This window comes from Amborella trichopoda, chromosome 1, assembly GCF_054954075.1.
Source record: "Amborella trichopoda isolate Santa Cruz 75 chromosome 1, AtrichopodaSantaCruz75HAP2 v2.0, whole genome shotgun sequence".
Classification (NCBI taxonomy): domain Eukaryota; kingdom Viridiplantae; phylum Streptophyta; class Magnoliopsida; order Amborellales; family Amborellaceae; genus Amborella; species Amborella trichopoda.
In genome coordinates, this window is record NC_142336.1 from 46,756,564 (window position 1) to 46,828,652 (window position 72,089).

Here is a 72,089-nt window from a genome sequence, read left to right on the forward strand (position 1 = left end):
AAAATTGTCACAAAAGACAAACAATTTTATATTTTACCTACAGTTTTAATTGAATTCCAAAATACCCAAAAAAAAAACAAGGTCTTGAGTTTAAATATTACAATATTTTATAATATATAATTATATTAATTATATTACTGTAATTTATATTATATAGTATATATTGATTACATATTATATAATATATAATATTAATATATATTTTTATTATTAATAATGTTCCTATGAGACCCTCCTACACTCATGTGTGTAGGACCCCAAAGGATCACCATTAAATTTGACATAGATCTCTAGAAATTTTATCACATAGGTGTGGGACTTGACTTTTCTACATATCCTTGCCAAATGTAATGCTGATCCTTTGGGGTCCTACACACATGGGTGTGGGAGGGTCTCATAGGATCATTACTCATTTATTATATATTGATCACTGAAAAAGTTTTGCTTCATGTGCCTAATCATTTTCTTCGAAATCCAATTACGATTATAATATTTATTTTTTTGCCTTTTTATGTGAAACATATAAAAAAATAATACATGTAAAATTTAAACATTTTTTACAATTTTTTTGAGATCTTTTGGGATTTTTTACCAAAATTACATTTTTCAAAACAAATCGGGGCACTAATCGGCCGATCTAGTTGGACTAATCGAATCGGGCCATAACCCACTAGTCAGCCCTATCCGTTGTTTAGAACGCTGGTTTAAAATGCATTAAATTTTAATAATGATATATTAAATATCAATAGTTTTAGAAAAACTAAACTTTTTTCTAAATAATATATATATAATCAAACAAAAATAATAAAATGTATGAGAAATCAAGTAAAAGCACCATCATCACCATCATCATATGAGTCTTGTCCTAATTATTTGGCATTGATTGCTCAAATCCTCTTCCGTCATTCCGCTCTATCAAAGATCACATTTTCAATCGGACAATAGGTCACCATATCTCTTCTCATTACAAAATAATTGTTTAAGTTATCCAACATAGCATAAAACAAAATTAAACGTAATATTTAAAAATAAACTTTCTAAAAAGGAGCCAATTTCTATGTGGCTAAGCCCAAATATATAGAAATGCGGGCCTCATAAGAAATCTATTTTTGCGATGGATTTTAATATTTAATTTTTAAGGACAAGTAATCTCTAACATGAAGATCATGAATATGAAAAAATAAATAAATTTTAAAAACTAAAAATAATAATTCTAGTAAGAAAACATTTGGAGCATTAGTTTCCATTATTTTTAGATGGAACACCTACTTGCATCTATCTTTAAGATGGATGCTTTACACTTTATGGACCGCATATGTAAAAATACGGTCCAGCCCATATGACATAATTTTCCTTCTTAAAAAACCCATGGCATATTTTCAGAAAGGGAAAGTATATAATGAGACCACTTATATAATGAGACCACTTACCTTTGGTACAAGGTGATTACAATAAATATTGACCATTGGATTGAAATTGGGTGGCTGCATTTATTTCATTGATCAAACTCAAAGTTCAAAATAAATTTTCTTGAACTTTGTGACACACCCAAGCTATCATGTTTCACATTGGATGGTTGTAAGTAATTGTGACCTCCCTATTCCAAATGTAAATGGTCTTATTGTATACAATCTATTTTAGAAAACCAAAGAATCAACCTAAAAGATTTTTTTATTATTAGCCTTGATTTCAAAATTTCAAGACCTGACATAAATAAATGACATTATATATTGAAGGCCCAAAGTTATAATTGACAAAACTTTATTTCAAAACTTCAAGACTTTTGGATCTTGAAAGTCCACCATAGAGGCATTTTAGAAAAATAACAAATTTGAAAAACTATATCAATATAATACAACATGCTGGCAGAAATTTCTGAATAACAACAATTAGGGAAATATCAGGGTAAATTTCTATATTTTCATCATCCTCGTCATCAAATCATTTTTTCCAACTAATTGGGGTTGACTACATGAATCTTGGTTTGCCATTCGACCATATTAGGAGACATGCCCTATAAGTCCCTATGTCTTTTTATCTCTACTTTTAACTTTGTTATTTTGGGCCTACACTTGTTGTTTATGAGCATTTCACTTGAATTAACTCGCTCGCATCTTTTAGTAAGTGTTGTACTCTATTTGCACCACATATGGCCAACTTACCCAAGTCTACAAAAATATATATGGGAAAAAAATGAAATAATTTACAGAACACTCAAAAAGAAAAAAAAAAAAAACTCCCTTGATATAGAAACCAAACCGGACTAGGTAGTTCCACTAGGGAATTGGTGAATAAGTGGCTTTTGCATTCGGTTCGGTGTATGAAAGGGCAACAATCGTGACTTGCAAACCGGCCGGTCCAACCAATAGACCGCTTGATCGACCAGTTTATGTAATGCACCGATAGGTCCAAAGTGGGGGAGGAAAAGAAGGTTTTTACCCTTGTCTTTTTTCATTTTTGTTTTTTTTTTTAAATGCCTTTCATCTTATTAAACAAGCTTAAGGGCAAACTCGTAAAAAACTTAAGTGTTCTATAAAAAATATTAAAGGGAGAGAGACCCATGAGATTATTTTTTTGAGAAAATATCATATTTTTAACTTCTATATGTCATCAAACCCAATAATTGAAAATATTACTTGTAAGAAAAAGGACTCCATCTTTTTTATCTTCCAACCCCCTAAACCCTTTTGACCATATATTATTGACATCAACAACTTATGAAATGACTCTATTTGTCTCTCTCTCTTTAAAACTCCATCTCTCTCATATCATTGTCTCTCTCTCTCAAAACTCCATCTCTCTCTAAAACCCAAACTCTATCTCTCTCTTTTCTCAAAACTCCATCTCTCTCCCTAAAACTCAAACTTCATCTCTCTGTAAAACCTAAACTCCATCTCTCTCTCTACAACTCCATATCTCTCTCATACATAAGAAGGTGTGCTCGTGTTCGAGCTCAAGCTAAACCCCTTGGCTGGTAAACTCGCCGAGAAGTGAAGAAAGAAAGATGGAGTTTTAGAGAGAGAGAGAGATGAAATTTGTATAGGGTACATTTTAGTGTTTGTTTGGGTCAAAAATTTATGGTCAAAGGGGTCTAGGGGCTGTAAAATAAAAAAGATGGAGATCTTTTGCTTACAAGTAATATTTTCAATTCTTGGGTCTCATGATATATGGAAGTAAAAAACAAGATATAATGAGATATTTTCCTTTTTTCTTTTTCTCTCTATCCCTCTCTCGCTCAAGCTTTAAAAACGTCAAAACCTCAAGCTTGAAGCATATTGTTCTTCCCACAAGTAATTTTTTTGTTGTATATATTAAATTTTTTTAATATTTAGTAATATGAAAGTTTATTTAGGGTTTTTAAAATACAAAAATATTGAAAAGTTAAGAAATAACCTGGGTCTCCATATGAATTCGGCACTTTTAATAAAATGGTGATGGATGATCCATACACAACCTGCGTCTTGTTGGGTGCTTGTTCTGAAAGAAAAATATTGAATGGATTTGAACTTTGGCCTCATTAAAAGACCAATAAATAATACAAGTTTGTCCCATGTTTGGAGAGGTATTGACTATGCAATATTTTTGTATTTATGGTAATTCCAAAAAATAGTGGGAAATAGATAATTCACTTTCTTTTGGTTTGACAAATGAATTGGAGATGACGACCCATTGAGATACTTTTTCCTTGAGGTTTTTTTAAAAGCTTTAAACCCCATAGCATTTGTCAATGAGGCTAGTGAAGGTGTTTATACTAATATTTTTGGTACGTTCCTTGCCTTCCTTGTCGGTACAAGGGAGGTACAGACAGATTCATTGAAGAGTATCAAACATTGTTGGAATTATTGAATAACACATATTTGATTCCAAATATGGATGATAGCTTTATTTGGGATCTTATTCATTCGGGAGATTTTTCAGTTAAGTCAACATACAATCTATTAGTTTATGATGGAGAGAGTTGGATGCTGGTTTATTCAATATTAAGAAACTACATGTGCCTCTTAGGGGCCGTTTGGGTACCTGAAAATCTATTACATGACAATCGATTACGAGGAAATATGACATTTCCACCGTTTTGGTACAAGTAAAGAAATGGAAAGAGATTACCCGAAATTTTCCAAAAAATCATGAAACACATTACGCACGGTGAAAGGTGAAAATTCTATTACGCGTTTGACAGGTAATCTTGAGAAATCTAATAACTGGTTTACATAAGGTGATTCCTTAAGCGTTTTAATACGTATTCTTTGGAAATCTTTCGCGTGCGTCTCTCTGCCCAAACATTTCCTTCTCTTAAACTCTCTCATGTATTGTATAATTATTAAGGTTGGTAGAAAAGTGAAAGTATGTGATATGAAAAGGGGAATCTAAATTGAATTGAATAGGTGTACGAACTAATGAGAGACAATTTTCTACTGCAATTATAATAAAAAAATTTTTACATCCTTCTATCTCCCATTTGGGTTGTAGCTCTGAACTGACTCTCATATAAAAACAAAAATTGGGTTGTAGCCCTCATCTGACTCTCATATAAAAACAAATTTTTTTAATAATTGGTAAGTGAAAGTAGGAGAAATCTAAATTGATTTGAATGAACTTGATGAGAGACAATTTTATATTTCTACTGCAATTACCAAACCTTCTAGTTTACTAATCAAACTTCTTCCCATTTTTTAACTTATACCATTGAGATTTTTAATTTGGTATCATAAATTTATTGCTTATTTGAAATTATATAGATAAACATTTGAAAGACTTCTATAAAAAATAAATAAAAATAAGGTTTATCACAATAAAAATATGTTATCCCAATCATGTTATTCCAATGACTTATTATGTTGAAACTAATGTCTAATCATGTTAGAAGACATGAGATTCTATGTAAGTTTCAAAGGCAAGCAAAATAAGTAAGAGATTGTGTGATGATGACTTTAGAATGGTACATGTTCTTATTAGAAAATCTTTATGGAATAGTGATGATGTTATCATTAGAAAATCTTTTTGGAATGATGTGATGATGAATTTAATTCCGTATTTCAGTGGAAGTTTGTGATAAAAAAAGAAAGAAATGATATTTTATAGGCAAGTGTTGGTAAAATATTGGTAATGCATTTCCCATATTTCTTCTAGACATAGCCAAACAGTAGCCACATATTTCCCAAGTTGCATCTAATACTATCCAAATAATAACAATCCATTTGCAGATAATATATTACGCCAGTAATATATTTCACAGACAATATTTCCAAGTATCCAAACAGCCCTTTAAAGTGCAACTATTCATATGGATCATGTGCCAAGATAAATTAGCAACGGTTGACAACTTGAGAAATAAGATGTTTATTATCACCAATGTATGTATCATATGTAAAAACATTGATGAAACTTCATGACATCTTTTCCTCTCATGCCTTTTTATTACATATCTTTGGGATTGGGCTCGACAGTGCCTCAATCTGTTATTACTTTTGCCCCAAAATGTGAGCTTTTCTCGACCAATGGATCACACTCGATATTTCAAATATGGGAACTATTATTTGGAGATCTATTTGGGTTAGCTTTTTTTGGAGTGTGTGGAATGAAAGAAATAGAATAGTCTTTAATAATATAAGTACATATATGTCTACATTAAAATCAAATATTTTGGCAGCTGCAGCAGTTTGGTTCCTTACACATAAGGATAATGGCTTTAATCCTAAAAGTCTTATCATTAGCAATACTTTGGTAGTGGCGATAATGAGTTTTACAATCAACATTCATAGTGAGGTTGTTTGGATACTACCACCAGTGAATTCTTTCAAATTTAAGTTTGATGGAAGTTTCACTTGGCAATCTAGAACCAGTTAGCTATAGTGGTCTCAGCAGCAATACTTAGGTCTTTGTGGTATTACAACAACAAATGCGGCAGAAGCACGAGGTTTATTAAAAGATTTGAACTTGTTATGCACTTTAGAAGGGGGCAAGATTATCCAAGGAGACTCGGCAAACGTCATTGCCTGGAGTAAGAGAAAGGCCCATATTCCTTATAGATTAAATACTATTTTTCATCAAATTTGAGATATTTTGTTAACCTCTTTAACAATGGTCAAACATTGTTATAGAGAGGCGAATGAAGATGCAGATATTATTGCCAAAGGAGGAGTCCATACACTTTCGCTGTTAGTTACTTCATTTATGTAATCTTATGTCTGTGCTTGAATATCTTGTATTTTACATTTGAATTAATGATAAGTCATACGTTATCGTTAAAAAAAATAAAAAGAAATAAGAACTAAGTTTTTTTAATTTTGTATTTTTCTTTGTTTTTAATATCAAATTTAGGTTATTTTGAAGGGCTTTCTACAATTTATAAAATCGTCAAGATATTACCAAAAAATATAAAAAATAGGAGAAACAATAATAATAAAAAAATTGTTTTTTGCTTTATAAGTTTTACATATATTATTTCAACTTTTCATGTTGTACTTTTTAAGGGCTTAATAAAAAATAAATCCTAAATAAAATCAATTTTTTTTTGGTTTCAAAAAGCACCATATCCTCTATCTACATTGGTTCTCTTTCAAGTGTGGTAGGTCGAGCCTATGCAATGGAGGAGCCGCTAAAAACAACAAATAAAACTATATTTGGGGCACTTTTTTATTTTTCTACTTTTCCTTTTCAATTTTTGGTCTGGAAAATACACACAAAATTGAAAATCCAATTAGCGAAAAACAAAAAATATAAAATGAAAAACATAAATAAAAAAAAGAGAAAATTTTATTTAGTTTTAATATGACTTTGAATTAATTTTCCTTATTTTATTTATTTTACCATTTTAATAAGGGATTGTATACAAAGATACCATTTATCTTTGGACACGATTTCTATGCGCCCAGCCTGCATAATGTAGAAATGTGGGCTTGGCAATAAATATATATTTTTAAATATAATTTGATCATAATTTTTAGAAAATATATAATCTTTTTAACATGAAGATCATGAATATGAAAAAATAAAATAAGATTGAAAACTAAAAATAATAATTGTATTAATAAAACATTTGGACTGTTAGTTACAATTGTTTTTAGATGAACCACCTATTTGCATCCATATTTAAAATGGATGCTTTATACTTCCTGAACCACATATTGTAGAAATGCGGTCCAGCCCATATGAAACAAATTTCCTTCATCTTTTGTATGTGGTGGTCACTATCGTTTCCCTACATTCTTACAACTACTCATTTTGAATTTGAAGAGACATGAATGATTGCGACTTCTATGTACAAAAGATAAATAATCTCTTCATAGACAAAATTGCTTTTATACTTCATCTATACCATAGAAGATCTATGCTTCTCCTACCATCCAACCGTCCAATTTTGATCAAGTGAGTCACTCACCATTTGATCCTAGATCCAATGCCTCATAGTATTTTATTTTTAATTATTTTAATACAAATTGTATGAATATGAAATTTGATACGTGTCATCTTCTCATCGGGGCACTTTTATAAAAAATATTTAAAATAATTTTTCGATAAAATATAATAACCAAAAGACCTCTTGAAACTTTCAAAGGTATTTTGGTCATTTTATTTTATTGAGAATATTTTTTTTAATATTTTTTACAAATGCGATTTTAATAGAGGATTGGATGTCCAAACTTTGGTGTCAAAATGTTTTACATAAAAAATTAAAAATAAAATAGTGTAGAGATGTGACATTGTGATTGGAGCAATCTTAGCCGTCCATTCAATACTGACGCTTGGATAAGGGGAAACATATAAGCATATAAAACTTGCCTTATTATAAGGGTGTGGTTTCCATAAGGTTGCAACCTTAAACAATCCAACTAAGATGCACCTTCAAATTTTATCATAATATATAAGTTTGATGTAAAATGTTATTAGAATTATCTCAAAATCTATTTTTATATCTTATTATAAAATTTTAAATTAAAAAAATGGTTAAAATCAAGTAGATCTAGAAATATATGAAAATCATGAAAATGGACAATGTAGATAATGTGTTGTAAGATGCATTATTTATGATACTCAAAACCTTTTTATTTTTCATAGTCATGTATCTCGATGTCGAAATGATCAATCACATGGGTTTTCAACATTAAAACAACCTTTTTCGATGGATGTCTGAGATGCATCCGTAATTCTATATTTTAAAGTTGCAATTATTTGAGCAATAATCCTATAGGACCCTCCCCACCCATATGTATAGGATCCAAAATGATCATTATTAAAGTTGACACGGATCTCTAAAAAAATTATCATATGAGTGTAGGACTTGATTTTTTTATAGATTCATGCCAAATTTAATGGTGGTCATTTGAGATCTTACACATGGGTAGAAGATACACACATGGATAGAAGAAGGTCTTATATAATCATTTCTCTAATTATTTTATATTTTAGACCGGTCGGGGCCAACCTGTGGCCCTTATCGATCTGGTGACCGGTCGAGACAACATTTTTATGGGCCGACCTAATCAGCCTAAAATGTGGTTGTGTGTAACGAAGTTAACTCGAGGATTCGAGCGCAACACGAGCTCAGTCCAACGAGTTAGAAACCGAAATTTCGGCTTCGGTTTAAAGCAACCGCATCATAGGTCCTGGCAATTCGCATAAAAAGACCGAAAGCGCACCCTTGGCTCTCTCCTCATTTTAAAATTGCCGTTCCACTCAGGAGAAGGGCTTTACTGACCGTTGCAGATCTTCTCTGTGCTCTCCTCTTTCTTTGGTCTTGGTTTTGGATATATATATATTTTTAAATTCATCCTGATACTGGTTCCGAGGGAGCTAGGGTTTCGAGAAGATGATGCAAATGTTGAAGTTTCGAAGTCCCTCTCCGAAAGAGAGGGATGAGCCTCATGCTGTAGTCCCTCCTTCTCCGTCAATGTCTCTTAGTGTTCCAACTGGACCTGCGAGGCCTCTGAGACTGGTTTATTGTGATGAGAAGGGGAAGTTTCAAATGGATCCTGAGGCGGTGGCCATGCTGCAGCTTGTTAAAGAGCCTATTGGTGTGGTTTCGGTTTGTGGTCGTGCAAGACAGGGAAAAAGCTTCATTTTGAACCAGGTATGCCTTCTTCCCCACCCTATCTCTCTCTATTTCTATCTCTCTCTCTCTCTCGCTCTCGCTTTCTTTCTCTCTCTGTATGTTCCACATACAAACTCTCTGTCTTTACTTCACTCTCTTTCTCTCACTCTTCTGAATAACTCTTCGGGATGATTATATTTCTTTGCTTGGTAAAGTTGCTTAATCTGGCTCTTACTGGAATTGTTTTCTTTCCTGCTCACGTTTTCTGCTCTGTTTTGTTCCTTTTTCATTGTGTATTATAGATTTGTTCTCTCTTTTTGTTTTTCTCGGTAAACATGTTTGATAGGGTTGAACAAATGATATTTTGATGTCACGTTATCTTTGCTTTTTTTCACATTTTTGGGATTATATTTCTTTAGATTGGTTCGGCTATGGTTTTTTTTTTTTGTCGCTGAAAAGTGATTCTTTTTGTTTTGTATAGAATTATTCTGAGTTCGTTTGAGGAGTGTATTTGCAATTGTCGGACACAACTATCTAGCTAGTAGGTAGTTTACATGAACCCATAAACTTCACTTATTTCATAGCTACATAAGCTACTGCATTGTTCTGCTCCCTCTTTGGGAGTTGCATGGGTGTGTCTTCCTGCCCTTTTATTTTTGTTCTTTGGGCGCTGAGTGTTGTGGGCCATCACAAAGAGATAAAGATGGGGCATAAGTAGATGGGGTGGTATAGAGAGGGATAGAAAGCGAAGAGGAATGGATATAGAAGAGCAGTTAGAGGTAGACGGGGGTATAGAAATGGGGAGTGGAGGAGGAAAATAAGAGATCGAAGAAAGGACTGAAGAGGGAACAAACATGTATAAGAAAGAGAACAATCTCCAAAAACCAAAAATCTCAAGATTGTTTACTAGTTTTTGCTAGTGCACGAGTGGCTGAATTCGCGTTCCATCAGGTATGACGAAAGGTGACTCAAAGTCGCCTGCACAAGTGGAAAACATGGTTAAATATGTGAGTTAACCTCCAAGATTGTCAAAAATTTTCTTGCCCTATGAAATGATGTTCTTTGAGTCTCCTTCTACCAAGAGCTGCCGCTCTAGAATAGGTTTAATTTTTTAAAGCCTTTGAGAAGTGCCCAAGCTTTGGCCCAGTTGGAGTCTCCCAATCCAATGAGGGCAGTAAGAGAAGAAATGATGCCTCCTTGTGCATCCCTTAAAATATTCACAATTCTGTAAGGACTAGGGTTTCCTTCAGAGCATCTATCTATATTAAGCTTGATCATCCCTCTAGGAGGGGGAATCCACGCGGAGGTCTCCTAGGTTTGTTGGAGGAGAGTGAGTGACCAATTATTCTCAAAGTCCACGTTAGAGAAGCATATGAGGTCGTTGTGGATTTGCAGTTTCCAGCCCAAAAGACTATTAGATCTCTAGCATGATTGGATGTGGCGGCACTTCTCTTAATATCTTGGAAAACACAATGGTTTCTCTTCCTCCAAATAGCCTGAGAAGTGGTTAAGATGGGTGCCCTCCAAAGGAAGAGGCCGGGCTTTTTTTTTTGTTTTTGTTTTTGTTTTGGGGGTGGGTGGGTGGTGGGCATTGAACAATAGAGCGATTGGATTTGGGGTGACCTATTTGGCAGTTGAAGGCTTGGAGATGGTGTTGAACAATTACATTACATCTACTTTGTTAGGTTTGATCCCTTGGGACTTGGCATCGCTTCCATGTTTTCAATCCAATTGTTCACTATCCATCATGAAGCCTTAGAGACTTCTCTCAAGAAATTAAGTCTAGCTTTCTGTTCTTAATAAACTAAAGTGAGCAGGTTCTCTATTTTCTTGAACTTAATATTCTTCATCCATCTTTTTCCACTTCCTTATTTTTCTTCTTTTCCTACCAAAATATTTTCTATACCAGAACCCTTCGTACTCCTTTCTAATGCCTTTCCCCTTCATCTTTCCATTGATTGTCCCATTTATCTAACTACCCTTTTTTATTTTACAAATAGTATTCTGAATTTCTTCTCCATAGGCTCCATTACCTTTGTTCTTAGATTTCTCGCACTTGCTTACTCATATGTTGAAGCCTTTAATATAGGAAGCTTTTTTCACTCTCACTCATTTCTCCTCCCACTTTCTATGCTCTTTTGATCATATATGTAAGGAGAGATCACTTGAGCAAATTTTCAAGTAAACATATTAGCCATGACTTTGTCCTAACTGGAATTGTACTTAATTGCGCCAATACCCATCGCTTGTATGTACTCAATGGTCTTCACACCTAGCCCCTACCAGAGAATTCTTTATATCCTATGAAATTTGGACACATGTCTCTGGCTTTTAGGCACTTGTTGACACATCAAGGACATGACGTGCTTATCTGGCACTTTATAGCTTAGACACTTCTCTGCTAACCTGTTCCATTGAGATGTAGTTATATATTTTTAATATCACTTAAAATCCCCCATCCCCGTTCCTTTGATGAATGGAAGTGTCATGTCTGAAAGTCTAATTTTGTTGATGTTTTTGTCCCCTGTATTCATGTCAAATGCTAACACGAGTATATGTGTCTTTATAACATGGTTCACTAGTGTTTTTGAAGGCGGAAGGTGCCATCTATGGCGTCTAGGCAGGTGCATCATGATTGAGGTGCCCCAGATGCCCATGCAAGGTGCCATGATAGGCCTCCTCTTGAACACTAGAAGACATTCTATTATACTCTTTCAAGCCTACATCTTGGCCTCTTATTTGTATTTCCCATTTGTTGATAAATGCTTGAAAAAATAGTATGGCGCTAGAGTGAGGCCCTATGCCTCCTAGGCATGGACCGGGCCTAGGGTGAGGCTCTTCTAGGTGCCCACCTATGTGGTCTAGGTGCTTAGTGCCTTGGCCATGTGGCCAAGGAGGTGTCCTTGCCAAAAGGTGGTAATGGGCCATAAATCTAGGCGATTAGCACCTTGGCCATGTGGCCAAGGAGGTGTCCTGCCAAAGGGTGGTAGTAGGCCCTGTCATTAGGTGCCCAGTTAGGTGGCCTAGGCACTGATGCCCAGTTAGGTGCTCAGTTAGGTGGTAGTAGGCCCTAAAAAATAAAGATCTTTGTTGAAGGTTGAATTTTTTGGGGTTCTTTCAAAATTTTGCAAAATTTAAAAGGATGGGAAGTATTGATTGTGAAACTCAAAAGTTGTTTTTCCAAACAAAGTTCGCTGATATTGACCAACTTTGATGGGGTTTTGAAGGGTTAATTTGTTTCGATTTTAGGCTAGTGTTTGCTGATACTTTTCAATATTGAGTTTTTTTTTTTTCTTTTTTCTTCAAGATAGTTTTGGTTTTCTTTTTCCCAAGTATGGGTTTGGGTCTGTTGATAATTTTTGAAGATTAGGTTTAGGTTTGTGATTTATTTTCAAGTTTCAAAGTTTGATTTTAGACCTTTTGGTTTTTTAAAATTTTCACGTATTTGTTATGTTTCAAAGAAACAACATATCCATAGAATGAGTGTAGCTAAGATGAGGAGGTTGAGATGGATGAGTGACAAGACAAGAATGGATTGAATTCCAAATGGATACAGTTGAAGGAACTTAGGGTTAGCTCTAATAGGCTATAAAATGAGGGCAAGTCGACGTAGGTAGTCTGTCATGTGTAGCGTCAACTTAGTACAACACAAGTTAGGAGGGGTGATTTGGTTCAAGTGGAATGTTCTAAAAGGGCAAGGGGAATGCCCCCAAAAGACACGAATGGAAGTAGTGAGAGATATGGTGACTTATGGTCCGGCTGAGGGTATGGCCCTGATAGAGCGGAATGGCAGAATATGATTCATGTAGCTGACCCTAAATAGTTGGGATAAAGCTTGGATGATGATGATGATTACGATGATGTGTTTGCGTTTCTTGATGACTTTTTTTAAGAATGGGTTTTGGCTTAGTGACTTTTCAAATATTTGGGTTTTGGTTTTGTCATTTTTTTCTAGTTTTGAATTTCAATCTTGGACCTTCTGGTTTTGTAAAAATCTTTCAGTATGGGGTTTCGGTTTCATGATGACCTTTTTCAAGATTAGTTTTTAGTTTAGTGGTTTTTTAAATAATTATTTTGTATTTTATCAAGTTTTAAATTTCAATTTTGAACCTTTTGGTTTTTGTAAATTATTTCTTGTATGGGTTTGGGTTTCATTATGCCTATTCTAATCTTTAGGTTTTTTAGCAACTTTTTTGATATTTGGGTTCTAATATGTTTATTCCATATTAGGTTTTTTATCAACTTTTTAAATTTTTTGGGTTTTAATATGTTTATTCAATATTAGGTGTTGATTTGTTGCATCTTGCATGTATTCAAGATTAGATTTCGATTTTATGAATTTTTCAGGTTTGAGTGTTTGAGTAGGTCACAATTCATCTTTCAGTTCAAATAAACCTAGTGATCCTGGTTGGAATTGGCCTCTATGCCAGATCCAGAATATAGGAGTATTGTGGAATTCAAGCTTTGTAAAAATATTTAAGGAATTCAAGCTTTGAAAAAATATTTATATGACTGGCATACATTGAGTAAAGAGACAATTGGCTAGTATTAGAGGTATTGTAGCCCCATGCAATGTTGTAATAGCTGATGCTAGGAGAGAAATGTTGGCCCCTTTTGGAGGTGGGTCAAAAGAAAAAAGAAGATGAGAAGAAGAATTATGAGGATTTGGGAGGTCAATGAATAAGAGAAGAAGAAGAATGAATATTATTGTTGAGGAAAGGGAGCCCGAGCTAGGCTCAATTAGAATTAGTAGGCATGGGGGGCTTGGGCAGAAAAATTCTCACACAAAAGGTGCTAATTGATTCTGATGTTACCCTTAATCCTGGGGCTGTGGTTAGACACATGAAATAGGCTACTTTATAGCACTGCCTCAAGAACGAAGATAGGGTTCAACTATGTCAATACATGGCCTGGTGGGTGTTCAAAGTGCGCATACCTTTCAATGTCTTTTGCTCTCGAAGAGCTTCCAAGCTGTGCTGAAAGTAGCGGGCTGTTTGGGCCTGGGGTTAAGGCCCCTACACCTTATGAGCTAAGGGAGTTGGAGCTCATAATGAGTACTTGAAGATCCACATGGATGGATGGTCTAAGTTTGTGGTTGCCATCAATGACTGATTCATGGGCTTATAGGAGGGGAGAAATATCAGGAACTTTATGCTTAACTGTCCAAAGAGGGACAATGTTTTTGGGGTCCATTGATTTATTTGAGGAGACACATACTGAAAAGTTCATCTTCTGCATAGTGGATCAGTGTGTAGAGGAGGTGTGCCGGTGGTATGTCATCTAAGTGATATGGCTGCAACCAGTATGTTCGCTGCCACACTGTTGAGGGAGAAGAAGCCACATCTTTTGGACAGCATGGCGCATTGGATCGACCTCATGCTTGAGGCATTTAGTAAGTTGAAAAGGCTTGACACTAAACAAAGAAGAAGCCACTACTATTTTTACATACAGCCACACACAAGTCTCAGAGCAAGAGAAAATGGTCTCAGCATGCAAAGGGGAAGAGGGTGTCTGATACTGCTATGTACTTCAAATTTGGAATATATGGTCTACTCCCTCCATCATACGATCCTTTGGTGAAGGTGTTGTGTATGGTTGATATTCGGAATGAACCACCCATCGCTCATATTGACAAGACAATGGAGCTTGCCAAAGAAGAGATATCAAAGAACTATAGGTATGATGAGTAAAAGCATTCACTAGTTTGGAAGATTGTAGATGTTAAGTGGAACAACTAGCTTCATGGGCTCTTGCATGCAGCATGCTATTTTCTCGACCCATGACACTTTGTATTGATTATGAGATTAATTCCTAGGATTGGACCATGGATGGATTCAATATGTGCAGCATGACAGTCATGCCTGATGTGGAAGTTCAAGACCTCATAACAATGGAGTTGAATATGCATAAGTTCTTGTTGGATCCACTTGGAAAAACTCCATCTAGGTAATATTTGGACTTAACTCTTTATTGTGAATTTGTGATTTTAGTATATTCTGTAAATCTGTCTTTAATAAATGTCATTGCTGTGTAATGTAGCTCCATAGTTGGTCAAACATGAGGGAAAAGCAAAGCACTTGCAGAGGATGACCCCATGCACACTGAGCACAACGTTTAGCTTATTTAGTTACAGCCTCAACTTGAGCTTTATTTGAGTTGGTAGTTTCTTGATGCACATTGTCTTACTTTGAGAGGTCATCACATTCCCTAGCTTGCATCATTTTCTTTTCTCCAATAGGTCCGTATGAAAAAGAGAAACCAACTTGAGCAAAAGAGACTGATAAATCTTATATGTTCATTCTAATCAAAGGTAGAAGGGGTGCTTTCATATTATGCCCATTGCTGTGACAGAGATGGATGATTTTTTGTGTGTAGTTCAGTGATGCTGTGATGATCTGGTTTTCCATAAAGAGAGTTTGTGCTGTAGCCAAGTTGGTGAGGCTGCAGGAAGCTCATCAAGGTCTATGCTGATCACTAGATATTCATGGAAGAGTTTGAGTAGAATAGGGGAGTAGGAGGAGGCTGGCTTAGAGGAGACATGAAGAAGAGCGCTATTTCAAGAAGTAGTGATGATGGAGATATGGTTGTGATGCTTGTGATGAGGCTTTTGGTGATAAATCTTAGCATAGAATTTGATGTTTGATTTCTTGTTTTGTTGTTTTGGCACTTGAGAGTGAACTCGCAGATCTTATAGGACTTGTTTTTTGTATAATCTACTTAATCCATAAGGCCCCATGAGGCCTATGGTCCATATTCACAATGTTTAATGACTCTTATTTTATTTCAAGTTCAACATTCAAGTTTGAGCTAGTTTCGATCTTCAAGATTTCTACTCATTCAAGTTCCAAACTCATTTATGTATGCGCAACACAAATTACATGAACTATGCTAAAAGTTAAAAAATATATTTTTGAATGAAAAATAATTAGGGTGGTCAACATCAACCCCCCAACACTATTTCTAGTGCACTTATATCATGAGACGTGTGCTTCGACGGTGAAGGTGCCACCTACTTTCGCGTTTAGAACATTCCGTTAATAACTGTTTTCTTCCTTTACCTACCTACTGATTGATCATATTATGACAATCATTCTTCCTTGTGGGTAACCTTGCTTGCATTTTTTCCTTTGTCAGCCATTTGCCTGAGGTCTTATGCTGACGACCTTCTATAGTTTATTCCTATCCTTGTAGAGTTTTCTCCTAGCATTCTAATTGATGCTCCACAACTTGAACCTGTTGTCATTTTAAATAGTCTCCATATCTGATAATTTAGCTGTTGATTTCCCAATGTCTCTTTGTCGTTACAAATATCGTACATAGTTTGTGTATATTTGTTGAATACGAGATGATATTTTTCCAAGCATTAATATTTGTTGTTCAAGTTATTTTCTTTTGGCTGACTTTCCATTTGCTGCTGCATGTTTATATTCCATTTAGTGAGTTAAATATTTCAAGATTCTTAGAGTTCTTGATTATAACCTGTCTTTGATCCTGTATGATTAAAGGAGTCTTTGTACTCTTCCTGAATGTCCGAGTTGGATAATGGAGTAATATATATATATATATATATATATATATATATATATATATATATATATACAACTCTTGTCCCAGTAAGAATATTATTTTTGTCGTAAAATTGGAATCAGGTAGTTTGTTGAAAGGATGCCATGCTAGCCTGAATTGTTTATAAAACTGCAGCAAAATTTCTGTCTCATTTGGGTTTTAGGTGCGATTATTTGCGTTGTGAAAGTTCTTAGTTTCTTAAATCTTTGTAGAGATATTTAACATCAGTGTTCTTCTGACTAGTTAGATGTTACTTCAGCAATCTTTTTGTATCATCCAAGTGTAATTTGAATGAATTTAACATCAGTGTTCTTCTGACTAGTTAGATGTTACTTCAGCAATCTTTTTGTATCATCCAAGTGTAATTTGAATGAATTTGACATGGCAAAAGATAAAAAATTGATCATAATCAGGAAATGCTGCAAATATGCACAAGAATAAAAATGCCAAATCAAAATAAAGGCAGAAGAACCCTAGGTAAAAAATAGTACTGGTTTCTGTGCTGCTGAGAATAGAGTAAAATCTGTTGAAACATCGCTGTTGGGTTACTTTGTTTACTATGGTTTTGTATTAACCTTTTTCAGAAAGACATGTACACGCATTGTACTTTCTGTTTCCTGTTTCCTGTTTAATGTTTATCGTGCAATGGTGCAACTTTTATTTAACCCCAAAAAAAGACGTCTATGCAACTGTTCATGTTGTCAATGTAACACATGGTAAGTTGGAAGAATTCCATGTTTTCCTTTTTAAAAATTTAAATGATGTTTGGTTGTTCTTGCAGAATTGATTTGTTCTGTGTTCATATCTTCTTGATTTCTTTTGTGTTAGAAGGTTGAAGTGACACGCAAGAAGTATTTCCGATGTTTCTTCAATATATTAGTTTAACTAAATTGTTGTGTTGTTTAAATGGGTTGTAGCTTCTTGGGAGGAGTAGCGGCTTTCAAGTGGCCTCTACCCACCGACCTTGCACAAAAGGGCTTTGGATGTGGAGTGCACCTTTGAAGAGAACTGCTCTAGATGGAACTGAGTACAACCTGTTGCTGTTGGACAGCGAAGGGATTGATGCTTATGATCAAACGGTAATTGTTGGTTTTTTTCATGGTTGTTTATTCATGATGTTATGAATTTTGGTTTAATTTATTGGAACTTTCATTTCCTATTTTAATTACCTTGATGCTTATTGCTATTTATACTCCATTTTCATGGTATGTGGTGGATGATTTTGTAGCTGTTGAACTGAGTTTGATAGATACAATAGTAGAGTTTGATAGATACATATTACTATTGCTATATTTTTAGTTTTCAGTATTTTACTTTACATTATTTCGTTCTAAAATGTTATTTTCTGCTGGTTCAAAAAAGATTGATAGGTCTGTAACAAATGGGTTTGGTGTTCACTTTTACACAGTTCAATCTTATTGTATTTATTACTTTGTGAAATTTATTAAATACTACCCAAGAGATGAACTATTTAACATCTTATCTTTTCTTTTGATTTGAGGGCATAAATCCCATCAGAGGACACAGTCATGACTAATAAAAGTTGATATTTTAGTTGTTTTGATAAGTGGGTGAAATGTTGAATGGTTTATATTTTAAATGTCTCCCTATTATTTTTTTCTTTTTTTAGTTTCTTAACTTGATAAACATTTAAAGCTTATCCACGTTTTGTGACTTGGGGAGTTAACTGGATCTATAACCACTTCGGCACTTGTTTCCATTGTGCATTTCCTACTTTCCATTGATGTCCACTGTCAAAGTGTGGAATTGGACGTATATCTTTCCACTTGTTGACATTTCATGTGTTCCAACTGAATGTTTTGCTTTTATTGGAGGGCTATGAGACTAGGTTTTAAACCTATTTACAAAATATTTCCTGTAGAGTTCAAATCGCGTATTCATATGGGTATCTTGACACCTCAATCTGGAGATATTCGTCTATTCTAATTTGCAGCAATGGTCTTTTGTTCTGTTCCTGTTATGATTCCAAGCTCGAGAATCAACCATGTAGCTCGAGCTTGTGATACATGTTTACGTGGATTAAAAAATCTGAATGCTTGCTATTTGTCAATATACTCGGTCAAAATAATTTCTTGGAGCATACTTTAGCTGCTGATGGCACTAACCTTTTCCTTGATTTGAACCCCTCACAAGCTGAGTACCTTAGGAAGCTTGATATCTGCCAAACATATACTGGACCTGGTTCACTACCTGGAAGCATAGATCCTTTTGCTATGTTGGAGAGTCAAGAAATTAACTCAAGTATCCCTATTTATTTTATTCCCCTCTTCGGTACCCAGTAGGGATCATTGAGAAGCTTGACAGAACCCATAGGGCATCAACTGTAAAAAGTCACAAGCTGATGTATTCAGAATTAGTGTACTTCAATGTGATGTATTCAGAATTAGGGCATCAATTGTAAAACGCTATTTCTACTTTCGTGACACTAGTATAAAAAATCTGAGGATTAGCTGGTCTATCGATTTAACTTTTGAACACAAGTGTTGAGATTTTTCTACTATTTCTACTTTCGTGACATTAGTATAAAAAATCTGAGGATTAGCTGGTCAATCGATTTAACTTTTGAACACAAGTGTTGAGATTTTTCTTTTAGTTTGTTATGCCACAGTATGCTTTAGTTATGGTTGTACTGCTGTTATGTTATTCTAACAGCTTTTTGGTGGCGGTCTCTTTGCAGGGAACCTACAGTACTCAGATATTCTCCTTGGCTGTCCTCTTGTCTAGCATGTTTATTTATAACCAGGTCAAGTTCCTTGAATTGCATTAACATTTTTTTTTAAAAAAAAACCATTCCTTCAACTACATTTGCCTAGGTTGTCTGAATGGCTTCTTGCCTGTGATCCAATGTTTTCATTGTTCCCCACATATAATGTGTTGTGTTATGATGCGATGGAGAGCATAATTTAACCAGCAAAAAAAGGGAAAAAAAAAACTTTAAATGGTTCATTAACCTCTTTTTTACTTGACTTGTTTTTATTTATTCAGATGGGGGGCATCGATGAGGCTGCATTAGATCGTCTATCTCTTGTCACAGAAATGACGAAGCATATCCGAGTTCGTGCCTCTGGAGGACGGACCACGACATCTGAACTTGGCCAGTTCTCTCCAGTTTTTGTTTGGCTTCTAAGGGTAATTTAGTCTTCTAGCTTTTAGTTTTATCATGGAACTAATATTCTAATTGCTAATTTGCTCTCTATGTGAATATTTTGCCTCTTGTTCAGTGAAGGAGTTTTGTTCTTTGATTTATGGATTTTTCTGCTTTGTGATTTTTTATATCGTTCTTTTGCAGGACTTCTATTTGGACTTGGCAGAGAACGGCAGGCAAATAACTCCCCGAGATTATCTAGAGTTAGCTTTGAGGCCTGCTCATGGGGGAGGAAGAGATACCACAACAAAGAATGAGGTAATATTTGAGAAATTGTCTTTTTATTTCATTGTACAAGGAATTAAATTATGTGACAGTGTTTCTATTGTTCAATTTATGGCAGTGCAGAGTAATTGTATACTCCATAGTGTGAATTTTTTTATAGGCAACTTGATAAGTACTTTATTTTGACCTGCATCTCTGGTGAATATAAAAATTTACACATGGCTTGCTTTTTTGAAGAAAATATATCTGGCTTAATCAGATACAATTCCCCTCTTATAGCTTTGTCATTTAGTTTGGCAAGAAGGTATTGTTCAATTTATGGAAGTGCAGAGTAATTGTAAACTCCATACTGTGAGTGTTTTTTAAAGGCAACTTGATAAGTAGTTTATTTTGACCTGCATCTCTGGTGAATATAAAAATTTACACATGGCTTAATTTTTTTCAAGGAAATATATCTGGCATAATTAGATACAATCAAGGTTTCAAAAAATGCTAGGCGGCCTTCTTGGCACCCAACGCCTAGGCGGGCTCCCTGAACCTCAGGCGCCATGTGGTGCAAATTCTTAGTTTTTTACTTTTTTTTTTTTTTATATATCCAAATGCACATATATGCATATATTTGTATCAAATTTTGTAATTTATTCCATTTGAAAATATCGCAAGTTCGCAACATATGTTTTTATATACAAACATATCACATGTCTCAGTCTCTCAGGTAATCAGGTTGAGAATAAACTTATTCAAAATTTCAAACCATACAAAACATTTAAAAGTCTAATAGGCTATTGTAAGGTCTCCAACTCTCATATTCTCCATATTCCATATCCATAAAATAAACCATAATAGAAACCACACAACGAAATAGTTCAAAAAGGCAAAAAAATTGCAAACTACATTACTAAATATTAAATAAAAATCGTCCAAATGTCTAAAGCCCAAACCAAGATGGTGCAATAAAGTTACTACAAAAGAAGAGAGAAGGCAATCAAGACATCAATAAGAATCATAATCATCAGCTTCATTGCCTTGATCTGCATTAGAAACGAGGCTGTCATCATCAGAATCATCACCCTCTTCAGCATATTCCTCTTCTTCCAGAGATTTTTTTGAATCTACTTCCTCTTCCTCTATCTCCCGCCATGAAGTACCAGTAGAAGAAGTTGTTCGAGTGGCCCTCCTAGGATCAGAAGCTTGCCTCGAAGCCTCCTTGACCATTTCTCATGTCAAACCCTTCCCAAGGAAGACCTCCACAGTAGCAGGGTCACTAACTAGCCAATTTGAAACATTCTCCATATCTTTCGAAGAGATAGGGTCCTTCTTTGGCTGGTTTTTCTTCTCCTCGTGCCTTTGATTCTCCCTAACAAAAACCAAGTCATTGAGCTTCCTTTGCTCAAGCCTATTTCTTCTCTTTGTATGTACCTTCACCAAGGGGAGAAATACTAATATCGTATGCTTCACCCCACGCCAAAAATATTTTGAAAGAATAATATCTTGTGTCTTCTTTCGCTTGGCATCTCTAGACCACTTACACCTACGCCACTCTTATGAAGCAAACATAGACCTTAATGCGATCCTCCTCTTATATATGCTTTGTAGATTAAGGTAGGCAGTGGCAAATTTAGTGACCCCAGGCCTCACTAGCTCTCTCTTTTTTATGAAATTGCGCATCATGCTAAGGGTAAGTATATGACTGTATATGAAGATTGTAACCTCCTTAGCCTTAAAAATAATTCCTTTAATAGGAGGCAATTTACCAATTACCTCAAGCATAAGATCTACGCAATGTGTAGCGCAAGGAGTCCAAAATATGTGAGGCCTCTTTTGTTGAAGCAAATGACCTGCAGTTAGATTGGGAGCAGCATTATCTATGATCACTTGAATTACAAGTTTCTCCCCAACCTCCTCAATGCCCTTATCAATGAAAGAAAATATATAATGCGCATCATGAACATCATTGGAAGCATCGATTAAGCGCAAAAAAAAACTGTACCCGTGGGACAATTTACTAATAAATTCATGTTACTCCTCCTATCACTCCCCATATCTGTCATCAAAGAAACCCCAAATTTAGCCCATCCCTCCTTATGAGTATTGAGATATTCGTTAGTGTACTCAACTTCTTTCTTCAGTAGTGGCTCTCCAATTTATAAGGATTTGGAGCTTTCAAACCTGGCCCAAATTGCCCAATTGCTTCCAACTTTGTATGGAAGCTATTCAAGCGAGTAGTGTAAAAGAAATGCCCGCATGGTAAAACTACCGAGCAATATACTGTATCACCCTGACTCTATCTTCCTTTTTAAACCTATTTTCAATTGTCACCTGTTTTTTCCCCTTTCTCTTTTCTTTCTCAATTACTGTTTCAGGGCTAGGTGTAAAAAACTATCTATTGGCCCTCTTGTACGAGCCTTCTTAGACCCAAATGCCCTCTTGGTCTTAGAGCTCTGAGTACCAACCATGGCTACCTCTTCTTCCCCCTCTTCATCATCCTCTTCTTCAGTTTCAATAGTATCATAAAAAATATAAACCCCTGACTTTAATTCTGCTATATCCTTTTTTTTGCAATTTTTTTACTCTTTTCAGCTTCAATGTACTCCAAAATTTCTTTCTTTACAAGATCTGGGACTTTCTTACATGGGGCAGCATCACCTTTAATACCGGCAAGATGTTTCTTAAATCTATTTATGCTGGCATTAAAAATATGTCCACAGAAATTGCACATAATTTTATTTTTGTCATTCTTAACAGGGTTAACACAATATTTTCATCGTGGATCTCCACTCCTAGTAGACCCCACAGAAGACATCTTAAATTGAAAAAATAAAACTCAAATAAAGATTTCAGACTGACGTTTTCTACCCGATCTCTGATCTTCGATGTTGGTTACCTCAATCGAGCTACAAATCAACTCAAAAGTCTTCTAATACCACCAATAAGACCCTAAAAATAATTTTAAACAGAAAAACAAACTTTTTCAATCCACAAGAAGTACTTTCAATTCTTATCAATTGCTTTAGATTATCATAAATAAGTTTAAGATTGAGGGTTTCTTGTTTTTTTTCAGTTTGGGGTTGAAAAATAAACCCCTAAACTTCTTTTATACAAACTTGGGGGTCAAGATGACCCCTTTTGCCCTTTTGGGCGAATTTTTTTTTTAAAAAAACGTAAACTGTGCTGGGCGCCTGCCCAGGTACAGCCGCCCCTGTTGGGGCGCCCAGGTCGAGGCGTGCGAAAATTTTTTTATAGGCACCTAGGTGCTGGGCGGACCGTTTTTTTAAACATTGGATACAATTCCTCTCTTATAGCTTTGTCATGTAGTTTGGCAAGAAGGTATTGTTCAATTTATGGCAGTGCCAAGTAATTGTATATTCCATACTGTGAGTGTTTTTTATAAGCAACTTGATATATAGTTTATTTTGACCTGCATCTCTAGTGACCATAAAAATTTACACACGGCTGAAGTTTTTTGAGGGAAATATATCACGCTTAATTAGATGTATAGCTTTGTCATGTAGTTTGGCAAGAAGGCCTTGGAGTAGTGAATGCAATTCACCTAGGTCATATGCCATTTCACTGATAAGGAGCAAGTTCTTTATAATTGTTTCCTTTGTTGGCATTTCTTCCAAGTTGAAATGTTTTATCATTTAATTAATTCCTCCTGAAATGCAGATACGGGAGTCGATTCGAGCTCTTTTCCCTGACCGGGAGTGCTTCACCCTTGTGCGGCCATTGAATAGTGAAAAAGATCTCCAACGACTGGATCAGATTCCTGTAAGGCTCATCTCAATTAGACCTATATTCTAAGACATTTTATATTTTGCAGTGTAGAATTTGTAGTTCAATTTATGCTTGGAAGTCGTAGTTCTATTGGCACAACTCTCATTTCAGGCTGCCCATTTATGAAATGAAATTGCAGCTTGACAAGTTAATACCAGATCTAACTGTATTTGAAATGAAATTGCAGCTCGACAAGTTGCGACCAGAATTCAGATCTGGTCTGGATGCCTTGACCAAATATGTCTTCGAGAGAACCAGACCGAAACAAGTTGGTGCTACAACTATGACAGGTCCACTTCTTGCTGGTATAACTCAGGCATTTTTGGATGCTCTTAACTCTGGTGCTGTGCCTACTATCTCTTCGTCATGGCAGGTTTGTGATAAGTCTTTAGCTTTTTGTGGTCCCCTCATCAAAGTTTGTTATTTGCATGTAAGAGGAACTTTTGTTTATCATAACAAATTGAATCTACTTTGAAGAATTTATATAGCTGCTTGTTTTGCCTTTGAACTAATAACTTGTTTCATGTGCTTGGATGTTTTCCTTAATTGAGGGCATTAATCTTGGAGTTTAATTTTTGAACCTCATTTAGTTCTGGGTGCAGAAGAGTGTGATAAATTCGGATGGGACCTGCTTGTTTCACCAGCTTTTATTGGAAGCTACTGATTGTCCTGTCCATTCAAACCTTTAATCTGGAAAACCCAGAGAACCAGGTGGGGGCGGTTGTTTGATTTGGCCTTACCTGTAACTAGTCTTTGAACGTGTGGCTCGGCTGCAGACCTCGGACCGGTCTCTAAGCTGCCAAGCCGCCAAAGAGCCCAGATAGACTAGAAAAAAAGTGAGAAAAATAGTGAAAATCTGGTAAAAATCAGAAAAGCATGAAAAATATATATATATTTTAAGACAAAAAGTATATAAACGATAAAAAGCCATAGATTGAATTTCTTATGTGTTCTTAATTTTTTTTGTTTACGACACTCTAGGGAGCTAGCGTCCAGCATTATAAAAGATGGAAAATAATACAAAACCATAAAAGCATTAGGTGCATAAATAAGCCATGCAACAATTATCAAATTAATAAACTTAACCGTATAAGTAGTTAAAATGTTATATCTGTATACTTGTAGGAAGTTTCTCTATTCTTGAAAAGAATTCGCATTTTACTTTTTTTTGATAAAATGCAGCAATAATTGAAATCAATGTTGAAAAATATGGATTCAGCCGTCTAGGCGGCCAAGTGAGCTCCTAGGTGGGCGCCTAGTTCACTAAGCGGCCCGTCTAGGGAACTTTGGGGTCGAGGCCCTAGGGAAGCTGTTTAGAGGGGTTTGCGCCTAGTTCACTAAGCGGCCCGTCTAGGGAACTTTGGGGTCTAGGCCCCAGGGAAGCTGTTTAGAGGGGTTTGGTTGCCTCAAAATGATCTTAGAATCTATAGTTTTTTAGAAATACTAGTAAAACACATTATCTGAGTCCTTACCACGCCATATTTCATGCATATATCAAATATGAACTTGCCATTGAATTACTTGAGTCTGAAGTCAAATAAATAAAAGAAGAAAAAGATGCCCAATATTTCCCAAAATCAACATCCCACTATATTAGTCATCATAGCCAAGTGAAAAAAAGAAAAAGAAAAAAATCCAAAGCCATGCTCCCAACATTACATCAGATGTGATCATGATGAACTCAATTCGTAATTGAGTTTCACCATCACCACCAACAATGTCTCAGTGTCCACCACCGTCACCACCACCACCAAAGCCGCCAGCTGATGATGATGATGATGCCATGCCATCATCATCAGAGTCATCTCCCGGCTCTACACATTCTTCCTCTTCCCTAGTCTCATGTGAATCTGCCTCATCCTCCTCCTCTTCCCTCATTCTTTTCAAATCTCTTCCCTCGAGATTCGAGATCTTGTGGCCCTCTTGGGGCCTACTTGACTTCCAGTTGCTTGTCATACTTGGCTCCATCAAATCTTGTTTTTGGAAAGTTCTCTCTCTCACAAGCAAAGTAGGTTTTGGGGGGTTACAATGCCCCCCTAAACCCTTACCCCTCCCTCTGAGGGAGGAAAATGACTTTGCAGAGGGCATATTGCCACCGTCTTGTCGAAGGGTACTGGGTGCCACCTAGGCTCCCACCTAGAGGCAGCCGCCTAGGCGGCACCTTGGGCTCCTAGGCACAAAATGCCTGGGCAACTTGCCTAGGCCCTTATGCGGGTGTGAAAGGCCTTTTCCTCCTAGGTGGCCAGGTAGATGAATTTTTTAACTGATTGAAGTAGTACTGGATTATACGATATTTCTCTAAAAAAATCAATTTTATGAATTCAAATTAAAAAATAAAATCTACCCAAATTTTTTTGGCCAATTTGCATTCGGTGCAAATTTCCCATCCCTTGTCAATGCATCCTCAGACAATTGAAACCCCAATCTAGAATTGGGTTTCAAATTCAGAGCTAGGTGATCTGAGCTCTTAAAAATTCAAATCAAATCTAAATTCGAAATTAAAATCTCACGGATTTAATTTTTTGTTTAATTTTTTATTTTATTTTTTTAGTGAGACAAGTCTGTGGTTGGATGAAGAACCCAAAAATAGGCTCATGAACAAATTTCATTGAGGAACGACCAAACATAGCAAATAAATTGTAGTTAAGTAAATGGAAAAAACTTGGTTGAAATCATCAAACTCTCAAATCTGAAATTTCATGTCTTTTTCTCAAGGTGTGATCTATCTTGTGGATATATCATTCAAAAATGAGTATTGTGAAATTTTTGGCTCTAATGGGTAAGAAGGAAAGAAGAGGGGCTGCCCCACCGCCCCTTCCCCCCCCCCCAGGAATTCAGAGGCAAGCTGCCTTTTTTAGCTGAGGGTAATCTTTTTTATTGAATGTGGAGGCCAAACGATGATGTCCATTAATAAGAATGAGGAGAGGCATTGGACAATGGTGGTCTTCACAGAGGGCGATAGCCCTCCTGGCTACCTCGGGCTGGTGGACATCCTTTATTAAGCAAACCAAATTTTCATACATGGGATGGCATAAGACAGACAAGGATAACCAATTTTTCATACATGGGTTGGCATAAGACAGGCAAGGATAACCAAATTTTCATACATGGGTTGGCATAAGACAGGCAAGGATAACCAAGTTTTCATACATGGGTTGGCATAAGACAGGCAAGGATATTCATGGTATGAAATAAGGTTTACTTGGATGATCAGCTTGGGGAGAGCAGAGTACTCAAGTTCCTAAAACAATAGTCCTTCTTATAAAAAAAAAAAAGGTTACCGGTGACCCCATTGAAATCAAAATTGACAATCAGATTATTTGTGAAAGTGAAGGCCTCCTTAACAACCTTGATGGGTGGATTCCACCTGGAAATTGAAAATCCCTCATATCTGGATATCTGAACTACTAGGTCTGGAGGACTGCAGCAGCACCTGTTATCTGTAAGACCCTGGAGAACTGGGATCTACTCTCCATCCTAGGTTCGGCAAAGGAAGCTTCAATGTATTGAAGTGGGCATGGTGGACTTTTGGGGGTTCCCTGTTAGCCCTTTTCTGATGGAGGCCAGCGTCATGTTTTTCCTTTATTAAACCAAGGAGGCCCTGGATTCAAATTAGAGGAGTTGATCAGCAGAGTTACACTGCACTCATGGCCATAAGAAGTTTTTTGCGAACTTGCTCTTGCTTGTGGCAAGCTGGCTCAGGTTAATTGGAAAACCATTGTAGGTGCGAGTGTGCACAGATTGCGGTTTCATATTGAACCTGTGGAGAGACAAACCCATCCCACATGAAATCGTTCTAGTTGTAGGGGGATAAAGAGTTTAAGTTGACATCTGGACAGAAGTAGGTGGTAGAGATAGTGCCTTGGAAGATGGGGAGTCCCCTTCAAGGGCAAAGAAAAGATTTAGGAAACGCCTCAAACTGCGACTGCAGAGAAAACAAATAACAATGGTGAATGTGTGTTGGCTGGAAAACATCCATAAAAATATCTGAGCCGTTGGGCTTACACTATTCCACCAGCCTATAGGCTGGCAAGATCTTTTCCCATGTATATGTATATATATATATATATAGGGGAATGATTTCATGTAATTATGTTATTGTATGAATCCAAAAATTGCACACACCTTCTCTTCATTCCAATAATCAATTCTCAAAAAAGTAAAATTGAAATTACACCCTAGATATGCTCAAAATGAGTCACCCTGCAATAATAAATCTAGACCATCCATTTGGTGAATTTCAAGATCTAGGCCTTCATGAATTCAAAATCAACTTTTTCTTTTTTAACATTGTTCATTTAATAATAAAAAAATCATCCAATTTTTTTTGGAAAGGTAAAAAAATCATTTTAAGGCTTAGATCTAAGCGTCTCACCAAATAGATGGCCTATATTAATTAAGCTAATTTTTTTTTTCTAAGGTGTGTTTTCAAATGTTTAGTTTTTTGTGATTTTTTATAAGAATGAAAAGAGTGTATATTTAAAAATTGAGGTCAAATAAATGACCTTAACATGATTTATAAAGATTGTTTCATTATATTACAGTAGAACCATTTTATGACATCACTCCACATATATCTACACACATGCACGAATGCATATGTCTATGATTGCATTCTGTGTCTATATGTGTATATGTGAGTTTAACCATGTGCACTTGCTGTGAATGTGTACTCTTCAATATAAAATATATAGTTGTCAAAATGTGCTCAATTATTAAGCTATAAAACTATAAATACTTGGGCGCATGCCTTCATGGCTTACATGCATGTCTTTATGTGCAGCATGTGCTCGTGGGCACATGAGTGTAAATATGTATAGGTTCCTGCATATGTTTTTGTTTATATATCAGAATTCATAGACTTGTCCAAATGTGATATTCATACTTAATGCCATCTACATACATGCATGTCTTTGTTTATTTTATAGGTTGTCTATATTTGTGCAGATGTGATTGTATGGATCACATGTACCTTTATGTATGGATACATGCATGCAATTGTATATCTATGCTATGCGCATGTATGAACAATGGCATTTGCATATGCATTTATATAGATATGCTTGCATGCAATCGTGTATTTGTTTTTGTTTTCATGCTTTTCTTGGAAAATGAAAGTACTTCCAGAGCACCCTGTTCTCAGTTATTTTATTGTGAGAAAGTACACAATAAGGCTATTTATTTTTGGTATAAGAGGTCACAATTACCCTTAGCTGGTAGATATTTTATATGGTGGTTGGTGGTGTACTATGGACCGGGCTTAAAAGCCACAAAAGATGTTCTTGAACTTTGTGACACATCCCTAGCTGCCAGATTTCACAACTGATTGTGACTACATATCAAAAGAAAATGGTTTTATAGCATACAATCCTTTTCATTGTTTACATGGTCTTTGTGTGTAACCATCCTGTAAAAATGTACTTGGTTGTTGCAGAGTGTTGAGGAAGGAGAGTGTAGAAGAGCATATGATTTGGCAGCTGAAGCTTATATATCCAATTTTGACCGCTCAAAGCCTCCTGAAGAGGTACATTGCAACTTGCATTTAATATAGAGAGAATGTTGGTGACCTTGATGCATTTTATGAGTTTGTGTGTTTATTGCCTTTCAGGTTGCCCTCAGAGAAGCACATGAGGATTCTGTACAAAAATCACTCTCCATATATAATGGCAATGCAGTGGGTGCAGGTTCATCACGGCTGAAATATGAGAAGCTCCTCCAGGCCTTTGTTAGAAAACAGTTTGAGGTGATTATTATTATTATTATTTGATAAATAGCTGTGTGTTATATTCTGTGAGAGTTGTACAATTGCAGTGGGGGATGTAATCCAGTAATTCCCAAAAATGCGGGTGGGTAAGCAGTACAAAAAAATATGCTGTTTAGGAAGGGTAAATTGGGGGTGGAGTCACTAGAAAAGAAGTTTGCATTGCTCCCTCCCTTGCCATGGTATCAGCAGTGGAGTTTGTGGAGATCCCAATATAGAGGGTTTACCCATATTACCCCCAGTTGGTACTGAAAATATAAAGGAAGTGGTATGATAAGAGGGGCAGAAAGATCATGAAATATATGGGGAGGAGATGCTTGTGGATTCATCTCACCATGTCTATTCAGGGAAAGAGGGGGGATAATTTGCTGCTATGTGATTGTGGGGTCGTCATGAGCTCCTTGTGAAAATATGCCCTCATACAAGATAACATTGCATCATCATTCTCTTGGGGAGAGAATTTTTTTTTTTTTTTTAAGACTGTTAACTGTTGTATTGATTTAAAGTGAAAGAGCAAAAGGATAGCAATGAAATAGAAGGCACCGGCAGACCAGGTGCTCTGTACATCAGCCCTGAGGGGTCAAAAAAGGAGACATCCCCATAGAGGGCAAAAAATGCTATATGATAGAACAAAATAGATACAAAAAATGGGGATGGCGTCCTGAAGCGTATGATCAAAGAGTCCCCAGAGAGTGTTCTTCACGTGTACAGCTTTTGAGGTTCCCTCCTTAGGGTGGGCGTCTGCTGCAGCATTTGCTTTCCTCAATGCATGCATCCAAGAGACGTGAATAGCCCTGCATATTTAAAAGATTTCGTCAAAACTGTGGTCCAATCTCCAGGGGCAGAATGAGGCCCCAGAAGCCCAAGAAAGTACGATTTTGGAACCCCTTCGATGACCGGCGTGGGGCTCCTGTTGGGATCGAAGCTTTTATGGGGGACAGATTTTGAAACAAAGCTTTTAGGCATGTACTTGTGACATTTGATAATCACCACATATCCTTCCTTTTTGAACCGTAAGGTCATAGCTGTTTCCCCTTTAATACATGTGCCATAGACGTGTATATGTCCTTGCTGCTACTCGTGCGATAACAAGTTGACTCACTGTGTTCCAAACTCTCTCCTCCACATGTTAGATTCATGGCCAATTGACCAATTGTTGGATTAGCCTTCGCCATCTCATCCTGTGTTCCCCTTCTGGGCAACTTCCTCGTCTTTGTGCTACTCTCCCTCCAGCTAATCTTTAGTTTCTGGCAATATCGAGCCTGACAGATTAGATTCCTCTAATGTAGGTAGTTCACTCTGCTCTCCGTCTGCATCCTCCTCCACTGATTTAGAGAGAGGAGGCTGCCCCTCTTCTGTGCATGTTAAGGTATTTCCTCCTCTGTCTTAACGAAATTTGTCCCTGTGACTCCTCCGTTTTATCTCACTGAGAGGTCATTTTGCCTTTTCCCATCTATTTTCATGGTTTTCCACCTTATAACAGCTCTCCTGTGCTTTCCTTTTTCCTCGCTTCCCTTATCTGGGTGCTTCCTTTTTGCCAAACCAGAACTCACTGTTTTCTCTAGTTTCTTCTCCTATTTTTGGGTAGGATCTGAAACTTTCCCTTGACCAGAATTTTATCCTTAGGAGGTCTGGTCTTAGGTTTTGCTGTTTTGTCTCAGTGGGTTCATCAGTACTGATAGTAGGTCACCTCCCACCTCCAAGTCAATCTGCACCGGTGCTGTTTTTATTTCAGCACCTCCACCAAGATTCTAGTCTCCATGACACTAAGGCTATCTTCTATCTCGTTCACCTTACTAATAAGTGACCCAGTTGATTCCAAACCAGATCAAGTTGCTTGAGCTGTGATTTCAATGCTTGGTTCCCGCTCACTCAGGTGTAAGAACGTGTCCTCCAGCTTTCTAGCCCCTGTTTGTAAGACTCTGAGCTCCTCTTATCATAGACAAAAACTTGAAGGGGTAGAAACCATTCTTGACATACCTTACCAACTGGAAACAGGGTGTTTCAAGCTCTCGAAGCCCTAAACTTTGGCAAATGGCAATGTTTGTTATAGCTGGATCAAATCTTCCTGGTAGGCAGGACTTAAGTTTCTCCTTTCTCCTTTCAACAATCGCATTCCCTACAACCGCTATAGGTCTATTCTTTCTGACCTTGTGCCTACATGTTTCCACTTTGGTGTCCCTTGGTGAATGGAACCTTGTAGCTCCTTGAAAGCCTCTCCTGAGTTCACAGCCCAAAGGAAAATTTTTTCCTGTCTGCCATTTGGTCGTGTTCATTTGTGATCTCAACCATCATATGGTCCAAGCCATTATGTGACAAGTCCAAATAAAAGGCACCAATACAAGGTCACCGGCTTGATGGTCTCGATCACTGCCCGTTTATCCACTAGTGAAAAGTGAGCCAAAAATATTTGATATGGGACGTAGCTTACATGTTTGTTTCCACACAGCACACAAACACATGCTTACTAGGAGACACACACATCAGTATGTATATGATGCTATGCTACAAGTAATGTTGGTCTTTCATTATGAACTACTGATGGTTGATGTGAATGGTTCTTCCGTGCAAATGGATGTTGGCAGGCTAGAGTGGAGTAGCATTTCACATCATAGCCCATATTGGTGATGTCATGTTCCACTTGGTTAACTATTGCACTTTTTCTATTGATCCTGTCTAATCCCTGCTATACCTGAAGCATACCTAAGAAAAATGATTTGTACCAAGGGAATAAGGACACTAAGTGTCCAAGAAGTGGAGTAGGATACAAGTTACTTCATTGTGCATATCCTTACGTAACCATAAAGTCATCTCTGTGTTTGGGCTTGCTTGCACGTGTATTTGATTTTTCGCGTGACATTAGCTATTTTTAATGTTTGCATATTACTAATGCAGCAGTTTTGTGTTGAATGGGCCCATTGTAAGACACATAATTTTTGTTGACATTTTGTGCAGGACTACAAAACGAATGCTTTCAGGGAGGCGGACTTGATGTGTTCTGATGCTATTCATAACATAGAGAAGAGATTGCGATCAGCCTGTTATTTGCCTGATGCGAAATTCGACCAAGTCTTAAAAGTAAGAGATGCTTTTTCACTTTTTTAGTAGTGATACGCTTATCATAATTCCCCCTTTTTTTAGAGGTAATAGTTAGTTGTTTTCTATATTTAAGTTTGTAGCTAAACTGTTCTTTTTCTTTCTGCGCTCATGCATCAAGTCAATGCCCTTCCATTTTTATGGGCACATGTCAACCGCAACTTCTATAAGTCGCTGATGTTTAATGAGGTGTCGTATAAATTTATTCTTGTGTCGTTCCTAGGAAAGATTGGGTAATTGCTTGTTAAGTGCTCTGTTGCTGGAAACTATTAACTTCGGCTAGAGTTGCCACTTTCTCATGGCATTTTTTGGGACCTTCATGCTTCATTTTCCATTGGTATTCCTGCCCCCCTCTTGCACTGGATGTCCAAATAGGAAAAAAATGACCTCATGATGTCTTCATTTTGCCAGCGTAAAAGTTGCCTTAGAAGTGGGATTTTTCATTATACGCTCCAATGCAAAAGGCACTAGCAAATATTAGGGCATTGGCTGCCAACACAATCGTAAGAACAATTCATTGTAAACTCTTCCGGAGAGACATCATTAATCTTGTTAAGGGTTACACTGTGTGGTTCTCCAGCTGATATTTGCATTCTTTCCTCGTCTTTGATGATTTGTTCAAATGTACTCCGGCTGGTCTGGATTAAAGATACAATTAAATAGATGTCTTATTACATACCGGTGAACCAACTATGCAACTATGCATGGCATTCAGCACAATGAGACGCATTTTGTACCATGTAACAAAGACTCACATTCTGGTTGTAACCCAGGTTTCCTGTTAGTTTCTGTAATTTATTTCAGGCTGTGAGGTAAAGGGCAGTGGTTGTTAAAGAGATCTATCTCAGTTCATGATCCTGTTTGATGGTTAATGGGCTGCTCCGATAATATTGTCAGTCCTAAGATTCCATTATGTGAAGGCAATGCATACATCGTTCACCTTTTTTAAGTTGTTTGGGGTCTCAAATGTGAATAATATAGTGGACACTTTGTTTTTCCTGTGCTTTTTGGCAGTTTCAAAGGTCTTTCAAGGATATTGTATTATAACTTGTAATATGATGCATCCTTAGGAAAAAGAGATAGTACTCATCTCTCTCTCCCTCTTCCCTTCCTCCCCCAATCTCTCTCTCTGCTCTGGAATCAACCATGCTTCACGTACTCCTCACGTAAGTACAAGAGCGATATGAAACTTCACATACTTCGTTGGGTACACGAGACACAATCCTCCTGCCACCCCTTTCTTTCTCACAGTCATGTACACTTAGGTGATGCTTGCATTTGCAGCCATTTTTCATCGAAGACCAGGGTTGCAAATGTGATCTCTCCATTTGAAGATATGCTTTTAGGTATAGCTAAAAAGATATGGTGTGTGTGATTTTATAATGGTCTTCTAATGCAGCCATTTTCATCGAGACCAGGGTTGCAAATGTATCTCTCCATTTGCATATATGCTTTTAGGTATAGCTAAAAAGATATGGTGTGTGTGGTTTTATAATGGTCTTCTAATGCATCTTACAAGGCATCCACAGTAAATAGTTGCTCACTCTTGCCTAGACTCATCTTGTTAGTTTGCCTTTGTCTGCTCTCGGCTTAGTATAGCCTTTTTGAGTGAAAAAGAGCAAATTTGTACACTTCTTAGCATGCTTTGCGTAAACATGCCACATGTTCTCTCTCTAGTCTCCATAGTTCTATCCTCTTTCTTGGGTCTCCCTCGCTCTCCTCTCCTCTCCCAGTTATATTGACAAATTCATGGGCATAGATGTGAACCGCTCCAACACACACATGAACAGAACATTGTGGAGTGTGCATTGAAATGTGTCTCATGTATCACATTGATAGTGGGAAAGATGGTAATCTTATGCTTCTTCTACAGGTTCTGGGTGGCCTTGTATCAGAATATGAGAAATCTTCTCATGGTCCAGGAAAGTGGCAGAAACTTGCCAGCTTTTTACAGCAGAGGTTTGTTTATTCATGTATCTGGTTATAAAGTCCAGACCACAATTTGCTTAGTTGATCTTGTTAATTTGGTGTTCCTTACCTTCTCAAAAAAAAAAAAAAAAAAAAATTGGTGTTCCTTACATGCGACTAAATCAGTTTTCTGTGGTTAATTTTCTCTGAGCAGTTTGGAAGGTCCAGTATATGATCTCCTAAAGAGGCAAGTTGATCAGAATTCATCAGAAATGAATGCTCTAATGTTGAAATATCGTGCAAATGAAGACAAGCTAGTATTACTTGGGAAACAGCTGGAGACTTCTCAGAAGCATGGAGCTGACTATTTGAAAAGATATGAAGATGCTATTGCTGACAAGAAAAAAATCTCTGATGACTATATGGCCCGTATAACTAATTTGCAGAGCAAGTATAGCTCATTAGAAGAAAAGCATTCAAACTTATCCAAAGTTCTGGACTCTGCTAGGCAAGAATCAGCTGATGGGAAACACAAATATGAACAGGTTCTTTCAAAGCAAAGGGCTGAAGAAGACCAATCAAATGCTGAAATAGCAATTCTCAAATCAAAGAGTAGTGCAGCTGAGGCGAGATTGGCTGCTGCTCGTGAACAAGCTCAGTCTGCTCAGGAGGAGGCGTCTGAGTGGAGAAGGAAGTATGACATAGCTGTGAGGGAAGCGAAAGCTGCCCTGGAGAAGGCAGCAACGTTACAAGAACGTGCTAATAAGCATACGCAAGTGCGTGAAGATTCTCTAAGGGCAGAATTCGCAGCTACCCTGGCAGAAAAGGTGAAATTCTCTCTCTCTCTCTCTCTCTCACACACACACACACACACTGCCTGTGTAGAGCATTTCCTATGTTGAATCCTTATTGTGCATTGTTCTTTTCTTTTCCTTTTTTTCTATTCTGTTTGATTTTCTGGTCTAACACTGTTACCCATATGATTTTAGCCAGCACATTGTTTGGGGTAGTTAGCTGGGATTCAAACCTTAGATGTTTTATTGCTGTCTTTTGTCCTAACCACAAGACGCCCAACCCCTAATCTGAGTGAAACTCTTCATATTTCACAATAACAATAATTGGAGCATTCTGTATTGAGTACGATTCCATAGGGCATTCACGTGATCACTGCATCTCCGGGGCTCCTGATGAGATATAAGTGTGAGGACCTTTGTGTGTGGTTGGCTGTGCCAGCTCTACCCTATCCACTTTTCCCGCCTTTTTATACCCCATTTTGCATGTTATTTGGCATATGTCGTGCTTGTTAGTTCTCTAGAATGAAATGGAACCTGAGAAATGTTTCTCATTATGATGGCAGGATGAAGATATTAAGAATACACTGGCAAAACTTGAGCACGCTGAGCATCATGCGAGCAGTCTGAATTTGCAGTTGAAGGTATGCCTCCAAACTGAGAATCTTATATTGGCATTTTATTTTTATTTTTTGCATTTTTTGAGCCAGTTTGATATTGGATATAGATAGGCCTCATGACTATGACGGGCTTGCAGGCTTTTGAATCGAAATTGAGGAATCAAGAATCAGAAACCACTGCACTGAAACTTGAAATCAAGGATCTACTAGAGAAGCTAGAAAATGTGAAGTCCTCTGCTCAATCATACGAGAGTGAAGCCCGAATTCTAGAGCAAGAGAGAACCCATCTGGAACAGAGATATGCATCTGAGTTCAAGAGATTTGAAGAAGCTGAAGAGAGATGCAAGGCTGCTGAAAAGGAGGCAAAGAAGGCGACAGAATTGGCCGAAAAAGCTCGAAGTGAAGCCCTTGCTGCCCAAAGAGAAAAGAATGAAGTTCACCGATTGTCCATTGAGAGGCTTGCTCAAATCGAAAGGGCGGAGAGGCATGTTGAGAACCTTCAGAGATTGAGAGCTGATTTAGAGGAAGATGTTGACCGTCTTCGTGCCTCAGAACAGGATGCTGTCTCCAAGGTAGTCTCTCTGGAAGCTAGGGTTGAAGAGAGAGAGAGAGAGATAGAGGTGCTATTGAAATCAACCAATGAGCAAAGGGCAAGCACGGTCCATGTCCTCGAGAACCTTTTGGCCACAGAAAGAGCGGCTCGAACTGAAGCAAACAACAGGGCTGAGGCTCTCTCTTTGCAGCTTCAGTCAACTCAAGCAATACTAGACAATCTTCAACAAGAAATGACATCGGTTCGCCTCAATGAGTCCGCCCTGGATCACAAGCTCAAGAGTGCATCTCGTAGTACTAAAAGGTTGAGATCTGAGGGCCATGCCTCAGTTCAAGATATGGATGTCGATATGGAAGAAAGGGTGATAGGATCGAAAGGGAGGAAGAAATCAAAGAGCACAACCAGTCCCCCGAAAAAGCTTCAGATGGATGATGGTGGCTCTGTGTTTAAACCGGATGATGATACTGATAATAACGATAATGTCAGTGTCGATGCTGATGAGTATACAAAGTTCACAGTTCAGAAGCTCAAGCAAGAGCTCACAAAGCATGGTTTTGGTGATAAGTTGCTTGAGATAAGGAACCCCAACAAGAAGGATGTAGTTGCGTTGTATGAGAAGCACGTGCTGCAAAAGTAGTGGTCCGTTTTTTTAACCTCCTCGAGGCTTGTGATTTGTTTATAATGCCGTCTACCGGTAGGGTTCCATTTATTGTTTCTGAGAATGGAAACCTTAAAAAAGTGAAATGTATGTTAGTGGCTGTAAGAAAGTCAATTGGGTTCGGTCAAATAGGAAGTGACTTCCTTTCTTTCACATTCAACCGCCTTCCTTAGTGCGATGATTTGTGTCCCTTGGTGATACCCCTTAGTTCAAGGTGGTATGGGTTTTTCTTTTTGGGATGAAATTTAACATAATTCGCAGCTACAATATTTTACTGAGCTTTTTTTTTAAGATATTAGAAAGCATTTGGTTTAATTTACTTAAAAGCGATAATCGCCGTGAGGATTACTAAATGCATCCAGATTCCAGAATGGTTTACGTTGTGCGAAGCACTTGGGAGCGTTCGGTATTCTTGACTAGGTTTTACTCTTAGGCCTAGTTTGGACAGACCATTTTTGATATCGTCGTCTCTTGAAACGGTAAAAAATCCGACATTTTTGTCTGTTTCAGCTCACTCGGAATGAGCTGTCATCTCCTGTCCATAACCATTAGAAGAAAACCTCTTTTCCCCATCTCCTGTCCATTAACATTAGAAGAAAACCTCTTTTCCCGTATCAGGTGTAAACCGGGCAGGGAAATGGAACTAGCCCCTTGATATTGCTAGCATGTACAAGCAATAGAAAAATCCAAATAAAGTTTTGAACAAGAGCTTTGTTCTTTAAAACACTATGAATGGCGATAGCTTCTAACACCTGGGAAAGGGAGAACTTAAGTTAAGAGGTTATAATTTGAGGAATTTATATCCTAGTAAAATTTATAGAACCGTCAAAGCTTAGGCTTGGGCCTCGTTTGGGTGCTGCCACTGAACAAGCCTTTGCACTGTCAGAGTGACATCTAGGTGATTGGTTCAAGTGGTGCATTTTGGATCCCAAGCAGGCTCTCGAAACTAAATTGGAATTACCAATTTTCATCCTACTTGCAAATGCAGCTTGATCAAAACATGACTTGGTCTCCAATTAAATATAGTGATCCAAATATGAAATATGACATTGCATTTTTTTTTTTAAGTTGTAAGAATGTTTGGAAAAGTGGTTGTTATTTGATAGTAGCACTCTCACACCCTAGTCACCATATTGTGGTTTTCATTTTCATTGACACCAGACCGTTAAAATCTTAAAAAAAACTAATTTTTAAATTATTTATAAAAATGGATAAGGGTTGTGAAACCTTTCTCGACACCCTTTTGGACTCAATGGGGCAAAAAAAAAAGAAGAAAAAAACACCCATGAAAATGGGGCACCTGTGGGCACCTGTGAAACCTTTCTCGACACCCTTTTAGACGCCTTTTTTGCTTGTTAATTCAAGGGCCCAATCAATTATTTCTAGGTGTACCAATGTTACACTCCAAATGAAAGGCCTAATGAAATAGTGATTGGCCAATGTTTCTTTAGTACAAGCCACTGCAATTATGCAAAAACTCACCACCCTAACTTGTAAGTTAGTTCTGTTGGAGGGTTCTCTTTTTAGAAAGGGAATAAAATGGCGAGAGAACCATTTTTATCGGAAATTATTGATGTAAGGTTGCAACTTTATGCTGGACAAGTAAGCTGCACCTAGGAATGAGGCTGAGGTCTTTTATCAATAACACCACTTCAGTAGTACTTTTAGAAAAAGCTAACTCGTAATCTACTTGAAAAAACGGGTAGGGGCCTGTCTTACCCACTGAATTTCCAAAAAAAAAGAGTAAGGTGCACCACAAAAATCTGTCGAAAAAAATGTTTGCAATTTGAAAAACCCTCCAATTAGTCATCCCGACCTCGAGATGTGATATACAGAAAAAAAGAATTCCAAGTCCTAAAAATATTATATATTGTAACAAGTTATCTAATGGTCCATTTTCAAGTATTTCGATCTATACTGTTTTTGAAATATTAATTTTCATAATTAGAGTGAAATGAGGATTTTCAAGCTATAATAGGTTTCTGACACCAAAACCAATGACAACGTGGATGGATCCGATGAGAAGCATATGCTTGTGAGCAAATCTCCATCAATTATTTTTTGCAAGCAAATCTTTGTGCAGTTCAAAACTATCTGTGTGGGTCTCAGGAAAAGCTTTCTTAGGTGTCTACAGAGGTGTTTTGTTGTCCATAGGCTTCATCCACCTCTAAAATTGCCTTTAAAAATGGCCGATCTTCATTCTCTGTCGAGTCCTTCTTCGAGTCTTTGTTGAGTCCTTCTTCGACTCTCTGCCGAGTTGTGCTTCAACTCTCTGCAAGACTCTTTGCAAAATAACATTTGTCTTTATTCTAGCCTATGTTCTGGACTGCGAGTTGCTGAATATGGCTCGGATCCTGATTGAGTTCTGTGCTTTTTCTTCAAGCAAGACACCACTGCTTCCTCTGTGCTTCTTCTTTAAGCAAGAGATTACTGCTTCCACTGCTTCTATTGGTCACGCCATGCAAGAGACTATTGCGTTCACTGCTTCTATTGGTCACGCCATATATGTAAAGACTTAAAGATCCAAGTCGTTCGTTTATTCTTTAAGCAAGAGACCACTGCTTCCACTGCTTCTATTGGTCACGCCATGCATATGAAGGTTTAAAGATCAAACTCGTTCGTTTATACAAATTATTATTCAAACTTTAAACTTATTGTTCAAACTCCAGCTGTTTTGTATAAAAGCATATTGAGTTTGAGGGAAGTATTAGAGTATGTATATCTATATTGATTTATATCATTATGAATACATAATGAGATATGTATATGTCTGGATATATATTTCTTAGGTGTCTCTTGATTATGATAAGATTAATTAGTAGTTATCCATAACCATTGATATTTATCTTTAATTGTTACTGGCCATATATTCATACGGGTCTGGTATATTCTTTATGAAAAGATCAATAAACAGAGAGTTCTTTGCAGTATTATGAAATAATCTTTCATGGGGGTCTAAGGCCCAAATATACAGAAATACAATTTTTGACAAAATATTAAATGCATACCCGGACCTAGACCAGATCGAGTTGTCAAGTTCCAGGTCAGGTCTGGGGTAAATTCCCAGCCCAACCCTTGTCCCTCTTCTTGGTATCAAAGCCTAGAGGATTGTAATCTAGTCTCTCCCTCTCCTCTAATTAAAAAGTTGTGATCATGTAACCCACATGAATTATTGTAGCAAAGAGTGGTGGGATTTGGACAAATGTTAATAAAAAATAGCTTGTGAGTGTTGTAAAATCGGGATAATTCAATCACCCCTTTTGAGCAAATCGGGATATCTCAAATCCCACTAGATGTAGTGAGCACTACACCATAATGATTTCAACACTCAAATAACATGCCCAAGATGCAATAACAAGTGAAATATAATTGGGAAAAATATAAGAAAAATAAATCAAACAACATGATAAATCTTCAAAGAACAACACAAATGAAAGTAGAGAGGGATACACACATACATGTGGTTCACCCAAGATGGGCTACATCCATAGGCAAGACGGCAAATGTGTATTCACTATCAAGAGGAAAAATTATAAGATTGGGGTTATATATAGTTACCTCATATAATATGAAGGAATGCTCAGAAAAAAAACTTCCTACTATAAACCACCTACAATTGACTCATTTATTCGATTCACCAATTCCGCGAAGAAATGCCGTTAAAATGGCCCAAGATGAGCCCCAAATGGTGGTGCTAGGGTTTTGTTGCAAAAACCCCTAATTTCCAACCTTAAACTTCTCTCTCTACAAATTTCCCTTTCTCCCTCACTCACCCACTTTTCATCCACGTTTCTCTCTCTAGAGAAACCTTTTAAAGACCCTCCACTCAAAAAATACATTTTAGGGATGAAAATGCCCTTGAACAAGAGGGGAATACCACATGGGGGTGATTTGACATCACACCCTAATAATCTCCTCCTTGATACAAAATCACACCCTTGCCTTGTCAATCCATCACTTCCTTTCTTTCTTGAATCCTAGAGAGGTTAGACTCTATTCTAACTTCTCTATTTAGATGGTCTTTGTAAGCATATCCGTAAGGTTCTCATCGATCTTGATATTGACCAATCGAACTCTTCCATCTTCAACAACTTGCCAAATATAGCGATATTGAACCAATATGTGCCTTGACCTTCTGTGGTGAACCGGGTTCTTGGCCAAATGGATAGCACTCATATTTTCACAAAATAGTTCTATGGGCTTGCACATAATGCCCATCTCACCTATCAACCCTTGAAGCCACACGACTTCTTTTGATGCCTCGGTTGCCACCATGTACTCGACTTTAGTAGTTGACAATGCTACTGTGTCTTGGAGCCTTGACATCCAACTAACCGATCCATTTGCAAACCGAAAAATAAATGCGGTAGTCGATTTATCTCTATCAATGTCACCGGCAAAATTTGTATCCACAAAACCTTGCATTTGGGTTGAGCCCTTGCCAAAGGTAATTGCATAACTAGTTGTACATCTTAAGTACCAAAGCACCCATTTTGTTGCTTCCCAATGGACCTTTCCGAGGTTTACTATAAGCTAACTTAAAACTCCAACCACATGAGCGATATTTGGTCTTGTACATACCATGACAAACATTAAACTTCCAATCGTATTTACATAAGGAACCTTAGCCATGCTTCCTTCTTCTTCCATCTTCGGACTTTGCATTGAAGACAATTTGAAGTGAGGCGCTAACTTCACTGGCTTTGCATCATTCATGCCAAATTTTTCAAACACCCTTTCTATGTAACCCTTTTGAGATAATGACAAAATTTCATTTTGTCTATCCCTTTCAATTTCAATCCCAAGGATTTGACTTGCCAGCCTGAAGTCCTTCATATCAAATCTTTTGCTCAAAGAAGTCTTAAGCTCATCAATTTTTGCCTTATCTTTGCACACCAAAAACATGTCATCCACATATAAGACTAAAATTAAGTATGTACCATCATCAAAGAACTTTAAATAGATGCAATGATCATACTTACTTCTTATGTACCCAAGGCTCATCATGAATGTATCAAATGTTCTATACTATTGTCTTGATGCTTGCTTGAGCCGTACACGGACTTTTTCAATTTGCACACAAGTCCTTCTTGACCCTCTCTATGAAGCCTTCCGATTGTTGCATGTACACTTTCCCTTCAAGTTCTGTATGCAAAAAATCCGTCTTCATATCCATTTGCTCAAGCTCTAAATCATGCATAGCAATTAACCCAAGCACCAAGCGAATTGAGACAAGTTTGACAACTGGTGCAAAAATTTCATCAATACCTTGTTTTTTGTAAAAAACCTTTTGCCATCAATCTTCCTTTTACAACTAATGGCCTTTCTACCTTTTGGTAGCTTCACTAAATCCCAAGTCTTGTTTCTTTGAAAGGCTAACATCTCTTCTTTTGTAGTTCTTTTTAAATGCTCGGTACCATTGCTATCAATTTCACGGAATGATGTTGGCTTTTCATTTTCGATTATCAAAACATGCAAAGTATTTGGATCCACATAATCTTTGTGCCACCTGAGTGCACTAGTTTCTCTAGTAGAGCGCTTATGTACCAAAGGCACAACTTCATCATGATAGTCATGTGGTTTTTCATCTTGACTTCCTAGTTCTTCATGCTCTTTACTATAATCAATGGGTATGTTCTCATAAGGCATAGTTGCATTTGGTGGAAGTGTTTCGGGGTTGCCTTGAAATTCTTGGCTCTCTTGTTGCACTTCTTGACCATTGTCATTTACCATCATCTCCTTTGCCAATATCTTGGATTCATCAAAATGCACATCACGACTAGTGATTATCTTTTGAGTACTTGGATCCCATAACCGGTACCCCTTCACACCCTTGCTATAACCCACAAAGATGACCTTCGATTCCAATTTGTTCTTTTGGTAACTTAAAATAAGTTCATAGGCATCACAACAAATATTTTTCAAATTGGAGTAGTCACTCGGAGTTCCATACCATACCTTACTAAGAGTTTTGCTTCCTAATGCTACCGAATGTGATAAGTTGATGAAATAACAAGCCATTAATACGGCTTCCGCCCATAATTCTTGTTCTAGGCCGGCATTGCTTAACATGTACGTCACACGCTCTAACAAAGTGAGATTCATCCTCTCGGCCCCACCATTTTGTTGATGATGTAGGCATTTGTGTAATGCATAGTAATTCCATCGGCTTTGCACAATCTTCGAACTCCTTTGATATAAACTCTCCACCATTATCGGTCTGAAGAACTTTGATGTGATGCCCTGTAAATTTTTCAACTTCGGTTTTAAAATTCTTGAATGCACAAAACACATCACTTTTGAACTTAAGAGTTTTGATCCATACCTTTTTTGAGAAGTTATCAACAAATAAAACAAAATATAATGTACCGCCATAAGATGTAGTTGGTGAAGGGCCCCATACATCCGAGTGAATGTAATCAACTTTGCACTTGCTTATATGCTTCCTGGCCTTGAAAGCTTGTTTATGTTGTTTCCTATAGACACAATGCTCACATAATATAATGTACCACCATAAGATGTAGTTGGTGAACGGCCCCATACATCCGAGTGAATGTAATCAAGTTTGCACTTGCTTGTATGCTTCTCGACCTTGAAAGCTTGTTTATGTTGTTTCCCATAGACACAATGCTCACAAAATTCAGATTCATCAATTTTAAGTGCAGGAATAAAATTCCTCCTCATCAAGAGCTCCATACCCTTATCACTCATATGCCCCAATCTTCTATGCCATAGGCGATATGGAACTTTCTTACCTTCGACCACGGAATTCACTTCATCATTTATTATTGTGCTTCCTAAATAACTTGTATAAACTCCCAATTAGGACTCCTTTTATCACAATTAGATTCTCTTTTGATACTTTGATTACTCCATCTTGACCGGTGAACTTATAACCTTCGGAATATAGAGAACAGAGGGAAATCAAACTCTTTTTTATTTCCGGCACATGTCTAATATCCTTAATTGACCGAACAGTCCCATCAAACATCCTTAGGTGAACTAAACTCATTCCAACTACCTTGCTAGTAGAATTATTTCTCATGGATACCGATCCTCCTTCACATGACTCATATGAGTCAAACCATGATCTATGGGAGCATATGTGATGGGTGACTCTACTATCAAGTATCCAATTTTACTAGAATATTGAATTGTGTGCCACCATCAATACTTCATCTTCAATGAGCCCTGATGTAGACCCTTCAACTTGATTTGCTTCATTCTTGAATTCACTTAGTTTTTCACTTCTCGCATTAGGATCTTTGGAAGAATTCACTTAATTTCTTTTAAAACAATTCTTCATTATATGGTCGGGCTTCCCACAATGCCAACACACGTTCTTGTTATTGGGCCCTGTAGATTTTAATTGAAATCTTGAATTACTTCTTGAATGATTCCTCGATGAATCACCCCATTCATTCGATCGACCTCTTGCCACAAGAGCTTTCGTCTTTGATTCTACCGAACTTTTAAAATGTGATTTCTTTTGAAGTTCATCAGCAAGTAGGGTACTACACACCGAGCCCAAATCAAGAGAATCCTCTTTACTACAACTCAATGTAGTAACAAGGTTATCATAGGATTCCGACAATGAACAAAGTAAGGTGGCCGTCTTATCTTCATCATCCATTCTCACACCAATGCTCTCAAGTTGACAAATGAGGTTATTAAACTCATTCAATTGCTACGACAGATTTGCACTTTCTTTCATTATCAAGGTATACAATTTTCTCTTTAAGAAAATTTTGTTTGTGAGAGATTTTGTTTGATACAAACTTTCCAATTTTTCCTACAAATCTTTTGTCGTCTTTTCAACAATATTAAACAAAATATCATTCACTAAATACAAGCCAATAGTAGCCCGTGCCTTCATATCGAGTTCGTCCCAATCATCATCGGTCATATTTACCTGTTCCTTATCCGTTCCCAGCAATGCTTTGTGTTGCCCTTGATGTACCAATAAATCTTGTATTTTTATTTTTTAAATTTTAAAATTATCATTCCCTTTAAACTTCTCCACCTCAAACTTGTGAGATGCCATTTTTTCAAAAAATACTGCATTAATTCATTGGGCTCTAATACCACTTGTTATAAAATCGAGATATTCTTATCACCCTTTTTGAGAAAATCGGGATATCTCAAATCCCACTAGATGTAGTGAGCACTACACTACAATGATTTCAGCACTCAAATAACATGCCCAAGATACAATAAAAAGTGAAATATAATTGAAAAAATTATAAGAACAATAAATCAGGCAATATTGGAAATCTTCAAAGCACAATATAAATAAAAGTAGAGAGTGATACATACATATATGTGGTTCACCCAAGATGGGCTATGTCTACGGGCAAGACGGCAAATGTGTATTCACCATCAAGAGGAAAAATTAAAAGATTGGGGTTATACAGAGTTACCTCATACAATATCAAAGAATGCTCAAACAAAGAACTTCCTACCATAAAACCACCTACAATTGACTCATTTCTTCGATTCACCGATGCCGCGAAGAAATGCCGATAAAATGGCCCAAGATGAGCCCCAAAACGCCCCAATTTCCAACCCCAAGTTTCTCTCTCTACGACTTCTCCTTTTCTCCCTCACTCACCCACTTTTCATCCACGTTTCTCTCTCTAGAAAAAACCTTTTAAAGACCCTTCACTCAAAAAATACATTTTATAGACGAAAATACCTTTGAACAAGACGAAAATACTACATGGGGGTGATTTGACATCATGCCCCAACAGTGAGTATATCTACGATAGTGTTGTTCACTTTGAAGAACATGGTAAAACTGTCGATAAGCCTCTTTTGGAGACCAAAATCTACTCAAAATGGATAGGGGCCGGTCTTCCCCACTAAATTACTCAAAAAAAAAAAAAAAAATTGAAGCATGAAAACAAGGTATCATATGAAGTTGATACATATTTAATAATTCCTTGGGACGTTCGTGACCTAATATAAACAACATATAAGTAAAACTTCCTCACAAGTAAATTGTAGATTTAAAGTTGTCCTGTCGTCAAAAGAATATTAGAATGATTTACTTTTAGAAAAAAAATAAAAGAAGGCAGGTTGACTGATTTTTTTTGTAATTTTCGCTTATAAACAAAAGATTTTATATTTTAACATTTTTTTTAAGATGGGTTTGTAAATCACTAAAAAAAATAAAAAATAAAAGACATGGAGTGGGTCGGTTTTTGCAACGTCCAGGTTTCCGCTGCCGTGAGGGAGAGGCGCCAAAAGAGATTACTCCAATAAAAAGGCAGTATTTGTTGAGTTTGTTAAACGACTTGGATGCCAAGTCATGGAGGAGGGTGGTTGCCATGGATAAGCGGCTCATCACAAGCCCCACATGAGGATAGGGAGATTTGTTGTTATAAAAGGGAAGCTTCATGTAGAGGCCAGGCTCTCTTATATTTTTTTAACATATTTCCCTTTTTATTGGTGACAGCCTCTCTATTTGAAGAGAGCTTGTGCAGTGAAGAAGAAGAAGATAGAGAACCTTGAAGCCTTGAACCTCAAAGGGAGAAAATCTAGAGAGAGAATTTTCTAGAAGAAGTTTAAAAAGCTAAAAAAAAACTTGTTTTTTGGATGATTTTATAATTATTATTTTTAAATAATGTATATGAATTCTTTCTCCCATTGATGTAGCATGAGAATGTGAACTACTATATATTGTTATTATTTTTACTAGTATACACACAGATTTTGATGTATTTTGTCCCCTATCTAGGTTTTGTTGCATGCACCTGTAGTTTTTGTGAGAGGGCTTGACCAGATGAGCCCAAAACCTCACGTAAAATTTTATAGGATATAAATCATGAGATAATTCGGCATTTGTTTTCTAATCCGTGTAATTTTCCCATAAAGCAATATCTCCAATTAAAATAGGTGGAGAAAATCAGAAATTTGAAAATCCGCAGATGCATAGAATGGCCAAAAGCTCGCTTTAGCCATCGCTTCATTCCTAGCTACCTTGGGGGAGGTAGCTAATGTTTCTAGAACAGGGCTAGGGCCAATAAATATGGCCCGAGAATTGGGCTAGAGCCAGTGGTGGCCCAGTTTGACCCCTCTTTTTTCTTATTTGTTTGTTATTTACTTTTGGTCCGGCCCCGCCCTAACACGGCCTAAGTGGACCCTATGACGACAAGGGCCCGGCTTGGCAGGGCCAAGGCCGGGGCTGGCCCAGCCCATTGCGAACCTTATGAGATTTTTAGAATTTGGACCCTTTAACATTTTTTAAAATGGATTTGGTTCTGATTTATATTTTTGGATCTCTTTGTAGCAACTCGGAGGGTCCTTCCTGAAGAAGGATCCCACCCTTCCTTGTCTAGAGCAAGGCTTGCTTTTTTAAGAATAAAAAGAGCATCAATGGCATGCTCCATACGTATCAAGAAAAGAGCAGCCGCTAAGACATTACACTCTGTCCTGTCGTCGTTAGAACTCATTATTTTCGTATTACAGGCGGCGTTTTGCATTAGAATACAGTTTTTAGCGAGTCTATGTCAAAAAATGTTCCATCCAATAAAATTGAAGGGGTTGGTATCACGTCCACAACATATGGACACTTGCAAGGTACACATGCACCTTTTAATGAACCATGCTCATCTAAAGGCTCTACACAACCGGTAAAATTCCACGAGAGAGAACATATTTCTCGGTAAAAATCTGAAAATAGCAAGCAACAAAATCCCCGTTAGATTCCAACCCCTGCACCAAAAAAAAAAGTTCATCGATTTCATGTTAGAGTCATCGCTAATAGAAATAAAATCCAAATGTATTACTATAACACGGTCAGACCTTTCCTATAATGTTAATACAATGTGTTAATTTATGTATGCCTCTATAATTGCACATTTCCAGGTAGTTAAGTGTATTCTTCGTTATCTCAATGCTATGCAATTCTGTAGTATGAGAATTTATCGGTTAGTTCCCTTGAGTTATATGCCTTGTCAGATGCTGATTGAGCTGGGTGTCCAAACTACTCGTCGTTCAACCACTGTTTTGCAATTATCTTGGTTCTAGCTGCATAACTTGGAGTGTTAAGAAACAATCGATTGTGGCTCGCTCTAGTGCTGAAGAAGAATATCGATTGTGGCTCGCTCTAGTGCTGAAGCAGAATACCGCTATGTGGCATCCACTATTGTAGAATTGACGCGCCTTTTTTTTATTCTTTAGGATATTGAGTTGCCTCTTTCTCAATCACCAACACTTTTTTATGACAATATTAGTGATCTCTACATACCAGTTAATCCTATTTTTCATGCACCGACAAAGCAAATTGAGTTAGACTATAATTTTGTTCATAAAAAAGTTGCTCTTGGATTAGTTATCACTTGTTTTGTTTCCTCTTGCAATCAAGTAGATGGTATTTTCACCAAACCTTTGCTACAAGATGTTTTTTGAGATCTTTGTTTCAAACTTGAGCCTCAAATGCCTCCTTATCCAAATTTAAAGGGAGTAATAGAAATAAAATCCAACAGAAGAAAGTGTATATTACAAGATAGGAAAGAGATATTGCTTTCTTTTTAAGAGGAGAATGTAACGAGATAGAAAAAATGTATATTACATGTAATAAGATATGAATATGTATTTTACATTATTGTATTACAATTATATATACAATAAAAAAACCACCACAATAGGAGATGAGGCACAATTTTCTCTCTCTAAATAATTCTTTAATCGGTACTCTCGGACACACTCGAGGGGACAGGATGGCAAGAGTGGCAAAAGCTACCCAAGATCACTCAAGGACCATCTTGGAAATATACAGTTGTTAGGGTATTTTGTTTTTCTTTTTAAGTTAATAGAAGGTTCTATTTTGAATAGGATGAGGATGAGGATGATGGCTCACCAAAATTTAAGTTTTTGTTTATCTTTATAGGTAGGAGGTTAGAGGTCTTTATTTAAAGTTGAGCAATGATCTAATGCAACGGTTGTATCATAGTATAATACAACAACATTTTTAAAAAATTATATTTATGGTATTTGTATGACTCAAAATTTTGCAGGCACACTCTTTTCATCTCAGCAATAAATCTCCCCAAAAGAAAAATTCAATTTGAATATTAGATGTGGTAAAAAAGAGTCCCTTCCAATAAACGAATCTAGACCACTCATTTGGTGAATTTCGAGATTTTGGCCTTTATAAACTCAAAATAATTTTTTTATTTTTTTACATTGTTCATCTAATGATAATAAAACCATCCAAAAAAAATGAAAATGAAAAAATCATTCTAAGACCTAGATCTAAGCATCTCACCAAAATAAACGGCCTATGTTAATTGGGATAAAAAAGTACTTTCCAGGTTTTTTTTTTAATTTTTTTCTCTTTTGTTATTGTTTATTAGAATGAAGAGAGTGTATATTTCAAATTTTGGATCAAACAAATGAACATAAGATAATTTTTGATGATTGTTGCATAATATTACCATGCAACTGTTGCATGAAATCATTGCCCAATAAAGTTATCTTCTTTTTAGGTGTATAAATAGGTGGTTGGATGTGAGATGCATTGTTAAGGTATAGAACGATGCAAGAACAGTCTATTCCGGTGCATAGTTATCAAATCGGCATTTTAAACACGATTTTTTTAAAAAAACTGGAGTTTTTTTTTTTAAAACATTTTAAACTGCGTGTTTTTCAAAAGAGCGTAAAAAAATCGCATTTTTTTCTTGAAGAAGTTTAATATGCGATTATTTAATTTTTATAAGAAGTCATTTCAAAAAAACATTTCCATTAATAATCCTCCATGATACACACGGAGAGAATCACGTGATAAAAACTTCTCATCGGTGGGTACACATAGAGAAAAATAACCATCAAAGAAATTAGGAAAAAACATAGATAACTAAGTTTAAAAAATCCACAAATTGAATTACATCACAAATGCTTGATGGGTATGGAGATCGATAGATATAGAGAGAGAGGAAAAAGAGAACCATTGTTTATAATGCAAGCTTTAGAGAAAGAGATATTGACGTATAGATTAACATTAGTTTTTAAAAATCCCTAAATTTACAACATTTCAAAGAAATTAGGAAAATAGAGGAACAATATGATAGAGAACTTCCGAATCACATAAAAAATCCCCAATTTTAACATTACTCAGAAATCCTCAAATTAACATAGCTCAAAGAACAAAGTGGGAAAAATAAACTAATGAAAAACATACAAAGGGCTTTTCCCTATACCTGATTCAACCTATCAGATTAAAAAATACAGTACGATTCCCATCTGATTTTCTTCACAAAAAGTTCACCATCTGCTTCAAAAAGACATCACCATTGTAATTTAGAAGAAGTTCACCCTGTTTGCTTTTCTGTGTTCTTTTGAGAGATCCGTGGCTACCCCACACCCCCTCTCTATCTCTCTCTATTTCTTTCTCTGCATCCACCTCTCTCTCTTTCTCTGCATTTCTTTCTCCTATACCACCCCTCTCTCTCTCAAAGGAAATGGTCAACCCCCTCTCACCTTCTCTATATAAAAGTGTAAATATAGTGCAAAAGGATGGTACGGTGCATATTGATATAATTAGTATGGTATATAGTTAGTAAGGGTAGTATGGTGTATAATTAGTATGGCGCATAAATAGAATAGCTAGTTTAGTGATTATAGTGCGCATAAATATGATGCCCATTTTTTAAATTTATCCGTATTTTTCACTCCAATTTTCTGAGCCTAGTCCGTTATATTTGCGACATTTTTACATAAAGTATTTTCGCCAATCTGTATTTTTGACGTGATTTTTTCATCCAACTATTTAAAATAAAAACGATTTATTTTCGATTTTATGGTGAATCGATATATTGATACTCCCCGACTTGCTAACTATGTTCAGGTGCTAAATGGAGTACGGACTTGTTACACAAATTCGAGATGAAAAATTGGAAAGTTATCTTAACGCTTGTTGAAGTTAAGAGAAAATGGAAAGTTGAGAAGTGATGCGGAGGAGGGACTCACACATGAATGAATGTATAGGTAGCTGGTTGGGGTCAAATATATTTGACCTTTTCATGACCAGATAACCAGATATTGCTCACGTAGTGAGACGTAGGAGCAGGTTTATGCAGAGACCTTAGAAGACTCATCTTGACGCGGTTCAACGTACCTTGCGGTATGTGAAGGGTAGGATGGACTTGACGACTTGTAGATCAACTTTGCAATGTGGATTATGCGGGTGACTTGACGACTTGAAGATCAACTACAGGGCATGTATTCAGGCTGGGGTTGGGAGTGGTTTCTTCATGCAGTAAGGGGCAACCGATGGTGTCTGTCTTCGAGGGACACTGAGTACGGCAGTTCAGGGTGTGTATGGTTAATGAAGCTTGTGCATGATTTGAAGCAAGATATAGATTATGCAGAGGGATTGTAGTACAACAGTGAGAGTGCCATACGACTTTGCAAAGAATTTGATGTTTCATACGAGAAGGGAGCATATTTGATGTTTCACCGTTGGGAAAAAGGTGCTGAACTGACACATCGACCTTCTACCTGTGGCGACAAAGGAGCAAAGGGTTTACATTTTTTGAAGTTTGCAAATTTTATCGGCACCATGAGCATAGATTCAGCGCTGAGGAGTGTGGAGAGTCATCACTAACTCTCGCAGATGCCCGACGGGACGGGACGGGACGGGCCAGCGGGAGCGGTGAAAGCTCAATGATAAAATTGTTAGGAGTTAACATGAGGTTCTTTTTTCTGTATTTCTCCGAGGAGGTCTTAGGACGGAGGTACGTGACTGGAATTAATTTAGTAAAGACACGGCCAGTATATTGTAGAAATGCGGTTTTGGCAACAAATATATTTTTTAAATATAATATGATCTTAAATTTTACAGAATACATAATCTTTAACATGGAGATCATGAATATGAAAAAAAATAAAATAAAATAATTATATTACAAAAATATTTGGACAGTTAATAACAATTGTTTTTAAATGGATCACCTAGTTGCATCCATCTTTATTTTATACCTCAGGACAACATAGTATAGAAATGCGGTCCAACCCGTATGAAACAATTTTCCTTTTACTTTTAGGACTTTTTAAAGAATAGACTTTATCCATTTTCTAAAATTGTCTGTGTAACTATAACTATAAATAGGTTTGTTCAACGAGAGATGCATTGTTTGCATCACGTTGGGTCATTAGCGTGTGGTCTTAAGCGAAGGCAATTGCCAAGTCTTATGGGGAAGCAGTAGCGTGTAGGGCATTGTTGAGAGAGAGAGATATATGGTGCTGTGAATGTCAAAAAAGAAGAAAAAAGAAAAAAAAATAAAAGAGTGAGAGACAATGTAGAGAGAGAAAGAAGTTCTTTCTGTTCTTTCTCTTTCTCTCTTGACGTGGTGCTCGTGTGATCTTCGGTGCGTATGTGAATTTTTTCCTTTGCCACTCAACATTACATATCTTACAAACAATTTATTTCTTCAATATAGTCATATGCATAAAATGACACACCATTATACCCATTTTAGTTGTAACCAAGTAGAAAAATCTCATCGGAACTGGAAAATAGACATATACTTCAATATTTTATGCTAATCTCACTTTTTGAGAGCATAGAGTGTATTTAAATTTTAATTCTTATATACATCAAATTACAAGTCAAATTTGGAGGTCCATACCTCTCACCATTATCCAGTTAGTAAAAAAGGAAAAATATAAAAAATAATATTAGAAAATACCAAAATACCCTTACAAAATCAACAGTATTTTGGTAAATTTAATTTCTTTCAGATTTTTTTATTTCTGATTTTTTTTATAAGTGAATATTGTGAGAGGTACAAATGCCCCAAATTTGACATTATCCCTCTATATAGAAAAACAAATACATTAAAAATACTCTATACATTCTAAAAAAATTGCAGAAGGGGCTATTTTTGCATTTTAAAAATAAAATGGGATTTTTTTGTAAAGTTTTGCTAATTATAAAGCCTATTTATTATATATGCCACTTGAAGATATTTTTTAAAACATTACCGTTTAATTTATTATATTATATTAAATAGTTATTCATTTCTGTTCCTTTTCCAAACTTGACATATAAGCGGATGTCATTATACATCAATCAAGACCGAAGCTGATCCAAACCTTAATGCTGTATTTTGAACATTGATTTCATCTAATCCTCTCTATTGGGTTCAGATCTCCTACCATTTGAATTTTAGTGGATTTTCTTTTGAGTCATTTTATAAGGAGGTCTTTATTTTCTGTTTACTTTCCTAAAATAAAATAAAAAAAGTTAGTGTTTGGCATCCGAAATACTGTGTTTAGACAGTTCAAAAGTCCTACTTTAGAATTACAAAAAATATTGTGTTTAATAAGTTAAAAGTCTAGCTTTTGCCCAAAACATTAACAAACAACTAGTGTTTTTAAGCAACTTGAAAGTTTGGAATTGCCTAGAAACAATAGGGTTTAGCTGTTTTGGGTAGTTTGAGATCCAAACTTTCAAACTGCACAAGTACTTAGGGTGTATTTGATTTTGGAAAGATGTGGCTTCAAAAGACGTGACTTCCCAAAGAAGGGAAGCGGTTGCTTCCATGCCTCCATGGAAGTTGCCACTTCCACTTTTTAACGTGGAGGGAAGTCACGCTTCCCATAATGAAATAGGGAAGTATTAATCTTTGGAAGTAGCTGCTCTAGTATTTACTTTTAGAAATCAAACTTATACTTGTTTGTATTTTGGATGTTTTATTAATAGTGAGAGAAATTATCTTTGGAGCATATGTCTTTTTTACATTAGGGATCGTATATTATAAGATTATTTATCATTGTTATAAGGAGGTTACAATTACTCCTAGCCCTTAAATGTCAAATTTGATGGCTTGGAGTGTGTCAAAAAGTTTGAGAATTTTTTTTTTTTGAATTTTGAGTGTAGTCAATAACACACATACAACCATTCGATTTAAGAATTAATGGACAATAGTGATTGTGATCTCCTTATACTAAAATTAAATGGTCTATCCATATACTTTTCCTTGTACATTTTACGGGGATTTTCGTTTACTAAACAAAAATGAAGAATATCAGAGGTGTAAAAGGACATTTGGGCCAATGGATTATTCTGGGATTTTCTCTTTTGTATCTATGGAAAGGTAGGTTTTCCTTTTAGTAAAAGTGTGAAAGGGGAAGGGATGGAAAATGTACTTGTTGTCCCTATTTGTAGAGAGATTGTATGAGCATGTATCGCTCTCATTCTTGGGTTATCCGAAGTAGAGAATCACGATGGTAAATCGTGGGTTTTGGGTCAGCTTAAGAAGTTATTTTGGTAAGCTTTTTCCACTTGTTTTTTCCAATGAGGTACCATTGTCTATGCCATCATAAACTTTCTTTTGATAGTAGAATATTTGCTTTTTGGTGTAGTATTACAAGGTGAACTATGTAAAATTTGGTACTCTCGTTTGTTCTTAATTGTCTCATATGATTTGGTTATTCCATATTTTATTATTTTCTCCTAATTTTATTGCGTATGATTGCTTGGACTTGTTATTAGGTTATCAACATCATATACTTGAGATTTGAGTGTGTGGTATTTGGTGATCGGCTTATTTGGGGTTCCAGGTTATTTGAATCTCCAACAAGTGATATCAAAGCATTAGGTTTTGTGCAATATTTTGGGAGAATGATGATTAATCTATTTGAGGGGAAAAATGATTTTAAAACATACAAAAACAAGTTCATGATCTTTTGGTTCAATTAGGATTTATATAAAGTGTTACTCAAAAAGGAAGTTGTAAGTCATAAGTAATGAGGATTGGGAGGAAATGAACCTTAAGGCTATAGCTATACTCTGATTTTGTATATCGAATAAGGTCTTATTCAATAAAGTGAGAAAAAAAAAGGACAGGAGAAGTTGGAGAGTATTTATCAAAACAAATGTATTACAAATTGTATTCTATTAAAGAGAAAATTCTTTAATTTAAGGATAAAAGCTGGAATAAAAGTTTCGATCATTTGAATACTTTCAATAATATTATTTGTAACTTGAAAGTGTTGGTGAAAAGACATGAAAGATGAGGGCTAGGCGGTTATGTTGTTGTGTACTTTTCAAGAATGTTATGATAATTTAATGACAACATTAAGTTGCACTAAAGAATATCCACTTGACTTGAGTATAATTTATAGCACTTTTTTTTGCCTATGAACTCTATACAAAAACATATATTGGAGAACCAGAATCAAAAGTTCACTTATCAAGGGGTCGATCAAAGTTTAAAGGTCGAGGAAACAAGTGTTTGTTGGGGATGTGGTGAAGCTGCTCACTTAAAGAGAAATTGTACAAAAAGAAAAGGATAAAAATCCAAAAAAGAAAGGGAAACTAATTAGTCTAAAAATAAAACAAATCAAGCGGAAGAATCTATATCAGATTTAATTTAAGAAGAACTTTATACCATGGGTTGTAATCTTGAATTCCATTAAAATTTGCTGAATAGTGATGCTACGCATCATATGTGCCTACACAAGTCATGGTTTAGTTCGTATGAGCCTTGTGAAGGTGGTTTTGTCTTGATGAGAAATAATTCAAGTAGTAGAATGTTTGCGATTGGCTTAGTGAAACTAAGGATGTTTGATGGAGCAGTTCCCACACTTGAGAATGTTTGACATGTATTAGAATTGAAGAATAGGCTCGATTTCTCTATCTTAGTTGGATTCCAATGGCTATTAATTTACCAGGCAAGATGGAGTTATCAAAGTATTATAGGGTGCTCTTATTGTGACCAAAGGCGTTACATAAATTGTTAAGAAGCTCCGTTGTTGATGATGCACACATCTATTATTGGTATAAGAGCCTAGTTATGCTGTTGAGATTAATTCCCATTTACACTGTTGATTGGGTTAACTAGTATGTACTACTAGTACTTCTAGTATGTACTACTAGTATTAGTAGTACATATGTAGTAGTATGTACTAGTAATAATAGTAGTACTAGTAGTACATACTATTACTACATAGTACTAGTAGTATGTCCTACTAGTACTCCTAGTATGTGCTACTAGTAATACAACTACTACTAGTAGTACACTTGTACTAGTAGTACACATGTACTAGTGCTACTATTAATACTACTAGTATTAATAGTACACATGTACTAATACTAGTAGTATTAGTACAAGTAGTACATACTACTACTAGTAGTACTGGTAGTACATATTAGTAATATGTACATATTAGTAATATGTACATATTAGTAATATGTACTACTAGTACTGCTAGTTTGTACAACTAATAATAGTTCTAGTACTAGCAGTACACATGTACTAGTACTAGTAGTACATATGTACTAGTGCCACTAATAATACTACTAGTACTAGTAGTACACATGTACCAGTAGTACACACTACATATGTACTAGTATGTACTAGCAGTACATATGTGTATTAGTACATATGTAGTATGTACTACTACTAGTAGTACTAGTATATACACATGTGTACATGTCTACTAGTAGTACATACTACATAAGTACTAGTATGTACTATTAGTACATATGTGTACTAGTACATGTGTAGTATGTATTACTATTAGTAGTAGTACTAGTACATATGTACTAGTAGTAGTAGTAGTATGAGTAGTATGTACTACTGCTAGTACTAGTAGTAGTAGTAGTACTAGTAGTATGTACTACTACTAATACTAGTACATATGTAGCAGTACTAGTAAATACTACATATGTACTAGTACTAAATACTAAAAGCACTAGTGGTACTAGTAGTGCTACTAGTAGTACTACTACATACTAGTATGTAGTACTACTAGTAGTACATACTAGTTGTGCATACTAGTACTACTAATAGTACATATGTACTAGTACTACTAGTACATACTAGTATGTAATATAACTAGTAGTACTAATAGATATTACTAGTACTACTGTAGCATTACAGTACTAGTATGTACATACTACTACTACTAGTACATATGTAGTAGTATGTACTTGAAGTAATAGTAGTACATACTAGTAGTAGTATGTATGTACTAGTAGTACATATGTATGCACTTATGGTACATATGCACTAGTACTACATAGTACATACTATTACTATATAGTATATACTTGTAGTACATACTACTAATATGTACTACTAGTACTACTAGTGTAATTTGGTAGTGGAGGCTAATGATCTTCCATTACATTTAGGTCATTGGGTTAAGCTAATTGATTGAAAAGAGTATGGAGATTTTGATGAAGATGAATTTGATTCTTGCCATAAAATTTGAAGAATCTGAATTTTGTGAGCATTGTATTTATGAAAAAACAACATAGACGAAGTTTTAAAGCCAGAAGACATACATGCAAAGGAATACTTTATTACATTCATTTGGATATATGGGGGCCTTCACCTACTATGTTATAAGGTGATACAGTGTATTTTATTCCTTTTGTTGATGACTTTTTAAGAAAGGTATTGATGTTCACTCTTAAATCAAAGAGTGATGCATTTTTTGCCTTTAAGCATTTCATTACTGAAGTTGAGAAAAGTACGGGGCACCATGTCAAGATACTCTAAAGTGATGATGGGAAAGAGTACAAATTTTGATGAGATCATAAAAATTTTATAAAGATGAAGAGATCAAGAGGTACTTTACTAATGTTTACACGCCCAAATAAAATGATGTTCTGGGAATGATGAATTACAAATTGATGGAGCGAGCTAGAAACATGTTGAGTAATGCCGGATTGATCAAAGAACTATAGGCCAAAAGCATGATAACACCTTATTATCTCATCATTCGATCAAATTCGAGCAGCTTTGGGGGACAAAGTACCCCAAGAGGTATAGTCTGGAACCCATTATGATTAGTTTGATTTAAAGATTTTTGGTTATGAAGCCTATATTTTAATTCCTAGTTGTCAAACGAGTAAGCTTGAACCAAAATCAAAGAAATACATTTTTTGTTGGGTATAGCAATTGTGTGAAAGGATACTGATTATGGGATCCATGTGCCAGGAAAATAATTACATGCTGGGATATTCATTTTGACGAGTCCTTAGTGTTGGCAAGATCTGTAGGAAGGGAGACTAAAGAAAAGGAATAATCTCAAAATGATAATTACAAAATTGATTTGTGGCCCTCTATTCCAAAATCTAATGTGGGCCATATACAAGTGTCAATGAAGAAGCCATTGATAAAAAAGGGTAAGTTTATAAACCAAGTAATTCACATGAAGAAGTAGCACCATCCATACCAAGACAATTTACAAAGATAATTTGTCTACTTGAGCTACTTAGGGTTATGTGGGTCCTTAATCACTATTTGTTTTAGTGGCTATGAATGAAGAACCAAGTACTTATCAAGAAGCTATGAAAGAGATGATTCGATAACTAGGAAGAAGGCAATGGAAGAAGAAATGTTAGCTCTTAGGAAGAACAAGACTTGGGATTTAGTAGAATTATCAAAGGGTAGAAAAGCAGTTGGTTGCAAGTGGGAGTTCAAAAGCAAGAAAGTGATTGATGAAAATATGGAAAGATATAGCGTGAGGGTGGGTATAGGGTGAGACTAGTTGCGAGGGGTTTTGTACAAAAGGAAGGCGTAAACTTCCTTGAAAGTTTCACATTGCTTGTCATGTTGGACTCCATTAGCTTGGTGTTTGAGCTTGTTGCATTGCATGATTTGGAACATGAACAAATAAATGTAAAAATGTCCTTTTTACATGGTGAGCTTGAAGAAGAAGTATATAAGCGATATTTAGAAGGGTTTTTTGAAAAACTAAAAATAAAGGCTATTATACAAGTTGAAGAAACTCATATCTGGAGTCAAGCATGCATCAAGATAATGGTACAAGACTTTCGATTTGTTCATGGTAAGTCTTGGATTCCGAAGGAGTGATTATGACCATTGTATTTATATGAAATTATTTTACGATGGCTCCGATTTGATCTTAGTCTTTTATGTTGATGACATACATTTAATATGTAAGGATAAAGTTAGGATTGATGAGCTCCAGGCATCTTTGAGCAAGAATTTTGGAATGAAAGATCTAGGGCTGGCAAAATAAATATTTGGAATTAAAATCCAAAGAGATCTATGGAGTGAGACTTTCACAAAAGAGTTTTGTAGAAAAGACGCTTTATAAATTTGGCATAAGACAAAACCGGTGAAGAATCTATTAGCTCCTCATTTTAAGTTGTCCTCCGAGTAAAGTCAAAAGATTGAAGATAAAAAGAAACTATGATTAGAGTGCCACATGTAAGTGTTGTGGGAATCCATGTTGTTTGCCATGATATGTATTAGACCAAATATTATATATGTAGTTGGTGTTTTGAATTGCTTTATGGAAAATTCTAGAAAGGCTGATCGAGTAGATGCAAAATGGGTGTTTCAGTATTTGAGAGACACAAGTGATTATGCTATAACCTTCAACAATGACTTAAGGCATATTGAAGGCTATGTTGATACAAATTATGTCGGTGACCTTAGAAGAGGAATATCAACTACCAGTTATGTTTTCAAGTTTGCAAATAAACTAGTAAGTTGGATGTCTAAGCTTTAAAACATGGTGGCATTATCAAGTACTAAGGCTGAATATAAGATGGCAACAAAAACAAGCAAAAAAATGGTTTGGCTTCAAGGTGTTATGTGTGGATTGGGCATCAACTCCAAACCCATGGAAATACTATGTAATAATAGGAGTGCCTTTAATCTAAGAACCCGTTTAACTATAAAAGGACGAAGCACATATTGGTCCGATACCATTTTGTTCGATAAGTTGTTGAAGATAATTTAGTTTGGTCGGTGAAAATTAGAAACAAGGAGAAAGTGGCGAATATGCTCACAAAGTCGGTTCCATAGAGAAGTTAAAATGGAGCATGGCTTCTCTAGGTTTCATGAAAAAGCAAACACGGAAATTATCAGGAAGACAAGTACGTGATGTACTATTAAGGTGGAGATTGTTAACATTGATAGAAAAGTTTTTGGGGGCCTTTTAGTCACTAAACAAAAATGAATGATATAATATGTGTAGAAGACCATTGGGCTTATGTTTTTTACTCTTCTGATTTTCCTTTTTGTAAAAAGGAGAAAGAGAAAATAATGAAGAAGATGCTTATTGTCCCCATTTATGGAGAGATTGTATGAGCTTGTATTTCTCTTGTTTTTAGATCATCTAGAGTAAATAATCAAGGTGATGAAACGTGGATTTAATCATGGTGATGAATCGTGGGTTTTGGTAGTTCAAGAAGATGATTTGGTGAATTTTTTTTTCACTGATTTTTTCCACTGAGGTAAAATTATATTTTCTTTTGACAGTGCATTATTTGCTTGTTGCCTTGCCCATGGACATAGCCTTATAGGGTGAACTGCGAAAAATTTAGTATAGTGGTTTGTTCTTCATTTTCTCTTGCGATTTGGTTATCCTTATTTATTTTTCTCCTAGTTTTATTGTTTACGATTGCTTGGGTAGTCGATGATTGGCTTATTTGAGATTTTGGGGTATTCGAATCTTCAACAAGTTCAAAATTCAGACTTTCAAATACGAATAAAAAAGAATTTTGAAAAATAATACCTGTGGAATTACCTCGAATATAAATGGCTTTTATTATAGACTGTCTACCTAAGGACCATTTATCTTTTGGTAATTGAGGTCACAATCATTATTGTCCCTTAAATTCTAAAATGGGTGGTTGTAAGAGCGTCATTGAATACACACAACGTTCTAAAAAAACAATTCTTGTGACTTCATAACTCACACTAAGGTATCCAATTTAACATCTAATGAGTGAGAATGGTCGTGGTTCATGATGTCTGTGTAGAAAAGATAAAAACAATCCACTTTTTAATTTAGTAAATGTTAGCGCCCACATAAAATATGAGGATCTCTTTGACCATTACAAAGTTTTGGACTAACATAAATGCACGTCAAGCGAGGGAGATCCCAAATCTATGGCAAGAGAAAGACCCCAAAGGCCCAAACCATGCACATCTGGCTGCGATAAACTCTTGTAGTTTCATTTCGAACAGGAAACTCCATGAAAAGATCCCTATTTTCATTTCCAATGCATACAACATTCTCTCAAACTTCTTCTTAAGATCACTTATTCGTTTCTAACACGAAATGCAAATAATACAACGCATAGCTCACTTTATGCTTACCCCAATAATCTACATATCAACTTAAAAACCAAGAAATAAAAGAATCACCCACCACACCAACCGCTCTTTCTCTCTCTCTCTCTCTCTTTAAAACCCCACCAAACGCACCTCTCTCTCTCTTTACGTTCCCCGTTATTAACGCCCCCCCAAAACTTTCCATATAAAAAGACCCAACTAAAAGCAACAATCACTCAACCAAGAAAGGCAGACGCATCCACCTCTACAGAGAAGTTAGGTATAAGCTGAGGCGACCCAGCCTTCTCCGAGCCCGCTTCGTCATAGGGCTCGACCTGGTTCGTTCCATAGGCCGGCTTCATGGTTCGTCGCCTCAAAAGTGGGTCCATAGCGCATTGCCTTGGTTGAGTCTGGTAAAACACTTTCGACACCACCAGTTCACCATCTTTCTCTTCTTCTTGTGAACCCAAGTGATACTGGTGCATAACCCAATTGGTTTTCTCAGGCTTCTTTTGCTTGCCATAGTTTGTGTAGAGAACCAGAATTTTCTTGTAGCCTTTTTGCGTTCCACTGGTGAAGACGGGCCTTGTTTTGCCAGTTTTGTGCCATCTCGTTTCGCCTCCTTGCGGGCCTGTGTGCACCTTGCGACGCTTTCGTGTGCCTGTGGTGTAGGCTTTGGAGGGGCGGTGGAAGAAGTGGCGAACGTGCCCATCCCTTCTCACTCCTGCAAGCTCTTTGGATTTTAGAGAGAGAAGCTTCTGTCGAGGAGAGATGGTTTTCTTATGGAGTAAAGAATAGTAAGTCTTTTAGGAGAGAGAATTGATTATATTGGAGAATGGAATGGATTTTCGAGATTATGTTTAGAGAGAGGAATGGTTCATACAGTAATGGTTATATATATATATGTTGGAAAAGTTTATATAAGGTTGCAACCTTAAAATGTAGAATTGCATATGCACCTCAAAAATCTATCGAAAATGTTATTTTAATGTTGAAAAAATCATCTAATCGATCGTCTTGACATTGAGATATATAAATATGTAAAAAAATGTTTTTGAGTCTTAAAAATAGTGTATCTTGCAACACATTATCTAGACCGTTCATTTTCAAGATTTACATATATTTATAGATCTAGTTTTTTTTATATATATATATATATATATATATATATATATATATATATATATATATATATATTGAGAGAGAGAGAGAGAGGGGTTTTAAACTTCACAATCCTCCTTCAAATACAAAGGTTCAAGAAAAAGAGAGGTGTGAAGGGTGGATTTATTAATTTTATTTTTAAATTTTTTCAAAAAATGATTTTATAGGAAAAATTTGTAAGTTCCAAGATACTAACTTCTAACTTCTATAATACCATTGTACTTTTGTAAAAATTTCAAATTTATCTTTGTGTAATGGGAAAATTACCTATATAAATAATTTTTTAATTAAAAAAATAATGATTGTTTTGATAAATACACCCCTAAAAACTTCTTCTAACTTGAACCTTTGTATTACCCATCATAACTCCTCCTATGAACCTTTGTATTCTGAGGGTTATTAACTCTAGACAAACCCATATATATTTCTATGTTTTTTCTACAATATAGAAGTTCTATCCGATAATCTTTCAAACCCATGTATATTTCTATGTTCCCCCTATAACATATTTCTATGTTCCTCTACAAACCCATATATATTTGCATGTTTCCCAACAACATAGAGTTCTATCTGATAATCTTTCAAACCCATGTATATTTCTATGTTTCCCCCTACAACATATTTCTATGTTCCTCTACAAACCCATATATATTTCTATATTCCCCCCTACAACATATTTCTATGTTCCCCTACAATATAGAGAGAGAGAGAGAGAGAGAGTATTGTTACGCATGATTACCTGGTAATCTTTCAGGGTGCGTAGAGCAGATGCCGCTCTCTCCATCAAGAGTGGGAATGAACTCGTCGATGAGGGGGTGAAGCTTCATTGAGTCAGCCCTCACCTTCCCCTCCAAATGTTCCAAGAGCTCCTGATCTGTAGGGTCGAATTTAACTCCTGCTGGGAGCCCCGGCAGGTTCTGAATCGCCTGCCAACAAAAAAACAGTTCCCAAAAAACCTCTAATTTCCAACATTTTTAGAAACCCATCTCTCTCTCTCCTTTAATCTTATCGAGTAAGTTTACAAACTTTACTTTCTGGTAGATTCATCTTTAACTATTGAAATGAATTTTAGGAGGCTTTGCTCTCCATTGAGTGCATTTTTACAAACCCTTTTCAAGTTACCAGCCCTCGTCTTACTTTTTATTTTCACTGTTTCGAACCCTCCTCTCTTTTGCACAATTTCTTTGATGGATCCCTCCCCCTCCCCATCTATATGTTTGTCACACCTCTCGTCTTATTCCTCCTCCCTTTCTATCTCTATGTTTTTGTGATGTCACTATTTCCAAAAGCAAAAGAACAAAATCTCCTCAAATCCTAGACCATTCTGTTGGGACTACTCTCCCTCTCTCTAAAATGGTATCTGAGAATTTGGTTTTTGACCTCTCTCTCTTAATTGGTATTTGAAAAATCAGACGAGTACCATCTGCTCTTGGACGAGTCTCTCTCTCTCTATATCTACAACTAATTACCAGTTCTTTAATGTAATTTTTTCAGTTAAGCCCACCAATCCAAAACAAAACTCGGTTACCGCGAATAATCCTCATTGGGTATTGTGATTACCTGTTTTTGGGAAGACGGAATGGGGTGGCCACAAGAGGGGCAACTGCTCCTCTCTCCTCCTTCTCTCTCTTCCTGTTCTTGTTGCTGCGAGTGCTCTGCTCCTGCTCCGCCTCCGCCATCGATGAGCTGATCCGCCTCCTCTCGCCTCCCATCCCTCTCCTCTCCCCTGCACCATGTCATCTCAACTCCACTATTTCTAATAAACACATCATCATAATCATCACCCCCTTCTCTCTCTAACACAGGAAGAGGAGGAGAGAGAGAGAGAAAAAAGAGAAGCGGTGGTTGTATTAAAGGTCTTGTGCGCTGTACACGCTCTTTGCGCTTTCCGTGCTCTTTAGTTTGCCCTCTTCTTCTCTCTCTAGGACCTCGATTGCTGACCGTGATGGCTTGCTTGAGATGCAAGAGAGAGAGACGCGGCGTGCTGCACCTCCTCTTTTACGGCACAAGAGAGACAAGTGAGAGAGAGGAGGGGAACAAAAATGGGATGAGGGTTGGAGTGTGAAAGGGGTAAAGTGGGGATTCGGACATCCTACCTTGCTTCTTTGGAATTTTGGATTTGGTTTCAGCTCCCGGGTCGTCTCTACCAGTAAGTAGAGTAGCTTCGAAGGCACACCACAACCCTGATTACTGTAACATTATTATTGTTATAATAATAATAATAAAATAGTATTATTATTATTATGGGAAAAAGTTTATATTTAGCTTAGGCTCTAAACAATCAAATTAGAACCTACTTAAATAAATTTGAGGTTGTTTTTGATGCCCAAATATCCTAAAAAACTATCATCTCGACCAGTGATCGCAAAATCGAACCGGAACGGGCCTGGAAGTGGTTTAACCGGCCTAACCTGTAAACAAGCCGATTCAACCGCTCTAACCGTGCAAGTCCCGGGGGTAAAAAAAGTGTTGAAAAAAAAGGAAAAAAATATAAAAAAGTTTACTAAAATATAAAAAATATATAAAGAATGACTAAAGCAAAACACATTCTAATGAAGTTGAAAGTTAATGAAAAAAATGGATTTTAACCCATTTTACATTTTCCAAGGGCTATTTTTAAAATTTTCTAAAAAAAAGGGAAAAATATAAAAGTGCGTATTATTGAACAAAATAAATTTTAATTTTTACCATATAACAAAAAATATTTAAAAATGTATTACAAATAAAAATATTTATTTTTGAGAATTTATATACATTTTTTTGAATTTTTTTTTTAGAAAATACCGATTGATCACCCTAACTGCCCAAAACCGGAACCGGCCACGATCTAACCGAGCGGTTAGATCGGGCGATTTTGTGAACAATTATCTCGACATCAAGATACATGGACTTGAGAAAAAAATGGATTTCAAGTTTTGAAAATAGTACATCTTGTATTACATTTTTTACTGTCAATTTTAAGCTATTCAAATTTTTATAGATTTGTTCAATCTATACTATTTTTAAAGCTTTAAATTTTATAATTAAATATAAAAATATATTTTAAAGCTAGTCAAGGATTTCCAGTACTGAAACCAAATTTCTCGACACTATTCAAAGGCGCGCTCGAATTTGATTGTTTAGAGCCTCGACTCTATACAAATTGCTTGGGTCACCTTCTTATTATTTTTTATAAATTATTGTTAGTATTATTGTTGTATCCTTGCTCTATTCTAATTTTGTTTATTAATGTTTGTGTTAGTATGAACAGCTTGTTGATGATTAATACTTAATACCATGAAACAAGAAGGTATCTTCAACCCCACTTCAAGTAACCTGATGTAATAACATAACCCTTTTCATTTTCATTATTTGAGAATGCATCCTCCATAATTTAAAACTTCAAGAATAATGTACCTTTTGTATATATAAAGAAAGAATAATAATGTACCTTTTATAAATATAAAGAAAGAGTAATAATGTATCTTTTATAAATATAAAGAAAGAGTAATGATCTTAAGAGACTCATGTGTGTAGGATTTTAAATGACCACTATTAAATTTGGCAAGCTCTAAAAAAAAATTAAGTCACTTATTTATGTGATAATTTTTTTAAAGATATGTGTCAAATTTAATAGTGATCATTTGGGATCCTACACACATAAATGACAGAATGTCTCGTAAGGTCATTACTCAATATAAAAAATGAGTAGCCTATTAAATTATAAAATCTGACTGATTGATTAACCCAAACAGCAAAGAAACTTTGTATGGTTGTTTTTCTACTCGTAATTGCTCGATGTTAATGTCCTGCCTATTAAGGGAAAATTTTCCAAAAGGATATCATACAAGGATTTCACGCCTCCTACTTGTACAGTTGTGTTACGTTAAGGGGCCTGCTGCCGTGCCCGCGATATACCCTTCGCACTAGAATCTCTCCGCCGTTATTTTCATTTGCTTGGTGCATAAGTTATCGAGGAGTTAAATAATAAAATAGAATATTGGAGCACGAGTCGGTCAAGGTACATGGTCGTTGGGTCTTCGGTAGTTGTACATGCCTATACAAACTCAATTCATTATTGCGAAATAGGGCGTGTGGAACCTAAGAGATATGTGTGATGAAAAATAGAATTATTGGTTTATTTCTTTCTGGACAAAAAATATTTATTTATTTATTTTTATATTTTGCAAAAACAAAAAAAAAACAAAAAATTGATTCGAGCTCAAACCTATTTGAATGTAGCGGACAATAGCGGCGCTCGAGAATTGATGTGTATTCAAATCGTAGGAGCTAGTAACCCCTGATATGCTCATATTGGTGGAGAGTTTTTGTAACCGATATAAATCTGTATTTTATCTTTTTTTCAAAAACACTTTTCAAAAGAACTGCGTCCCTATAACTTTATTTCTTCATTAACTTGATAGTATGTAATTTTAATATAAAGATATGCACATTAATAGTGGGAGTAAATTAAAAATCTTGATTCAACAAAAAGTCCAATAAAAAATTCACAAATAAGTTCCCTTAAAAAAAGTGTAACAAAAAAAAATACAATCAATATATTCCTTGAAAATAAGATATCAAAGCAATCGTATATCTCAAAATATGGTGGAGAAGCAAATTGTCCAAATGTAACTATTCCCAAAGATTTGACACATTCACTAGATCCGACAGAGTTCAAAACTTTAGAAATTATAAGGGAGTCACTTGGGCCACCTTCACAAGACTTCCTAAATGATCCACCCATCTGGGACGAGGAATTAAAAGTTGATGATCAAATTGGGTTACTTTCTCAAGAGGAGAGATTTCCAGAGCTTAACTGGGGCAGGAGCACAACTCCGATAACCAGGGCACCCCCATATAAAAAAAGTTAATCTTATGTAGAATAAGTTCCCAACAGAACAAAAAGCCCTGGAGGGATAAGCCCATCAAACTATTCAATAGGGGCAATCTCCTCTCATGAAAAGGACACAACATGAGCAATTAATGAGATTCAACCCTCATTTGTTCACTCCCAACATGCCATAAAGCTATCTGATACCAACTTAATCACTCATATAGTGCAAGAGTCTCACCTAAGCTCGAGCACTGAGAAGGAGCCTACTATGGAGTCAACCTCTGAAAAGCAACACAAAATTTGTAATGAAAAAGATAATTGAAAAGGAGTTGGGTGATCACTCACCCCTTGCAAATAACCAAATAAGGCATTCATGCCTTATACTTCAAAAGGCACTAACGTCTAATGTGTAATATAGAGTACTCAATTAATGGGAAAACCCTGATGAGCTTATCCGTCCATACAAAAGATTGAAGGATTAGGAAATTAAGAGTGATTTTTTTTGGGTCCCAAAATCAAGGTTCAAGTAGAACAGTTCAAAGGAAAAGTTTGATGGAAATTCAGCAACTATCGTTAAAGAGATACTGGATGTCAACCTGGGGTGAGGGAAATTAGAGGATAACCGATTTTAGAACCTCCCTACAGTCAGAGTTAGAAGATAAGTAATCCAATGATTTTTTTTTTTCTTTAAACCCAGAGCATCCTTATAAAAAACAAGAGGGAGATTCAATGAAACTAAAGATTTAGGAAACTATCACTCTTCTTACTAGCTTTGTAACACTCTACAAGCATGAGCCTTGGCTCCTATTAATGAATCTAAGTTAACGATAAAAAAAAAAAAAGATTTAGGCAACTAGGAATTCGATGTGAGATACAAATTTGCTTAAGAATTTTTTTTTTATTTTTTGATGCTAGAGAAGTTTGATTAATTTCGTATTTTTATTTCTTATTTTTTTATTTCGTTGGTGTATACAAAATAGCATTTTGGATGGACTACTATTTTTCATATTTGGGTATTCGTGTTTTGTTTGAGTTAATTGCAATCCTATGTTATGGATCTTTTTTATTTTTATTTTTAACGATAATCTTATACCTTGGTTTACAATTCTTGTTATTTAATGATGTAGTTCTTTTATTTAGCATTATTGTTGTTGTTTCATTTTATACTCCCAATAAATTTGTGGTGTTTTTTGTTGTGACAATTAAGTCAGTATTGTTGTTGGATTTATTGAAAGTTTAGACAATAAATTGTGAAGAATTATTCTAATGACATTAGATAAGGCCATAAAATTATTAGTTAATAGGATTATCTACAATTCACAACCCTTCAATTACAAAAGTTAATGGGTGTAACTTGTGTTGGGTGGATATACTAAATATGAGATATTTTTTTTTTAAAAGTTAATTTTTTTGTGGTATCTTATTCACCAAATAAAGGTGTTTGTGTAAAATAAAGGCAAGTTGTACTTTGTCATTTTTATAATGGGTAGAATTGAAGTTTTTACTAAAGCACAAAAGTACTTTATAAATACATTTTTAAGACACTAACTTACAAAATATCATTGTGTTTTTATAAAATTTTATAATTTACTATTTCTTAAAAATTAAGTTACCTATTAAAATAATTTTTTAAACAAAAAGTAATACCAAGAATTGTGCTAAAATATGTGGCCCCGGCTAGAGCCCAAGCCACAATTGGCTGGCTTTGCCCGGCCTTATCCGGCCTCAAACTTTCTTTTGTTTTTTTTAATTTTTTTTCTAAATTTTCTTAAGAGTATATAGGGCCCTACTTGAGCAGGGCTAGGATAGGGACTTGACCATGCCTCTTTGGCCTGGTTAAGGCCAGGCTTGGGCTGGTCCTACAGGGATTGGCGCCTGATTTTGGCCAAGACAAGCCGAGCCCGTTGCGAGCCCTACATGAAAGTCCCTTGGGCTTGGTTTGGCCAAGACAAGCCCAGTCCGTTGCCAGTCCTACATGAAATAAGACTTTCCACAAAACGCCCCCATTTTATAGGAGGGAGCTTTCGGGGACTCATTTCTTTGAACTTGGCTGAAGTTGCGTTGTCATTCCAAAGGAGACTTCAACGCAAACAAACATAACCTAAATGCTAGCAAAATGAAAAAGAACGACACAACCCTATAGAACATACCAAAGGCGTCAGATGATCTCCTATCCAGTTTAATCGAATCAAGAAAAACGGTGATTATTCTTTGATGTAGCATGTATCATACATGACAGCCGCATTATAATTTCCAAAATAATGTGTTTGGTTGATAAAATTGTACGTAAAAAATGAAAGCGTATCAGCGAGGCACGTCAAATCTGTACTATGCCGACTTACAACATCAGTTTTTTGGAAATGGGGTTGAAGTTCTGGTGGTAGTACTATCGGAGTCTCATATTGGTTTAGATTTCTATTTCTATTGACACATTCGAAAGGCCGCCAATTATTTCTAAAATAGATAAGGGCTGTATTACCACTGGTCTACCCAAAAAAATAAAATAACGGAGGTGTAAGGGGACCTGAAAAGAATTTTTAAATTTTTATTTTTCTTTGGAGCGTTAATCAGTATCTTTCTACAAAGAAATTTACAAAATCAACAGCAACAACCCTAAAGTCAAATATGAAGTTATTGCAATAGATCCAGGAAAGTTGAGGTCTTTTGGAAATAGAAACTAATTCGAACTTAAGGAAAGTGATTTTGAGGACAATTTGTGCCCTTCCCCACAAAAATGGTTTTAAAGGGGGGCGAAGCACAAGTTTGTTGCACCAGAGCAATGTATGCTTAAGCAAAATGGAAAATGGGAAGCTAGCTGTGCATTTATTGATGATAGCATTTAGGGGTTTTAATGGGTCGACTCGGACCTTAGTTGACTGGGTCTTAGCTTCAAATTGGGTGGTTGTGAGTGTGTCATTGACTCGACTCAAAATTTGAAAAAAAAAAAAAAAAACTCATAGTAGTAATTGTCACCTCTTTGTAATAAAAATAAAACGTATCATAGTATACAATCCCTATTATATATATACCAGGTCGGGTTGGATTGACCTAACCCCATAAAGTATGAGATGGACCCAACCAGGTTGGGTTTGGATCACTTTGCCCCAGACCAATCGGGTCCAGTATTTGGTCCAGACCTAGACCCATATCAGATAGGCCCATCAAGTCTACATGTTGACGCGACCCAATTGCCACTTGTAAGAGCAGCCAGCTAAACCATGGTCTTGCACAACCAACGCCTTACCTTGTGGAAATAATTATTATTATTCCAAACCTACCCCAATTAATTGGTAAAATGCTATGATGAAGATGATACGCTTATGCCCTCTCAAATGGTTTGCTCTTAGTTTCACGAACAAAAGGACCCTTACCTAATTGCCTAAAAAAGAAAAAAAAATACCCTTACCCATGTGATGCAAATAATATTCAGATGGGGTTGGAATCATTTCTTTTTCTCCTTTTTGAGTGACAATGCTGAAATAATCATATAAATAATGACTTGATATCAAGGCTTTAAAAGCCATCGCAGATTTTTCTTACGTGCATGTTGCTTGCTAAATATTTGGTGCATTATGACTCTAAATTGGGAAGTGTATGTGGGTGGAGAAAGAAAAAGTCGATATGAATTGTGACTTTTTACAATATAAAATATTGTCCAACTCGTGGCCTTAGGACGATTTTGAAGTTACGAATGTTGCCTTTTTTGTTCTTTGAGAATTTCTCTTATTGGGAACTCAAAACATCATGAAAAAAAGGTACTAATATAATGGATAAATAACAAAGAAAAAGAGAAAGGAAAAGTGGCAAAAGAAAGGCTAAAACAGAAGAAAAAAAACAGAGCATTGGAAGGGGGGCATGCGGAGGTATAATTCTCCCCTTTCTCTTGTAGCATTTTTAGGTGGTGCGTAGTGGTTCGAAGACCCGAATCATATTTTTGGACCACTCAATCGCTGCATCAACCTAGATCGGCAGAATCTAACTATCTAAATTAAGTGTAGAAGGATTGTTCTATAAGTAGAATCGTGGGACCTTGAGGGGTAGGGACCTGGATTGCTCACCTATGGATTTTGAGTGGATCCATGATTCTTGATTCGGATTTAAAAAACCCTTGGTTATATGAGAATCATTATGCTTTCATTTGTGGTCTAATAAATTTTTTTTTTTTTTTTCGTTCTTTTTGTTTTTTATCGTTTCATCCATGGTGTGACTCCGTAAGATACAGAACCCAATGGAGCAACCATCATCAGTTTCTTATTAGAAACCGTGGAGACTAACTCGGTTAAAGCCCAAAGGGTACTCTTACATGGTCTGGCATTAAGGGTACGTTTGGTTCGTATGAAAATATTTTTCGAAAAATATTTTCACCTAAAAAAATTCCCTTATGTGGTGTGGTGGAGGGAATATTTGCACACCAATTAGCTCCCTATTGGTGTGAAAAGATGCACGGGGACTGATGGTCATCATTGAGGTGACTAAATCGTGAGATATATTTCTTCTTTAAGGCCCTGTTTGGTTTCCTAGAAATGGGGGAGAAGCCTCTCATGGAATTGGTATCTCATAGAATTAGCATCGTTTAGAATATAGGTGTCTGTCACTTGGACAACATCCGGTAAGAGACCTGAAAGATGCCTGTTTGTTGTTGGGTTTCCTAAATAACATGTTGCCAGAAAATTATATAATATAATATTGTATTACAATATTATGTATCTATTGTAATATACATATTACTTATATATACTAATATATAATTAATTATAGTTATAATATATTATTATAATATAATATTATATAGTATTATAATATTATATAATAATATAAAATTATATCATATTATATATCTAATTACAATATATTAAGTATTGTATATATTTTATAATGGATATTATTTATTATTCATATATATGAAATAT

The 72,089-nt window shown here is 36.0% G+C and overlaps 2 protein-coding genes across 2 annotated transcripts; one reads left to right on the forward strand and one right to left on the reverse strand.

Moving 5' to 3' along the window:
* Positions 1–8,649: 8,649 nt before the first annotated feature.
* Positions 8,650–37,475, forward strand: LOC18442289 (Guanylate-binding family protein). The gene is made up of 14 exons (XM_006852512.4): positions 8,650–9,070; positions 17,515–17,676; positions 19,296–19,361; positions 19,604–19,747; positions 19,908–20,021; positions 23,655–23,756; positions 23,950–24,135; positions 29,197–29,286; positions 29,371–29,505; positions 32,479–32,601; positions 34,493–34,578; positions 34,742–35,354; positions 35,885–35,962; positions 36,076–37,475. Exons 1-14 carry the CDS (start codon positions 8,810–8,812, stop codon positions 37,126–37,128), a joined length of 3,213 nt encoding a protein of 1,070 aa, XP_006852574.1. The 5' UTR covers positions 8,650–8,809; the 3' UTR covers positions 37,129–37,475.
* Positions 37,476–61,082: 23,607 nt separating this feature from the next.
* Positions 61,083–64,152, reverse strand: LOC18442290 (NAC domain-containing protein 73). The gene is made up of 3 exons (XM_006852513.4): positions 63,924–64,152; positions 63,103–63,289; positions 61,083–61,926 (listed from the first exon to the last, which is right to left on the reverse strand). The coding sequence occupies exons 1-3, from the start codon at positions 64,101–64,103 to the stop codon at positions 61,439–61,441; spliced, it is 855 nt and encodes a 284-aa protein (XP_006852575.2). The 5' UTR covers positions 64,104–64,152; the 3' UTR covers positions 61,083–61,438.
* Between the last annotated feature and the right edge of the window lie 7,937 nt (positions 64,153–72,089).

What these genes read in the sequence shown, in the direction of transcription:
- LOC18442289 (XM_006852512.4), top strand. Translation starts at nt 8,810, where the DNA reads ATGATGCAAATGTTGAAGTTTCGAAGTCCCTCTCCGAAAGAGAGGGAT. An exon ending in AACGACTGGATCAGATTCCT is followed by an intron (nt 23,757 to 23,949) that starts GTAAGGCTCATC and finishes ATGAAATTGCAG; the next exon opens with CTCGACAAGTTGCGACCAGA. An exon ending in GCTCAAAGCCTCCTGAAGAG is followed by an intron (nt 29,287 to 29,370) that starts GTACATTGCAAC and finishes ATTGCCTTTCAG; the next exon opens with GTTGCCCTCAGAGAAGCACA.
- LOC18442290 (XM_006852513.4), bottom strand. Translation starts at nt 64,103, where the DNA reads ATGACATGGTGCAGGGGAGAGGAGAGGGATGGGAGGCGAGAGGAGGCG. An exon ending in TTCCGTCTTCCCAAAAACAG is followed by an intron (nt 63,290 to 63,923) that starts GTAATCACAATA and finishes TTTTGTTGGCAG; the next exon opens with GCGATTCAGAACCTGCCGGG. An exon ending in GCACCCTGAAAGATTACCAG is followed by an intron (nt 61,927 to 63,102) that starts GTAATCATGCGT and finishes AAGAGCTTGCAG; the next exon opens with GAGTGAGAAGGGATGGGCAC.